Source organism: Erinaceus europaeus, chromosome 1 (assembly GCF_950295315.1).
Source record: "Erinaceus europaeus chromosome 1, mEriEur2.1, whole genome shotgun sequence".
In the NCBI taxonomy this organism is placed as follows: Eukaryota; Metazoa; Chordata; class Mammalia; order Eulipotyphla; family Erinaceidae; genus Erinaceus; species Erinaceus europaeus.
Window position 1 is genome coordinate 183,189,562 of NC_080162.1, and position 72,089 is coordinate 183,261,650.

The 72,089-nt window shown below is 40.0% G+C and overlaps 2 protein-coding genes across 4 annotated transcripts in view; both read left to right on the plus strand.

Moving 5' to 3' along the window:
- Positions 1–741: 741 nt before the first annotated feature.
- On the plus strand, positions 742–21,513 carry LACTB2 (lactamase beta 2). Of its 2 annotated transcripts, XM_060200432.1 has the most exons (7): positions 742–934; positions 6,237–6,400; positions 9,905–10,031; positions 15,108–15,286; positions 16,453–16,601; positions 20,331–20,412; positions 21,233–21,513. In XM_060200432.1, exons 1-7 carry the CDS (start codon positions 813–815, stop codon positions 21,274–21,276), a joined length of 867 nt encoding a protein of 288 aa, XP_060056415.1. In that variant the 5' UTR covers positions 742–812; the 3' UTR covers positions 21,277–21,513. The 2 variants fall into 2 exon arrangements, with proteins under 2 accessions (XP_060056415.1, XP_060056421.1); XM_060200438.1 differs by lacking the exon at positions 20,331–20,412.
- A 28,741-nt stretch (positions 21,514–50,254) lies between these two features.
- TRAM1 (translocation associated membrane protein 1) overlaps positions 50,255–72,089 on the plus strand; it is a 29,121-nt gene continuing 7,286 nt past the window's right edge. Inside the window, exons 1-7 of one of the 2 annotated variants that reach the window (XM_060200419.1) lie at positions 50,449–50,573; positions 52,725–52,812; positions 60,646–60,709; positions 62,857–62,978; positions 63,099–63,215; positions 64,911–64,969; positions 66,576–66,660. In XM_060200419.1, coding sequence (XP_060056402.1) covers positions 62,928–62,978; positions 63,099–63,215; positions 64,911–64,969; positions 66,576–66,660 — 312 coding nt within the window. In that variant the 5' untranslated portion in view covers positions 50,449–50,573; positions 52,725–52,812; positions 60,646–60,709; positions 62,857–62,927. Of the gene's footprint in view, positions 50,574–52,724; positions 52,813–60,645; positions 60,710–62,856; positions 62,979–63,098; positions 63,216–64,910; positions 64,970–66,575; positions 66,661–72,089 lie in introns of both variants that reach the window. The other variant, XM_060200408.1, reaches the window with a different exon arrangement.

Consider the following 72,089-nt stretch of genomic DNA (forward strand, 5'->3'; position numbering starts at 1 on the left):
CCTCCCCTCCCCTCCCCTCCCCTCTTCTCTTCTCTTCTCTCTCTGCCATTGCTGGGGGGGGGGGGTGGGATTTGTAACCCCAACCCCCCTGCCCCTTCCTCCATCCCGTAACTTCTCAGATTAAACTGTCCCTAATCTAGAATTCAGGGCTTCACATGCCTGTGACTCTGTTAGGTCCCTAGTTCTCACCTACATCCCTCTCTCCTCCCTGCTCGTTCTTGCTCTCGCGCTCTCTCTCTCTCGTTCTTTCTTTTTAGGTGTAACTCTCATTTGGATCAAATCTTTAAATAGAAAACGAATTTGTGGCAGTGTTCAAAACTTGATAAATATCTGATTGACACCTCTCTTTCTCCTCCTCCTCCTCCTCCTTCTCTCCTCTCTCTCTCTTTCTCCTTCTCTCTCTCTATGTCTCTCCTAAATCTTTTTAAGTGTAACTCTCATCTGAATCAAAATGTTAAATGTAAAAAGAACTGGTGTCGCGGTGTTCAAAAATCAATAAATCCAAGAAACCGTCTCTCATCCAATAGGATTAAACTCGCTTGCCTGGACACAAAGCCCCGTGAAGGCGCCGCGCTCAGGGACAGGCGGCGGCCGGGTCCTCGGGCCGCATCCAGCCTCGCCTCACGCCTCCTCGCTCCACGCGCCCGCCGGCCACGAAGCCACGTGACCCCCGCCGCCTCCGCCGGCCGGCCCCGCCTTCTCGGCGCCAGCGCAGTCACGTGACCCGAGGCCCCACCCCCGCCCGGCCTTGTTTCTGGTTCCGCGCTGCGGGCGCCCAGGACGCTACTCTCCTGCGGGCGGCGGATGAGGACATGGCTGCCGTTTTGCAGCGCATTGAGAAGCTGTCCAGTCGAGTGGTGCGCGTCCTAGGCTGTAACCCGGGGCCCATGACCCTGCAGGGCACCAACACCTACCTGGTGGGGACCGGCCCCAGGTAAATGTCCCCGCTCTCCCCCACTGATGGCCACACATACACCGCCCCGCGGCCGCTGGGGGCTGCTGCGTGCAGGTGGACTGGGTGTCCGCCTGCAGCCGAGGCTCGGTGTCTCCACATGCAGGCCAGCTCCACCCAGGAAAACACACTCACACCTACACACCCACCCCCCTTGCAGGCGATTCCAGACCTCCCCGAAATCACGGTCACCCGGGGGTGGGTAACCTCCATAACTAACAAATGGCTAATGAGGGTGAAGATTGGGGGAACTGACTTTCCTGGTCTTGCAGCCCAGTTTATTTGCTGGATTTTTGTATACAGAAGAAGCACCTTCAAACTATTCAGAAGTCGCCTGGAATTTAAAGTTTAGCAAAGTGTTTGCTTAACTTCTAACTTTTCTATGGTGTTTTGCCCTGAGTACGAGTTCCCTTCTGGAATGTGATTGTACTTACTGAGGCCTTTTTCTGAACTCAGCAGCAGAGGGCATGGTACTTCCGGATTGCTCAGCTCTGCAAAGCCCGAATCTCCTTGCTCATAAGAAGAGCTAACAGATTTTGTTGTTGTTGTTACCTTATTATGTGGCCTTATTCACGTTATATTGCAGACAGAATAACTAATCTGCATTTCTAAAAAGAATTCTCTTTAGCATTTTGTTTTAGTAGAAATGTACAGAAGCGATAAGTGGTTTGCTGCACAGTAAGTTCATAGAGCAGTGTTTGTATATTAGTCTCCTGTATATCCTAGATAACATAAAATAAAACATTTCTTTGAACTTAGAATTTGTGCAGTCGAGACAGTTGGCAGTTTTGCAATGTATGACTACTGAAGCGTTTTATACATAACTGTTTTCATTTTGAGTCTCAATTGTATTTTCCTGAAATACTGAGTTTTCAATTTAAGTGTCGATTTTATTTTCTTGTTACTGGTAAATCAGAAATTTAAAAGCAGCAAGGTGGAAGGACTGGACGTTGTACAAATTAAGCAGGTGAAAGGTTAAGTCCAGAGTAAACAAGATAGATAGCAAGTGCTTGAGGCTGCCTTTAGAAATGAGTAAGATAGAGAATTAAATAGCAAACAAACAAAAAAAAATCTTGACTTCTTTATATCCAAGTTTGCCTTGCCTGGGACTCCTACATCCTAGTGACTTTGGCTGGGGAAAAAAAAAAAAAAAAAAACGTTACACCTTTAACCTCAGATGGAAAGTTTTGTTTTGTTTTTTGAAAAAAAAAAAAGTTCAATTATGAACATAGACATAAAAACTACAGTATTGATAGCAGCATCTATGTTTTTTCTTTAATATTTTCAAAGCACTTTACAGCCATGACAGATATTGTAAGACAGTGTAGAGTTTGTCGCTATGTAGAAAATATAGTCAGTACTGGTGAGATAGCTCATCTGGAAAGCTCCTGTTTTGCCATGCATGTGACCCAGGTCTGGACACCTGGTGTAACACATGGGAGTACTATAGAACTGGAGGGAGCTGCCAAGCAGTGGCGCACCTGGTTAAGTGCACACATTACAGTGCATAAGGACCCAGGTTCTAGCCCTTAGTTCCCACCTGCAGGGGGAGAGCTTCATGAGCATTGAAGCAGGTCTGCAAGTGTCTCTCTGTCTTTCTCCCTGTCTATCTCCACTACCCCTCTCCATCTCTGGCTATCTCTATCCAATAAATAAAGATAATAATAAAAATTAGAAAAAAAAAGAACTGGAGGAAGCTTAGATGCTGTGTTCCCTCTCTCTCCAAAAAAAATATATATATCCCAGAGTGGTAAGAGCCCTGATAACAGCAACAACAAAAATAGAAATTATATCATTATTGTTATGTGGAAAGCTGAAAAATGTTATGCATGTACAAACTATTGCATTAACTGGCAACTATAAAACATTAATCCCCCAATAAAGGAAAAAAATGTTAAAAAAAAAACTGAGGAACATGCTGTTAAGCTGTAAAAAAAAAAAAAAAGAAATTATAGTCTGATTTGGTGCTGATTATGAGGACACGTCAATTTTTGATAACCATTTCAGTATAAATAGCTTGTTTTTATAATCCTATATATTTTATTTAATGTACTCCAAAGCATTATTCTAAGACTAGTTTATCAGCTTTGTTACACTGGTGAAGGGGCCCAAGACATAGAAAGATTAAAACCCCTTTACCTACACTAGTCCATCTAAAACTGCTAAAATATTCCTCATAGACCATGAAAATGTACCCTGGGATAAGAATAGTATAGATCCAAATAGGTCCTTTGCTATTATTTGTGACATTGGGCAAGTGAATATAAGTATTGTAGTAACCTAACTTATCATGGCCACAGTCTCATCTGCATAACGAGAGTAAAATTTCAGTATTTTGGTAGTTAAGATAATCATTATGCTACTGCCAAGAGGCTTAAAAGAGGGTTGGGTATCCCTTGTCTTCTGTTGGAAGATGATGACAAGTTGATGGACTTGGACCTATTGTGGGGGAATGTGAAAGTATTCCTGTGATGACAATCTTATAAATAAACATTTCCCCCAATAAAATAATGGAATAAATGAAGCCACTGTCTTAACTGTTCACCCAGAAACTATTTATTCAGAACCTAGCATATACTAGTGTTTAGGCTGTGGCAGAACCAAACAGGCAAGGTTCCTGCCCTACGAAGCTTAAATTTGTAAAAGTCTGTGGTGTCAGAGATCAAACCTCACATATGGTAAGGAATGCACTTTACGGCTGAGACATCTGACTCCTAATAACCTTACCTTGAAACCTCAGAATCCACACTACCCACTCCTTTCCACATCCAGCTATTTTTAAAGTATTCTACTGATTGCACCAAGTACTCTTTAAGCCATCTCCTTACATTTCCACTGGTAACAGGACCTGCAGGGTGCACCCTTTGGATTTATATAACCATGTGGTTTCCCTGTCTTCTGAAGGGGCAGTTGTAATATTGGGTAGAACCATTGCTATACAGAACTTAAGCTATAGATAGAAGCCACTGAATCATGAGGCTGCTGTCCTCTGTGAGAAGGCAGTTCATTTTTATTGATTGGGTCACAGGGAGAAGGAGTAGGAGGGCAAATGCTATAAAATTCCTTTGAAGTCTTGCCACATTTATCCTCTTTTTTTTTTAAATGCTTTGTAATTCTATTTTTGCCATCACTTTTTTTTTTTTTTGTCTCCAGGTTACTGCTGGCACTCAATGCCTGCACTAAGAATCCACTACTCCTGATAGCCTTTTTCCCATTATTGTTGTTGCTGCTGTTGTCATTGTTGGGCAGGACAGAGAGAAATTGATAGAGGAGAGGAATACAGAGGGGGAAAGATAGACACCTGAAGACTTGCTTCACTGCCTGCAAAGCAAACCACCACTCCCCCGGCAGGTGGGGAGCTAGAGGCTTGAACCTGGATCCTTGTGCCAGTCCTTTCACTTCACACTATGTATTCCTAATAGGGTTCGCTACCACCCGGCCACCATCACTTTTTTTTTTTCCACAAGTCTTTCACCCTCCACTAGAATGTAAAAAATATTTTATGTCTGCCAAGAAAAGGATGACACATAGTAGATAGTCCATATGATCAACAAACCATTTAATAAAGAATTGAATGAACAACTCTGACTTTCCTGCAATCTATCCCAGCTTGTGTTGAGAAGATGTTATTGAGAAACAGAATGAGGGTGGGGATAGATAGCATAATGGTTATGTAAAGAGACTTTCAAGCCTGAAACTCTGAAGTCCCAGGTTCTATGTCTGGTACCACTATAGACTAGAATTGAGCAGTGCTGGGGGGGGGGGGGTGAGGAAGGGAGGGAGAGAGAGAGAAACAGAATGATTTAGAAGAGGAGAATATCATCTTTAATCATTTTGTTCAGGAAAAGACAGTAGAGAAATCATGACATCCCATAAAATAATGAGGACGGGCAAATAAGGTGCAGGGAAGGTTCAGAACCACAGGCAGAAAAATGAAACTAATAGGGCTGTTTATGTAAAGAAATAAAAACTCAGATAATTCCCCCATTTTCCCCACTATCTTCATTTTGACATGTGAGGAAGCCAATGTAACCGTAGTGAAACTGTTTTAAGTGTTGCAAAAAATTAAGGATACCACTGAAGCAAGTGTTTTGTTGTTTTGTTTTTTCACATTTAAAGACATCGAAGAAGATTTAGAGGACAGAGTGGATGAGAATTTTTTTTCTCAATATTTCCCCTTTTTTTTCTTTTTTTTTTTTCCTTTGTGGGTGGATTAATGGTTTATAGTCAACAGTAACATACAGTAGTTTGTACATGTATAAGTGACATTTTTGTTTTCCACATAATAATTCAACCCCCTAGGTGGTCTACCATCGTGTTCCAAGGCTTGAACCCTCCCCCCACCCCAGAGTCTTTTACTTTGGTGCAATACACCAACTCTAGTCCAAATTCTGCTTTGTGTTTTCCCTTCGAGAACTCTCTATAGTACCAGAATACTTGAATATGAACGCTGGTCCTGCCATTTATTTGCAGAGTAATGTTTGATAAATTACTTGATTTTTTAGAATGGAAAACCTATTTTAAATGATTGTGATACACTTAAAATGTGTAAGATTCTTGGAATGAATATGAGTGTCATATTTAAGTGCCATGGAAGTGCTCAATATTGCTACTGTTCCTCATTCCTTTACATTAACAAAGTCACTTCAGATAGCTTTTTAAAGTTGATATTACTGTAGTTAAGCTGAACTTTCAGGCATGTTGAAAGTATAGCCACATTGGCAGTTTATAGGGCTGAGGAGACAGCGTAATGGTTATGCACAAAGACTCTGAAGTCCCAGGTTCAATCCTCAGCACCACCATAAACCAGAGCTGAACAGTGCTCCGGTCTTTCTCTCTGTGTCTTTCTATTTCTCTCTCTCATTAAAATAAATAGAAATTACATTTTTTAAAAATTGGCAGTTTCTTTTTTTTTTATTTTTTTTAATATTTATTTTATTTATTCCCTTTTGTTGCCCTTGTTGTTTTATTGTTGTAGTTATTATTGTTGTTGTCGTTGTTGGATAGGACAGAGAGAAATGGAGAGAGGAGGGGAAGACAGGAGGAGAGAAAGATAGACACCTGCAGACCTGCTTCACCACCTGTGAAGCGACTCCCCTGCAGGTGGGGAGCCGGGGTTCGAACCAGGATCCTTATGCCAGTCCCTGTGCTTTGCGCCACCTGCGCTTAACCCGCTGCGCTATAGCCCGACTCCCAAAAATTGGCAGTTTCTATAATATAAATGTTTTGTGTGAGAAATACTCTGAGATCCCGATTGTGTAATTATCTTCTATTTAATTTTCAGGAGAATCCTCATTGATACTGGGGAACCAGAAATTCCTGAATATATCAACTGTTTAAAGCAGGCTCTGGCTGAATTTAATACAACAATCCAGGAAATCCTAGTGACTCATTGGCACCGAGATCATACTGGAGGCATAGGAAATATTTGTAAAAGCATCGAAAATGGTAAAGAGAAAGCTTTCTTTTAAGTTTGTTGAAGGAAACTTAATTTTCAAAATAATTTGTTTCACTTATAGAACTAAGTAAGCTAAAAATGCATCTAATGAATACCTTATACTTAAGTCATGCTTTCAGAAAGTAATACAATTTGAATATTGTCCCAGGCTTTTATAGGAGAAGTCCATCCTATTTCAAATCTCTCCCTCTTAACATTTCCTCTTTGCCCTGCAATGAAGGTCAGTGTCAGTTTTGTCTGTGACAATTATTACTTCAGATTTAAAAATAGCTAGCCACTGTTGAACATTTACTACATGCCAAGACTATATAAATGCTTTACATGGGTACAGTGAAGTGAGTATTATGACTTCCACTTTCTGAACATGATCTCAGGTCTTCCCTAATTTTAAGGCAGTTGCTATAAAAAAAAAAAAACTGAATTATTGCTATACTGAGGCACCATTCTTAGAACAAGGTATATAGCCATGAAAAAAAAAAAAAGAAGAAGACTTTACTCTCATGGAGAGTCAGGTAGATAGTATAATGGTTATGTAAAGAGACCCTTAAGCCTGAGGCTCCAAAGTCCCAGGTTCAGTCACCCATACCACCAGAAAAAAAAAAAAAAAAAGAAAGAGCTAAACTGACAGAGCAATGATCCTTCACAAAGAGTACACACTGAATAGAATTAATTTTAAATATTTTCAAGTACCTTTTGATGTTTTTAGATTACAGTTTGGACAAAAGATAACAATATAGTTCCATAGCTTTGTGGCTCTATTTATAATTTCAGAAATGTTTTCTACTCCCTTGAAAATTATATTCAGCTCCCAAGGAAATAGCTCAGCTGGTAAAGTGAGCCTGAGGCTCCTAGCCAGATGCCTCGTGCTGCATATACTGGAGTAGTAACTGACTTACTTTCACTGAAATAAATATTTATTTTTCACATCAATATTTTCAAAAGAGAAAACTTTTTCTCTCAAGGGTTATCACTGGGGTTTGGTGCCAGCACTAGGAATCTGTAGCTCCTGGCAACAGAGTGTGTGTGTGTGTGTGTGTGTGTGTGTGTGTGTGTTTTTTCCATTTTATTGGATAGGACAGAGAAATTGAGAGAGAAGGGGAAGAGAGAGAGGGAGAGAGAAGGATAGACACCTGCAGACCTGCTTCACCACTTGTGAAGCATCCCCCCTGCAGGTGGGGAGCAGGGTCTTGAAATTGGGTTTTTTCACAGGTCCTTGCAGATAGTGCTGTGTACACTTAACCAGTACACCACTACCTAGCCCCCAAGAACAAGCTTTTTTTCTCTGCCTCCAGTTGCTTGGGCACTGTGAATCCACCACTCCTGGTGGCCATTAAGAAGAAACTTTTTAAAAAATATTTTTTTTATTTTATTTTTGAGAGAAGTGTAAGGAGAAAGAGACAGAGACAGAGAAGAACACCAGAGCACTGCCCAACTCTGGCTTGTGGTGGTGTGGGGGATTGAACCTGGAATTTAGGAGTCTCAGGCATGAGAGTCTGTTTGCATAGCCATTAGGCTACTATCACCCCCACCCAAGAAGAAACTTTTAAAAAGATATTCTCAGCTAGAGCGTTCAGTATCACCAGGCAAACCCTTACTTAAAACTGTCTAACTTAACTTTTTTTTACCCTCTTATGCCTTTCCCAATCCAGGAGATTGCAACAAGACTATGCCACAAGAGAGTATACCCACAGAGAGGAGAGGATAAAGAGTGGAACAGTGGGGTGTAGTAATAGGGTCATGAGTGGCTTGGAGGGGAAGAGAGGACAAGGGGCAGTGAGGTTCAAATGTAGGCAAATAGTTTTAGAGATGACAGTTAACCCATGTCTGCAACCTTGGGAGAACTGGGGTAGTTTGCAATGGAGGGATCAGGGCTTCAGAACTCTGGTGGTGGGAACAGTGTGGAATTACACCCCTGTTGACATGTAATTTTGTAAATCAATATTAAATCACTAATTTGAAACAGGAAAATAAGAAAGAAATCATTTTCTCTCAGTCAATATTCCTTCACCTGTCTATGTGCCCATTAAATTTTATCAATTCAAAAACTTGCTGAAGGGAGTCAGGCGGTAGCGCAGCGGGTTAAGTGCACGTGGCGCCAAGCGCAAGGACAGGCAGAAGGATTCCGGTTCTAGACCCTGGCTCCCCACCTGCAGGGGAGTGCTTCACAAGCGGTGAAGCAGGTCTGCAGGTGTCTATCTTTCTCTCCCCCTCTCTGTCTTCCCCTCCTCTCTCCATTTCTCTCTGTCCTATCTAACAATGACAACATCAATAACAACAATAATAACTACAACAACAACAACAAAAAATTATATATAGCCACAGGTCACTTGAGTGTTCTGTGTTAGAGTAAAAGCTATCAAATATATTTTGTTGGGGCCAGGTGGTGGCACACCTAGTTGAGCGCACATGTTACAGTGCACAAGGACCCAGGTTTAAGCCCTGGTCCCCACCTGCAGGGGCAAAGCTTTGCAAATGGTGAAGCAGTGCTGCAGGTTTCTCTCTGTCTCTCTCCCTCTCTATCACCCCCTTCCCTCTCAATTTATGGCTGTCTCTAACCAATAAATAAAGATAATAAAAAAGTGTGTGTATATATATATATATATATTTGTTTGCTAATCATTTTGCTGCTGAAGTTGAATTATTTGAAACCTGATACATAAGTCTAAAGAAGTCAGTTGTTTGCTTCTGTGCTATTCATTGGAATGCTTTTAATTCAAACATACAAAATCATTACCTGTTTGTATCAGTTCAAATAATTAGCATTATTAATGATGTTTAATCCATTATTCAAATGTTACTGACAGAGAAAATACTACTATTTAAATAAGTGTATAATGGAGACAGAAAATAAATATTTGCCATTAAGTTGGGAGAAAAGAATAATAGGAAGTGACTACCATTAGGTTTCTTTCTTCTTCTTTTTTTTAATTTCTTTATTGGGCAATTAATGTCTTACAGTCGCCAGTAAATACAATAGTTTGTACATGCATAACATTTCTCAGTTTTCCATATAACAATACAATCCCCACTAGGTCCTCTGTCATCCTTTTCCAGGACCTGTACTCTTCCCCCCCCCCCCCCAACCCACCCCAGAGTCTTTTACTTCGGTGCAGTACACCAACTCCAGTCCAGGTTCTGCTTGTGTTTTCTCTTCTGATCTTGTTTTTCAGGTTCAGGGTTTCTTTCGCTACTTTGAAAGCAAACTAAAATTAAATCACAGTGTATATATAGAAAATTTGAAAGAATCCAGTAGGAAAGGCCTGGAAATTACTAGCCAATAGAATAAGGTGGCAGGCTACAGAATTACTGTACAAAAATCAGTGGCATTCTTCTAGGCAAACACAAAGAGCAGATATGTTGCTATAATTTTTACCTCTTACTGTTATATTTTTTGCAGTCATCAGTAAGTGTTAGCTTGATGAAAATTAATCTGTTAAAGGATGGAGTTCCCATCTAAAGTGTGACTAACTATGTTTTATATGCTTTGTGACTAGACACCAAATATCACATTAAGAAACTCCCACGGAATCCTGAAAGAGAAGAAATTATAGAAAATGGAGAGCAGCAGTATATATATCTGAGAGATGGAGATGTAATTAAGACTGAGGGTGCCACTCTAAGGTGATTAAATGTCCTTTTCCCCAGGGAGTTCTTTGTAGTTTTGTTTTTTTTGTTTTGTTTTGTTTTGTTTTTTGTTTTGCCTCCTGGGTTATTGCCCAGAGGAAATCGAGAGGGAGAACAAAAGAGAAACATTTGCAGTTTCAATGCTTGTGAATTCTCCCCCCTGCAGGTGGAGGTTGGGGGCTTGAACCCACATTCTTGCACATAGTAACGTGCATTCAACCAGGGTCACCACTACCCAGGCCTCGTGTTACTTATTTTAACACGGCTCTAATTCATGTGTATTGTAGTTATGCTGTGTACAGATAAGTGTTTTAAAATGTAGTAGTTCCTTAGATTCCCAGTATCAGTTAATGCCAATTGCTATAGAAAATCACCCTAGGAGTTTATAATGGTTGAAACATGGAATGTGTTTATTTCTCAAAAATAGGACATCCAGAAAAAGAGTTCTATTTAGAAAATGACCTTCCTGCATATACTATTTCAAGACCTTTCTGTCTTGTTTCTGTTGTCCTCAATATGCTTCCTTTCAAGGTTACCTTACTCACTCTAGTGGGTGGAGAAAGTGTGTGGAAGAAGGCAACTAAGTACAAATCTGGACAGGTCATTGTAGAGATGACAGTTAACCCATGTCTGCAACCTTGGGAGAACGTTCATTGGTGGTTTGCAATGGAAGGACAGGGGATTCAGAACTCTAGTGGTGGGAATGGGGTGGAGTTATACCCCTGGTGACATGTAATTTTGTAAGTCAATATACAATCACTGATTAAAAAAAAAAATTAAAAGTGTATAGAAGAGGACTGTACATGGGTGGTTTTCATGGACCAGGCCTTTTGTTTCCTGGGATGTAAACTCAGTCCTATGTTGCTCCTAAATGTAAGAAAATTAGGAAATAAGAGTTTAACTTCATGCCCAAAAGGAAGGAGAAATTGTTCTTATGATAAGCAAGACATTCTCCACCACAGACAGATATCAGATTCATCACTGTTCAGATTAAAGCCTTTGTGTGTTCTGACACAGGAAATCTGCTCAAACACCTAATGCATAAGAAACAAGACAGAGGGGAGTCGAGCAGCAGCGCAGCAGGTTAAGCACACATGATGCAAAGCACAAGGACCGGCTTAAGGATCCCAGTTCAAGCCTTCGGCTCCCCGCCTGCAGGGGAGTCTCTTCACAGGCGGTGAAGCAGGTCTGCAGGTGTCTGTCTTTCTCTCCCCCTCTGTCTCCCCTCCTCTCTTGATTTCTCTCTGTCCTATCCAACAACGACATCAGTAACAATAATAATAACCACAACAAGGCTGAAATAACAAGGACAACAAAAGGGGGACAAATAGCCTCCAGAAGCAGTGAATTCATGGTGCAGGCACAGAGCCCCAGCAATAACCCTGGAGGCAAAAAAAAAAAAAAAAAGAAAGAAAGAAACAAGACAGAGTACTTTCTGATACTGAGCATCCAAGAGGTGGACACCCCCAGAAACCAAACTGTTTTGAGCTCTACATCCCCAACAGCAGGGGGCAGCTCATCAAAGCCTCCTGACTACCTGACTAGAGAGTTTGAATTTCTGAATATCCATCACTTCTTGGCTTTTAGCTAAGATCAAGTGAATTTCTGAATCCGAAGTTTTAAAAGTCTTACTGCCTTCAGAATAGAAGACATCAAATTGGGGGTCGGGCGGTAGTGCAGTGGGTTAAGAGCACATAATGTGAAGTGCAAGGACCGGCATAAGGATCCTGGCTTGAGCCCCTAGATCCCCACTTGCAGTGAGGTTGCTTCACAGGCAGTGAAGCAAGTCTGCAGGTGTCTCTTTCTCTCCCCCTGTCTGTCTTCCCCTTCTCTCTCAAATTCTCTCTGTCCTATCCAATGACAACAATAGTAACGACAACAACTAGGACAACAAAATGGGGGAAATGACCTCCTGGAGCAGTGGATTCATAGTGCAGGCACTGAGCTCCAGCAATAACCCTGGAGGCAAAATAAATAAATAAATATATGTTTTAAAAAAGACATCAAATTGTCATATAACAAATGCTTTTTACTAGTAGGTTGCAACAGGTTTAATCAGACTATTGAAATCAATTCTGTTCTTTAAAGATAGTGATTTAACTACTACCTCTTAAAGTAGTTTTTTTTAATTTACTTATTTTGGATAGAGACAGAAGTTGAGAGGGGAGGAGATATATATATGTATGTGTGTGTGTATGCAAACATACATATGTACACATATGTACACATGAAGCATTGCTTCACCACTTAGGAAATTTCCCTTCAGCAGATAGGGACAGAGGGCTTGAACCCAGGTCTTTGCACATGGTAACGTGTGCTCAACCAGATGTGCCATCACTCAGGACCCGGTAGAAATTAATTCTAACAACTCTTTAACACCTTACCTTGGATAAGGGGTTACAGCATAATGTTTATGAAAAAAGACTCTCATACTTGAAGCCAGAGGTTCAATTCCCCCACACTACCATAAGCCAGAACTGAGCAGAGCTCTGTATAGAAGACAACTTAGAGTGCTGTAAGCCTAAAACCTATATACTGGGTTTTTTAGGTTTGTTTTGGCTTTTTATTATTTTATTAAGATAGAGATAGAGAGGCAGAGAAAGGAAGTGAAAGAAACCCATAACACTGAAGCTTCCTTCAGTGAGCCCAGGCTCAAACCTAGGTCACTCGCAGCAACCCTTCATACAATCCCTACGAGCTATTTTTCCAATCCAGTATAATGTTATAAACCAATATTACTTCAGTTAAAAAACTCCTTCTAAAGGGGCTGAGTGGTGGCAAACCTGGTTAAGCGTGTATATTACAGTGCACAAGGACCCAGGTTCAAGCTCCCAGTCCCCACCTGCAGAGGAGAAGCTTCACAAGTGGTGAAGCAGTGCTGCAGGTGTCTCTGTCTCTCTCTCCCTCTCTGTCTTCTCCTTCCTCTCAATTTCTGGCTGTCTCTATCCAATAAATAAAAGATAATGTTAAAAAAAATTTTTTTTAAACTCCTTTTATGGTAATTTTACTGATGCTTTAGAAGGAAAAGAAAGTGTTTGATCCACTCTACTTATCTAGGAACCTATATTCAATTATAAAACATTAAATATAAATATGTTACATTTGCTCTATCAGTGAGAGAACTGATTTAAAATATTTCAAGCATTAGTGAGATAAGCCAGATGGAGAAAGGTAAACACTGGTTGATTCCACACATATGAGGCACACAGAGAAAACAAGCAAATGAACTAAATTAAACAAAATCCTACGTTCGAGCATGAGATCGGTATTACTGAAGGGAAGAAGAGAGAGAGAGCTGGGTAAACTGGTATGAAGGGGAGAAACTCATGCTGAAAGACACAATTGGGCTTTCAGTGGTGAATCTGAAATAGTATAAGTACATGTTGATTTTCCATGACACACACCTGAATCTCATAGAATGTGATAATACAGTGTGAATTCAATAAAAGATAAATAATTCAAGCACATACAAATGCAGTGCTCTCTCAGATAGGCAGAGAGAAAGATAATTGACCTCTTGAGCTAAATGAAGTAGGATTTAAACCACATGTCAGCGTGTGCTTACTGCTGCCCGCTTGTGATTCAGGTATCTAAACTGTAAATGTGGCCGAGAATCTATCTCGGTTGTAGAGCGTATGTTTTGCATGTGTGAAATCCTGCATTTGCAATAAAGTAATTAATGTCGGGCATTAAGCCAGCCCCCTGCTCCATAGTATCAGCAGATACTATGGCCTATTTACATAGTCATTGTTTTGCCTAAAAGATCCCCACCATCCCTATTGATCTATCTTCTTTCTACCTAGAGACCTGCCCTGCCTGCAGGGTAACATTAATCCCACCGGTTAAAACCCTCGCAACAGCTGTTAAGGAAGCTTCCACCTTCCCAGCAAGCTTTTGCCTTTCTCCACCCCCTTTCCTAGCTATTTCTGTTTCCGACTTGCAACTTCTGGTTTTATCCTATAAAAGCATTGGCTCTCTGATCAATATATCCCTTTGCATTACCTCGTGCCACATGTTTGGTTCCTGAGTCATCTGTCTCCCACGTCACTGAGTGAGTAGCAGCAGCCCAGGCCGAGTCCAGCCAAGTTCTCTAACACAGAGAGCACCCAGGGAAGAGGCACCCCCATGCTAGCCCAGCGAATTAATTCCTGGGAACCAAGAAATAAGCAAGAGAATCAGTACAGAAATTAATAGTGCCTACCCCATAGCAGTGTAAAGATTGAGTGTATAATCCCTGTAAATCCCTGAAGAGCATCATGGGCCCCATAGAAAAAATATATTGCTTACCTGTAGGCCTTCTATTCGCAGCTAAAAAGTGAAATCATGGATTCACAATGATTTCTCAACTCGGATAAAAAACTAAAAGAGAAGGGCCAGGCGGTGGTGCACCTGGTTAAGCACATACATTACAGTGTGCAAGGACCTGGATTCAGGCCCCTGGTCCCCACCTGCAGGGAGGAGGCTTCACAAGTGGTGAAGCAAGGCTGCAGGTGTCTCTCTGTCTTCCTCCCTCTCTAACTCCTCTTCCCTCTCAATTTCTGGCTGTCTCTATCCAATAATAAATCAATAAAATATTTTTTAAAAAAAACTAAAAGAGACAGGCTGGGAGTATGGATCGACCTGTCAACACCCATGTTCAGCAGGGAAGCAATTACAGAAGCCAGACCTTCCACCTTCTGCAACCCACAAGGACCCTGGGTCCATACTCCCAGAGGGATAAAGAATAGGAAAACTATCAGGGGAGGGGAGGGGATATGGAGTCACGGTGGTGGAAATTGTGTGGAATTGTACCCCTCTTATTCTGTGGTCTTGTCAGTGTTCTCATTTTATAAATAAAAACTTTCAAAAAAAAAAAAAACCCTAAAATCACGTGGTCCAGGAGATGGTAACAATAGACAGTGACTGAGCTTGTAAAATAGTTACGTAAATAGTACACCTGCTTACGTAGATAGGCAACCTGGAGCAGTGAAGTCCTGGCAACAGCAACAAAAAAACAGCAGGCAATAATTTACTTCTTAAAATTTCTTCTAAGCCTTAGAGTTCATACTTGTTGCTATTTCTTTTTTCAACCAGAGTTATATACACACCTGGCCATACTGATGATCATATGGCTCTATTTTTAGAAGAGGAAAATGCTGTCTTTTCTGGAGATTGCATCCTTGGGGAAGGAACAACTGTATTTGAAGACCTCTATGAGTACATGAATTCCCTAAAACAGTTATTGAAAGTCAAAGCCAGTATTATCTATCCAGGTGAGTCATTTTCTTAATCTTTAAGATATTTACATTAAATAATGTTGGAGTTTTAAGTTTGGTTTGTCTCTGTGTTTCACATTGTGATTTGAGCCTTGAATAATATATATATACTCCTTGTTTAAATTATAACCGTAAGGATTACCTAACCATTAAAAAAGATTAAAAAGAAATCTGTTCTGTTAATGCCTTTTATAAAGATAAGAGCACTGATCCAGGGAGACATCACCAGGTAGGGTATGGACTTTGTCAAGCATGCAGCCCAGATTCAAATCACTGTACCACATGCAAGAATCATGACACCAAGGACACCAAGCTCCAGTACAGTGATGTCTCTCACTCCCCAAGCACAAAAGGTAGCCTAGACATAGTGAAATTGCTCATGCGTGAAAGTAGTAGATATTCTAATCAAAGCCCACGCTATTTATGTAATAATAGGCTAGCCTACTTCTGGATATTGTGTTCTCAAACATTTCAAACATCCCTATAACAGAATTATATAGCATGTTAATTTGCACTGTCTTAAAGAATAAGTAAATTTCAATATAACTTAATCAAGATTGCCAACATTTCTGAATTACTAACCTGTACATAGGATTTTTAAAGTTTTGCTATGATTCTCGTGAATTATTAACAACTCTTGGTCCCTTACAGAAAACTGGTCTTTTGGACTCCTTTTTCGGCCTTTTATGATGAAATGTAGCATAGTGGTTTAGAGCAAAGAGTGTTTAAAAGGCCCTGCGTCAAAATCACTGTTGCCTTCCTTACCTTTCTGTCTGTAGGCAAGGTATTCATCCCTCTGCTTTAGTTTCTAATATAATGAAGGGATAATCTTAGTACTGCCACATGGGATTTTTGTATGAATAATGTAGATTAATCACTTAGAACAGTGCCTTACATATAATAAGTACTCTGTAAACATTACCTATTGTTACTGCTGTGATCACTGTTTGTATTGCTATATTTTCATTGTTGTAGTTTTAATGTTTGCCATAAACTTTTTTATATATTTTATTTTATATAGTTCTCTGGTGTTTATACTGTAATTTTAGAGTAATTCACTTTGTTGTATGTCTCACATACTTCTCAATATATTAGGTGAATTGTTTTAAATAACACTAGCTTTAATTACTTAATATTTCTTATCTGACTTTTGCTTAAATCAGGACATGGGCCAGTAGTCCATAATGCTGAAGCTAAAATTCTACAATACATTGCTCACAGAAATGCCCGAGAACAGCAAATTCTTACAGTACTTCGTGAGAACTTTGAAAAATCATTTACAGTAACAGAGCTTGTAAAAATTATATACAAGGTAATTTTTGCTTATATTGTTTGTATATGATTTTATATTTAATAGTCCATTTAATAGGCTATAAATACAGTAAACTTAACCACATCTTAAAACAGTAAGTTTGTTAAATTTTGTTAGCGCCATCTTACACAGATTTGAAAACAGCAATTGCAACCTTTTTGAACACAAAAGTCAAACAAAAACTAACCTGGCAAGCAAAACAAATAATGATCTGAGCCATGATTAAACCTTACATGCTTCACTCAGTAGAAGAAACCATTACCAGCAGCGTGGTGACTTCAGTTTTGTAGTGATTTATGTGTATTATTCTAGCCATCTTGACTTTGTGGCATTCTGTCATGAAATATGTGTTGGAAGGATGATCTGTGAAAAATAGATATTGGGGTAATAGCAGTGCCTAAAAATAAGAGGTAGAAGAAAGTCCCTGTTCAAGAACAGCAGTAATTTGGTGGCCTCTTACTCTGTGACATAGCATCTATGCTACAGAGTGATTTAACCATGTTGGCAGCAGTATGTGGCAGCTGATTTGTATAATTCATTTTTTCATCAGATTCTTATTAGATATCTGCTATGGAGACAATGTAAATTAAAGGTTAATTAAGGATGTAGATCTTGGAGTAAATTTACCTGTGTTTAAAAACCTGTATAGCCAGAAGCTATGTGACAGTACAATTGGTGATGAACTTGTAAAGCTATAGTCAGCCAGTTACAATTAGTAAAGGACATTGATTTCTCATAGATCTCCATTTTCTTCTGGCTGTTACATGTTAACTAGTTAAGTCATACTCTGTATGCTTTGTAGTAAGAGGGACTTGGGGAAGGAAGGAGGTGGCTCAGCAGTAGGGTAAATGTCTTCGATGCCTAGGCTCAGTCACTATATAAAAAGAAGAGAAACAGGATAGGCAAGATAGTTCACTTGGATAGAGCAGTGACTTTGTCACGAACATGACCCAAGATACAGTCCGGCACCAGCACACTGAGGGAAATTTCAGTGGTGTCTTTCCATCTTTCTCTGTCTCTCTCTGTCCCTGTCTCCATCTGAAAAAGTCAGCCTGAAACCATGATGTGCTAATGCTAACAAAGCAAAAGAAGGAGAAAGAGAAGGAAAAGAAAAGAAGAAAAGGGGTGAGGAGGAGGAGGAGGAACATTGTAAATGACAGTGCAGTGCTTCAGCCATTCTTTCTTTTTGCCACTCTCTACAGTAATGAAATTTAAAAAGAAGATAAGTAAGGGGTGGGGTGTGAATAGTTAAAATAGCTGCAGCTAAAAGGTCCCAGAGCAGAATGGTACTATAAAACTCTGTGAGTGTTCTAATACTATAGACACTCTAGACTACACATTGATACTTTGCATTTTAGATTTTTTTCTAAGTACAAACAGCAAAATTGTAATAACCCTCGGAGATGAGTCCTCAAGTAATTGTCCAAACCTTAAAATGCTGGTGGTATATTCATTAGTTTATTGACTGTGTATAAATACAAAACACCTATGAAATGTAAAGTGGCATTAGGTATCATAGAGGATTTATCTATTTGACATTAACAGAATACTTTTCATGTACTATATACTGAACTGGATGCTCACAAAGAAAACTACAGATACCTGACCTTAAAGTTACAGTTGGACTGAGGAGACAGCATAATTGTTATGCAAAAGACTTTGAGATCCCAGATTCAATCTCCAGTACCAACATAAACCGGAGCTGAGCAGTGCTCTGTTGTCTGTCTGTCTCTGTCTCTCTCTCTCTCTCATTAAAAATAAAATACTGGTGGTTCGAGCCCCCGGCTCCCCACCTGCAGGGGAGTCGCTTCACAGGCGGTGAAGCAGGTCTGCAGGTGTCTATCTTTCTCTCCCCTTCTCTGTCTTCCCCTCCTCTCTCCATTTCTCTCTGTCCTATCCAACAACGAATTGTGTCAACAAGGGCAATAATAATAACCACAACGAAGCTACAACAAGGGCAACAAAAGGGGGAAAAAATGGCCTCCAGGAGCGGTGGATTCATGGTGCAGGCACCGAGCCCAGCAATAACCCTGGAGGAGGAAAAAAAATAATAAAATAAAAAAAATAATAAAATACTGGGGTGGGGTTCGGGCAGTAGCACAGTGGGTTAAGCGCACATAGCCCAGTGGGTTAAGCGCACTTAGCGCAAATCGCAAGAACAGGCATAAGGATCCCAGTTTGACCCCCCCCACACCCACCCATCTGCAGGGGAGTCACTTGCAGTGGTGAAGCAGGTCTGCAAGTGTCTATCTTCCCCCCCTCTGTTTTCCCCTCCCCTCACCATTTCTCTCTGTCCTATCCAACAACAGTAATAATAGCCACAACAACAATAAAACAACAAGGGCAACGAAAGGGGGAAAAGTAGCCTCTAGGAGCAGTGGATTTGTGGTGCAGGCACCAAGCCCAGCAATAACCCTGGAAGCAAAATAAATAAATAAAAATTAAAAACAAAATATGGGTGGGGATAGATAGCATAATGGTTATGCAAAGAGACTCTCATGCCTGAGAATCCAAAGACCCAGGTTCAAACCCCTGCACCACCATAAGCAGTGCTCTGGTTAAAAAATTTAAAAATAAATAAAATATTTTTAAGTCATAGTTTACTGAACATAGACATGTCCAACAGATACTCTTAATACTGACTTTGTTACAGAAGCTTTCATTAAGCCCACTACTGGGCCTTAGATACTATACTGAATGCCTTACTTTCACATATTTAATTTGAGATATTTCATTTAGTATGGCAGATGTTCACTATATCAGCATACTATTACTCCAGTTTAATAGATAAACTGATACAAAAAATGTGAGCTATATTACTTTTTCAAATGCAGACCATTAGCAGATGTTTACGTACTTAAATGACCCATATCATATACTCAAATCTTACATCTTTCTATCACACCAAACTCCCTCTAAGGCTAACAAGGTAGTATGGAGATACACACAGACACACACACGTGTGTGTATGGAAATTTTTGGTTACTACCAGGTAAATATATACAAATGTTTAAAAAATTAAAATTTTCTTTACTTGATGCATTTTTTTCTTTAAAAGCTTTAGGTTTCCAATAGTATAAAGGAAAGAGAAATCAATTCTACTTAATGAAGATACAGGGTAATGAAGCTTATCTGGAAAAGTGTCCAAAGTGTAATCATTGAATTGGACCTGACTCTCTGCCTCTCTCTGTCAGAAAAAAAAAAAAAAGAAGAAGAAGAAGAAAAGAAAAGGCAGAATAAAAGGAATATTTGTTTTGTCAGTCTGGTAGCAGATGTCTGTACTGCATTACTATTTTGGCAACAGTAAAGGAAAGCTATACATATACAGTTGAAATACATATAGTTTTATAAAATGTGCAGAGATGCCATGTAATAAGCTTTAGGGCCAGCTACTCATAGTATCATCAAAATCAACAACAATTTTTCACTTTTATTTATTCATTTCTAAAATACTGGGTTTCCACTGTGTACTAGTACATTATATACTGGCTACTCAGAATGAAACAAAGCAGATACTAGTACTAGCCTTATGTAAATTACAGTACATTTTATAGATAAATATACATACAATATATTCACAGCATATACAAAATGTGAACATTTTAGTTACTATATAAAATGTAAAAAAGTTAAAATTTTCCTCTTCTGATGCATTTTTTTCACTGAAAGTTCTAAAAAAACTAACATTTTTAAGAAATGTTTTCCTTTTAACTTTGTTTTCTTGTTTAGAATACTCCTGAGAATTTATATAAAGTGGCTGAATATAATGTTTCACATCACTTGAAAAAATTAGAAAGAGAAGGCAAAATATGTAAGTTTACTTCCAAATTTTAATTATTTTACTGATAACGTTTAAAATAGTTGTGTTTTTTTTTTTTGGGGGGGGAGAAGCTGTTTACAAATGAACTGGTTTTCTTTTAGGAAAAATAGCACCCATAAGAATTCTCAAGATTAAGGTCTGTGGCATAAATTAAAACCACAGTTTCACATCAGAATTAGAGGTTACCAGTTATAGAATTTACAGATTCAGATCCTCAGCCAAAAATGACAAAAGCCCATAGTAGGAAGTAGATACTCTTCTCCCACACCACTACCACTAGATTTTATATTTTACCATAAAGAATTTTATTTTTAATGAATTTATTTATTTATTAATGAGAAAAATAGGAGGAGAGAGAAAGAACCAGTCATCACATGTGCTGCTGGCAATTGAACTCGGGACCTCATGCTTAAGAATCCAATGCTTTATCCACTGCAGCACCTCTCAGACCACCCATAAAGAATTTTACATAGAGAAGTTTGGGATTAACCAAAGGTTTTAGCAGCAGATAAAGCAGATAACTTAAAAGACATTAAGGCAGTAATTCTATGACAATTGACTGATGTTAGGTTAATTCAACAGATTAGTAATCTTTTTAAGAGTTTAGTCTTTAAATAAGATGAAGAAATTCATAGTTTAAGTTTTCTGTAGGAACTTCAAAAGTGTTTTTCTGTGTATAAGAAAAAAATTAATTTATATTAAGCAACAAAACTATTGTAGGAATAAATGTTTTGTCTATAAGATAACTTTAAATTCAGTGATTTTGCTTATCTGTTGTTTAATTTGTACTTTCTATATTTTCTTTCTGCAGTTTGCAACACAGAACCTGACAAGAAATGGAAAGCTCATCTTTAGATTCAGATTAAAGACTTTTTTGTTTTGTGTTTAGAAAATAATATTGATGAATTATTTTCAGAGAATATGTGTTGGAAATAACCATAGAAACTTTTAAATAATATATTTATTCTACAACATGTCATTGCATCTATAATACTGGGTATTTATATAACATTTCACATAAAAAATCAGAATCTTAACACCTCACCCATTATCAACAATGGTAAAATGGTTACAATAAAAGTAATAAAAGTCTGTGATGTAAACTGAATGTTTTTTTGAAGTTTAATAATCTAATCTTACTGCAAATAACTGATACTATTTTCTTTAATTATTTCAGTTACCACAGATTACTATTTAATCTCCCTTTTCTGCAGCACTTATTTGTATCTGTAGATGACATATTTGTGTTTATATTACTATCTGTTATAATCATGATTTTATGAATTAGTTCTGTACTTCTGTACCATGTACTTTTTGTTATAATGGTATCTCACAAATGATTCATGAACATCAACATCTAGTAATTAAAAAGTATTAAATTCCCAATTAGAAACATTATGTAATATAATTATTATTTCTGTAATCCCTAGTGCAGTCAACTTACTTTGCCAGATTTGGTTTTGGTATATAAAATTATCATCAGCACATATAAGGATAATCTATCAAAGGATTTTTTTTAATTAAAAGATTTTAAGATGTAATTTTTATAAGAAGTTTTCTTAAATAGTGGTGAAGTTCTCAGGGATTCTCACCAATCCATTAGATTGCCAAACTATGATACTAAAATGAACTCAAAATCCTGAATATGCTTTATTTAGTTTTACCAATGGTAACACTTAAAAGAAGAAGAGGGAGAAGGAAGAGGAGAAGGGGGAGGGAGGAAGGGAAAAAAGAAAAGAAGGAAGAGGAGGAAAGAAGGAACAAGCTATTTTTCAGAGACAGAGATAACTCACCCCAAAGAGTGTATGCCATGCAGTATTCCGGATATGAGTCCCAGCACCACATGGGAACACAAGGGGAGCTCCATGGGTGGTGGAGCAGTGCTACTCTAGCTTTCCCTCTACCAGTCTAAAACAAGAAAAAAAGAAAATATTGGGCCCAGGAGATTGATCAGCAATATTGTGCTTACACTGAGCTCCAACTCAGGGATTAAAATACTGTTGAAACAACTGTCAATTTCTACAACTGTGGACCCTTTAATTACCTTACTTAGACACAAGTCAATCCAGGCAAGAGTGATTAGTAATTTGAAAAGTACTGAGAGAGGGACCTCATAACATACTATATAAAATGGTTAAACCAACAAGAAGAAATATTGGAGAAATGAACCAGGACAAGAGTCCAGCTAAAAGCCCCCCAAAGGGTGAAGCACAAAATAACGAGGTCAACATCCAAACACTAGTTAAGAAAATAATCACAGGAGTGAGTAAAGAGTGAAAGAATTGTCATCAGAAATACAGGAACAACAAACGAGACTCTGGAAGAAAATACTAATTATCTCAAGGTTATTAGCTGAAAGCTGAAATAGCTGAGCTAAGAACACAACTACCTGAACAAGATAAAACAGTATCAGAACAGGGTAACAAAATAGATGAACTCCAGAAAACAGTAGAGGGCAGAGAGAATAGAATAAATGAGGCTGAAGACAGAATTAGCAAGATCGAGAACGAATTAGAGATAACTATGAAAGAAGTAAGAGATCTCAAAAAGAAATTTAAGAGATACTAAAAACAGAGACCTATGGAATGACTTCAAAAGAAATAATATAACATTATTGAAAATAATAAAACCATACAAAAGATCAAGGAAAGAAAATGTTGGTTCCTTGAAAGAGTGAACAAAATCGACAAACCTTTAGCCAGACTCACAAAACAAAAAAAAAAAAAAAGAAGACCGAAATAAATCATTGTAAATGAAAGAGGAGCTATCACAACAGACACCGCAGAAATTCAACATATCATGTGGGGCTTCTATGAACAACTATATGCCACCAAGCTAGAGAACCTGGAAGAAATGAACTATTTCCTAGATACCTACCAACTTCCAAAACTAAATAAAGAGGAACTAGATAAGATGAACAGGCCCATCGCAACTAATGAAATTGAAACAGTTATCAAAAATAAAAGTCCTGGGCCAGATGCTTTTACAAATGAATTCTACAAAACCTTCAGAGAAGAACTAATGCCTCTACTTTTAAAAAGTCTTCCAGAAGATTGAAGACACTGGAATACTCCCTTCCAGCTTCTATGAAGCCAACATCACTTTGATACCAAAAGCAGACAGGGACACAACCAAAAAAGAAAACTATAGACCAATATCTCTGATGAACATAGATGCTAAAAATTTGAACAAAATTCTAGCCAGCCAGATACAGCGGTATATTAAAAAGATTGTTCATCATGACCAAGTGGGGTTTATCCCAGGGATGCAAGGTTTGTTTAATATACATAAATCAAACATCGTGATCCACCACTTCAACAAAAGCAAGACCAAAAAGCACATGGTCATATCAATAGATGCAGAGAAAGCCTTTGACAAAATACAACATCCCTTTGTGATCAAAACACTACAAAAAATGGGAATAGATGGAAAATTCCTGAAGATAGTGGAGTCTATATATAGCAAACCTACAGCCAACATCATACTCAATGGTGAAAAACTGGAAGCATTTCCCCTCAGATCAGGTACTAGACAGGGCTGCCCACTATCACCATTATTATTCAACATAGTGTTGGAAGATCTAGCCATAGCAATCAGGCAAGAGCAAGGAATTAATGGGATACAGATTGGAAGAGAAGAAGTCAAACTCTCCCTATTTGCAGATGACATGATAGTATACACAGAAAAACCTAAGGAACCCAGCAAGAAGCTTTTGGAAATCATCATGCATACAGTAAGGTGTCAGGCTACAAAATTAACATTCAAAGTCAGCGGCATTCTTCTATGCAAACACTAAAGTAGAAGAAGTTGAAATCCAGAAATAAATTCCTTTTATTATAGCAACAAAAACAATACAGTACCTAGGAATAACCCTAACCAAAGAAGTGGAAGACTTGTATACTGAAAATTATGAGTCACTAATCAAGGAAATTGAAAAAGACACAAAGAAGTGGAAAGATAATTCCATATTCATGGGTTGGAAGAATTAACATCATCAAAATGAATATACTACGCAGCGTATCTACAAATTTAATGCTATCCCCATCAAGATCCCAAGCACATTTTTTAGGAGAATAGAACAAATGCTACAAATGTTTATCTGGAGTCAGAAAAGACCTAGAATTTCCAAAATAATCTTGAGAAGAAAGAACAGAACTGGAGGCATCACACTTCCAGATCTCAAATTGTATTATAGGGCCATTGTCATCAAAACTGCTTGGTACTGGAACATGAATAAACACACTCACCAGTGGAATAGTATTAAGAGTAAGCCCCCACACTTATGGACATCTAATCTTTGACAAAGGTGCCCAGACTATTAAATGGGGAAAGCAGAGTCTCTTCAACAAATGGTGTTGGAAACAATGGGTTGAAACATGCAGAAGAATGAAACTAAACCACTGTATTTCATCAAATACAAAAGTAAATTCCAAGTGGATCAAGGACTTGGATGTTAGACCACAAACTATCAGATACTTGGAAATATTGGCAGAACTCTTTTCTCCATAAATTAGACATCTTCAAGGAAACTAATCCAATTACAAAGAAGACTAAGGCAAGCATAAACCTATGGGACTACATCAAATTAAAAAGCTTCTGCACAGCAAAAGAAACCACTACCCAAACCAAGAGACCCCTCATGGAATGGGAGAAGATCTTTACATGCCATACATCAGACAAGAGTTTAATAACAAACATATATAAAGAGCTTGCCAAACTCAACAACAAGACAACAAATAACCCCATCCAAAAATGGGGGGAGGATATGGACAGAATATTCACCACAGAAGAGATCCAAAAGGCTAAGAAATACATGAAAAAATGCTCCAAGTCTTTGATTATTAGAGAAGTGCAAATAAAAACAACAATGAGATGCCACTTCACTCCTGTGAGAATGTCATACATCAGAAAAGGTAACAGCAGCAAATGCTGGAGAGGGTGTGAGGTCAAAGGAACCCTCCTGCACTGCTGGTGGGAATGTCAATTGGTCCAACCTCTGTGGAGAACAGTCTGGAAAACTCTCAGAAGGCTAGAAATGGACCTACCCTATGATCCTGCAATTCCTCTCCTGGGGCTATATCCTCAGGAACCCAACACACCCATCCAAAAAGATCTGTATACACATAGGTTCTTAGCAGCACAGTTTGTAATAGCCAAAACCTGGAAGCTATTACACAAGTAGAATCTGAACTGTAATTGCCATATTGCACCAAATAAAAGACTCTGGGGTGGATTGGGGGGGGGAGAGAATACAGGTCCAAGAAGGATGAGAGAGGACCTAGTGGAAGTTGTATTGTTATATGGAAAACTAAGAAATGTTGTGCATGTACTATATATATATATATATATATATATATATATATATATGTATATGTATATGTATATGTATATAAATAATTAAAACCAAACTTGCAGTCACCCACCCCACCATAAACCAGAGCTGAGTTGCTAAAACAAAGAGCAACAATAACAAAAAGTGCTTTGATAGCCTCTCCTTTTCTCCCCAAATTTCCTAACATTTTCATCCTATTCTAAGTACTTATTCTTGTGCCATAAAAACCTGTAATATTCCTAAAATAATTTTATTTTATAGCACTATGGATGGATTCAATGATGAAATAAAAAATAACAGTCCAAAAATTCAAGACTAGACAAAAGGTGTAAGAATAAAGAAAAAAAACTTGAATGGACATTAAAGAATATAGACAAATGCCCGATAAGCACAAGAAGATAATTGGTGTTAAGAATCATTAGGAAAGTGAACAAAGTAAAGCCATAAGGAGATACCACTTCATGCCCACCTGTTTCTAAAATGGCCATTAGAAAAAAAAGGAAAAAGGAAAAAGAAATCTTGAGAATATGGAGAAATTGGAACTTTTATGCACTACAGGTGGGAACCTAAAATAATAACAGCTACTATGGAAACAGCAGTTCCTAAGTCTGATTTGTGGCACCTTTACTTGCAATGGCCAAGTGTTGAAATCAATCTAGATTAAATTAACTAGATAAATAAAATACACAGAAAATTTTCCAGAACTTAGGAACATGACTCTTTCAATTGAAAGGGTCTACATAGTAGACAACAATATTTTTTAAAAAAATGATACAATTCACACCAAAAAGTACTATTGTAAAATTAAAGAACATCAGGAGTAAAGAGAAGCTCCTGAAAAGATTCTAGATTTTAGATGTAGCACTTACAGAATTACAGATATGGAATTACTTAGAAAAGATCCTGAATCAAACTGACCACTGGCTTTTGCAGTATTGTTATACTGGAAATTTGGACAAAATTAGGACAAAGTGCGTTCACAAAGCTGATGAAGAAATGTACATCCAAGAAGTTTATAACTGGGAGTCGGGCGGTAGCGCAGCGGGTTAAATGCAGGTGGCACAAAGCGCTAGGACCAGCATAAAGATCCCTGTTCAAGCCCCCACCTGCAGGAGAGTCGCTTCACAGGTGGTGAAGCAGATCTGCAGGTGTCTGTCTTTCTCTCCCCCTCTCTGTCTTCCCCTCCTCTCTCCATTTTTCTCTGTCCTATCCAATAACAATGATGTCGATCACAATAATAATAACTACAACAATAAAACAAGGACAACAAAAGAGAATAAGTAAATAAATAAAAAAAATTTTTTTTAAGTTTTTAACTGACCGAACTATCAAGCACATATGAAGATAAGAATTTAGTGCCTCTTCTATGCCTCTCTCATTGGGGAATTACTGAATAATTTCATCCAGAACAAAACAAAACAAAAAAAGACAAAGACAAGGAGTGAAGAAGGATGCACAACTGAAATAGTAAATCCAGCAAACAGAAATGTTAAAAGGCTGTTCTAAAACAAAGATCTGGACAAAGCTTTTTCCAGTTTGAAGCTGGAGGAAGTAGGAGCTTCTGAGAGAAAAAGAGAGGGAGGCAAAGATCTTTGGGGGTGGAGGGGAGACATGTTTGTGCCTCCAGGGGGAAAAAAAACCTGCTGTTGAGTAGAATACTAGTATGAGCTAGTAACTAACCAAAAAGCAAAAGCTATTCAAGAAGCAAAATAATGAAATGCTATCTTATTCGGCAACTTATTTAGGTAGTAAATTATACAATATCTGAAAACTGCTATAGCGTAATAAGAAAAAGTGAGTGTAAGGTTGAGAATGTGAAATCATCATTTATAAGTGAAGACTAATAAAAGCTAAGATTGAAAAATCAGGAGATAGAAATATAAACAATGATGGATTAATTCCAGAAAGCACATACCATTAATAAGAGATAATAAGAAAGGAAAATATTTTCTTATTGGTACTATTTAATTTTAATTGTATGTATTTATTCTGATAGAAATTAAAAAATTAAACACTCTAATATGAAAACACTGATACTATGCAATGTGTCAATTCCAATACTCTTTCCAAGGGAATAAGTACTTTTGTCCTAGAAGTTTCTCCTAAAAAAGTTATAAGGAATTGGACATGATTGTCTTATTTATGCTTTTTGTTGTTTTCTTGGGCCAAAGGATAATAATTTTTAATTTAACACTTTTTAAAAAAAAAAAAGATTTATTTGGATAGGGGAGATAGCATAATGGTTATGCAAAACAAAAACAAACAAACAAACAAAAACTTCTCTTGCCTGATGCTCCAAAGTCCCATATTCAATATCCAGGACCACTGTGAGCCAGAGATGAGTAGTTACTGTGGTAATCAATCAATCAATAAATAAATCACCTATGCACTTCGAGGGCCACAAGTCTATACTTTTTAATGAATGCAATTCTCAAGAATAAAGTTTTTTCTACCAGGAAGTCTTCTGTACCTAGTATCTAGAATGAAGGACCTGCAGAATTAAGGCAAATGAGTCCAAAGCTTCTGTGATATTTAAAGTTTCATTAATGGGACCAGGCGGTGGTGAACCTGGTTGAGTGCACATGTTACAGTGCGCAAAGACCCAGGTTCGAGCCACCATATCCCACCTGCATGGGGAAAACTTCACAAGTAGTGAGGCAGGACTGCAGATGTCTCTCTGTCTCTTTCCCTATCACCCCCTTCCCTCCCAATTTCTGGCTGTTTCTAGCCAATAAATAAAGATAATTTTTAAAAGTTTTAAATAAAGTTTCACTCGTGTGAAAACCATCTAAAGAGAACTAGACCCAGATTTACCTGTGTCCACCAGACGGTTATTTATGACATGGTAGCAGATCCCAACTTTGTTTTGCAGTCACAATATAGTAATGTATCAAGGTTCTATCATAACTCAAGCTCCTGTAATGAAGATCTAAACTGAATTTAGAACTCAACAGGCAGACCTTGTATAGAGAAAATAACTGCCCTGGTCAGTCTCCACCCAATGTCACTTTTACTCTGTGGTTCAAATTACCCACTACAGAATCCTCAAGAAAGTTAACACATGAGACAGATCCCTTCACTTGCTTTTTCTAGGGTTTGTTTTGTTTTTGAAAAAAGTTTAAAGTGGCCAGTACCACAAAAAAAGGACTCTTCTGAGGAAAAGAATTATCATTTGCTGGGATATTTGAAAACAAAGACCAATATGGAAAGCATGTTTCCTACAAAACACAAGTTTTCAATTCTAATTTAGGTTGTGCCTGTTTAGGGCACATGCATGTGACATTATTTTTGTGCCTATCAATGCCATTGTTGGTATGCTTCTAAATTCTGCTTATAAAACCTTCTGTTTTGATCATCACATTAGGTTCACTTTTATTACTTACGATGTGGTCTATTTACATAGTCACTGTTTTACCTGGGGTCCCGCCCTGCCTGCAGGGTATTGGTTTAATCCCCACTGGTTAGATGAAAGCTTTCTATGTTCTTTTCACACTCTTTTTTTGCTCCACCCCCTCTCCTAGTCATTTCCTTTCCCTTGCCACTTCGGGTGAAGAGATGCATAAAAGGCGATGTATCTGATTAATAAACGAGATACTGCTTCCCAGCTCAGCCATGAGTCCCTGGTCGTCTCTCTGCTGCCTGTGAAGCTAGCCCAGCCCGGCAGCCATAAGATATTTGGTAACTATATGTTTTAAGTAAAATGTAGCCCTACCAAAAGACTGATCTGTATTCTCCTGGTTCTATATTATTCTAATTCATTGAGTGTAAATTTCTTCCTTTTAGTTTAAGACAACTGTTCAGAGGAGTGTGAAACAACCTATACTTTCAGTAGTTTCCCAAAGGTTGAAAAACTTGTCTCTAGGAGTTCCATAGAGTACCACAAGTTTTTCCAGCCCACATTGTAAAAGATTCTTTTGTGAGAAAAACCAGTGCACAACTCAGCTTCCGCTTCCTGTTTCTGTTTTCAAAAATGGTGAAGGTATCAATCACAAATGTAATATTTCAGAATTGTACATCTAAACCTGAAGTTTGTGTTATTTATTGCCTCCAGGCTTATCCCTGGGGCTGGAGCCAGCACTATGAATCCACTGCTCCTGGAAGCGTTTTTTTTTTCTTCCCCATTTTATTGGACAGGACAAGGAGAAATTGAGAGAGGAGTGGACGATAGAGAGGGGGAGAGAAAGACATCTGCAGACCTGCTTCACTGCTTGTGAAGTGACCTCCCTGTAGGTGGGAAGCCAGGGGCTAAAACCCAGATCTTTGCACAGGTCCTTGTGACTTGTACTATGTGTGCTTAACCCAGTGCACCACCATGCGGCCCCCTAAACCTGAAGTTGTTTTGTTTTGTTTTTTCTCTCCAGGATTATTGCTGGGATTCCGTGCCTGCACCACGAATCCACTGCTCCTGAAGGCCTATTTTTTCCATTTTGTTGCCCCTGTTGTTGTTGTTATTGCTGCTGTTGTTGTTGGTTAGGACAGAAAGAAATCAAGACGGGAGGGGAAGAGAGGGGGGAGAAAAAGAGAGACACCGGCAGACCTGCTTCACTGCTTGTGAAGCAACCCCCCCCTGCCCCCGCAGGTGGGGAGTCGATGGCTCCAATTGAGGTCCTTATCTGGTCCTTGTGCTTCACGCCATGTGCACTTAACCCACTGTGCTACCACCCAGCCCCCTAAACCTGAAGTTTTAAGTAATGTTTTTGACCATCCGTGGTCTTCATGCAAAAAAAGAAAAATTGTTTTGGACTACCTATATTACTATTAACAGAACTTTCACTACAAATGCAATTTGCTGTCCCTTTACAGAATGACTAAATCATAATTTCTGAAGTGGACCTATGAATACATTTTTTCCTTCAACCCAGGTTACTCTTTTCCTGTAATAGGATCCCAATTCAGTATTATCTTCTTGGTTTTTATCTTATCAAGGAGTTGGCTCACTTGGTAGGGAACACAACTTACCATGTGGGACCATCTGTGTTCAAGCCCATGACTTCAAGAGAAGCTTCATAAATTGTGCAGTAGGTCTGTGGTATCTCTCTCCTCTCTCTCCCTGTCTATCTAAAATTTAAGGGGGTCGGAGGGTAAGTCCTCTAGGAGTAGTGAAATCACATTTGTGTGAAACCCTGATGAGTTCTCACCCCCCAAAAAAAGATTAATGTGAAGTGCACATGTATAAAGTCTCAACTATTGTTATGCAACAAAGGGTAATAGACAATAGGAGAGTTGGCTAGGCAACCTTCTTCAGCGTCCATATAACAAAATTTCATATTTGAAAACTAAGAAATTGTTTTCTCTCCTGTGAATTGTATTTCCTCGACTAGTGTTTATCAAATTTAACCATAAGATTCACTTTTAAAGCATACAGTTTCCCAAACCTCTGATAGTACTTAATAATCATCCACATTACCAAAACTCCACAATGAACAACATCTGCTTAATTCAAAGTGTTCACTTTATTGTCTTTTTACTATTTCTTGGACCATTTTTATTTTTTTTTATTTATTTATTTCGCTTCATTGTCTTGACTTCCTAGAAGCAAGTCTTACAGCAACTTCTTGGAATTCAGTTATTTAATTGTTCTTTTCTTTCCCCTATTTTATTACTTGTCTTATTTAGTAAGTTTTTAATGGATTTCAACTTCAGAGAAAATAACTTCAAATAATGCTATCCTTTGGACCAGCACATTGCCTGAAATGACATTTAAAACTAAAATAAATGTTATTAGAATTATAGAAAGAAAATTGTGAAATTTTCTGTTTCATCATTCAGATTTTATGGCAACCTCATGGGAAATTATTGTTTGAAAAACATGCAAAAAAATATTGATATTAAAATGCCATCGGTAGGGGAGACAGCAAAGTGGTTGTGCAAACAGACTGTAATGCCTGAGGCTCTGAGGTCCCAGGTTCAGTTCCCCACACCACCATAAGCTAGAGCTGAGCAGTGCTCTGGTAAATCATAATAATAATAACAGTAATAATAATAATAATGTCTTGTACATAACTAATATTCTGGTTCTCCTTTGGCCTATGGGCACATCCAAGACTAGAAACATTGATTTTTCTCTTTTTAAAAAATATTTATTTATTCTGGATAGATAGAGACAGAAATTCGAAAAGGAAGGGGAAAGATAGGGAGAAAAAGAGACACCTGCAGCACTGCTTCACAGTTCAAAAAGCTTCTCCTTTGCAGCTAGACACTGGGGCCTTGCACCTGGGTCCTCGTGCGCTGTAATGTGTACACATTATCAGATATGCTGCCACCACCCAACGCCAGATTTTCTTTTTTACATAGCACGTCAAAGAGCTAGTCCATTTTATTAACACTAACCATTACCACCACGCCGAACAATTGGGAGTGTTGAGTCATTTACCAAAGTCCCTGGCTTAAACTTTTTGGTTCTCTAAGAACTCTTGGTTTGACTGTCTCCCAAAGTCCAGACAACTATATGAAAAAACTCAGTACATCTAAGACTGAACTCTTCTGCTTAACTCTACAGTTTCATGTTTCTGATTATCTTCCATTCCCAACTAATTGGGAATGTAGTCTTGTCACTATCCCGTGTCCCAAACTGATTAAGTCCTTGGCCACTACTCTTTCTTTTCACCCTACTCAACTTTACACAGCAATGATTTTGCTTTAACTTGAAGATGCAGATGTAATGTGAAAAAAAAAAAAGAAAGAAAGGAAGGAAGGAAGGAAGGAAAGAAGGAAGGAAGGAAGGAAGAAAGAAAGAAAATGCTAGTGGGTATGAGTAATACTAAGAAGGAATGTTACATTGCAGAAGAAATGAAAATAGTTTATGTCATAGTGGCAAATCCTGTTATTTATCTTAGACTATTTATCTTAGACTATTCTCAGGGACTTATCCTTCTCTCTTCTCTTTCCCAGTGCTCATTTTCCAGACTAAACTACTAAATGATTTCCCACTATGTAGCTTATCACTGTTTTATTCTTTATGGTGGTGGTTGTAATAGTTGCCCAATTTCTCGTCTGTAAAAAAGGAAGGATAATAGTACCTGATTCATAGTGTTTTTATGAGTAGTGTTCACAATATTAGCGTCTTAGTGCTTGGAACTTAATAAATTTTAGTTGCTATTATATTATTAATAGAATACATTTTTTTTTGCTTTTATTTACATCAGTTGAACTCCACAGGATGCCATGTTACTCTTTATTAAAATCTTCTAATTTTATAAGATAAAATTCATATTCTTCCTCATTATAAAATCTTTCAAATTTAAAAAAATTATCTTTATTTATTGGATAGAGACAGCCAGAAATCTAGAGGGAAGGAGGTGATAGGGAGATAGACAGAGACACCTGCAAGACTCCTTCACCATTCCCAAGGATCCTTGTGCATTGTTAATATGTGCACTCAACCAGGTGTGCTACCACCCGGCCCCATAAAACCTTGTTATTTTACTGAGCCCCTGTTTCCTCATTTAAAATAGGAATTACATTATATCCTAGATTGGAATAATGTTAAAATTAGTAACTTATGTCACAGTGCTTGGGAGAACAGCAAAGGAGTGTATGTATATTAGTTTCATTTCTACTATAAGCCTAAAGCACATGGGCTCATGCAGACACAGAAACAGCTTTAACAAATCCTTCCTCACCACCCCAAGTCCCTAGTTTCACGAGTTACTGCGACATTTTTCATGCTATAAGATACCACTTTATTCAGCCATTCACAAATTTCCTAAGGCATAAGACTATCTAGTTCTAGGGGCTGGGCCATGGCCAACTGGTAAAGCGAACAAGTTACATGTTCAAGGACACTAGTTCAAGCCCCTGATCCCACCTGCAGGGGGGAAGCTTCACAAGTGGTAGACTGTAAGTATATCTCTCTCTCACCCTCTCTCTCCTCCTCACTCACCCTATTTCTCTTTCATTTTTATCATAAAAGTCTGAACTTCACCCACTCAAGTAGGAAGGCCTGGAAGCTTCTTCACAGACTGGGTGCCAGTAGCCAACCCCCTCCCGTCTCCCATCCTCCCGTATCTCCAAACTCAGTGGCCAGTCACCTAACTCAAGTTGGACGTGCTAAGATCGACCCAGTCTGGAAAAGAGAAATTTCCCATGAGTGGTCATCCCACTTCCGGTTATCTTGTCCATCTCCAAAACTCTCTCCCTTTACACTGTCTGAACTGGAAGATGCTTTGAAGAGGGTTAAACTGGGAACAGCTGCTGGCTATGATAACATCACCCCAGAACTCATTCTTAACCTGGGTCCCGTGGCAAAGAAGTGGCTCGCTTCATTCCTGTCCCACATCTGAGTCTATGCCCAAAGTTTGGCGTCGTGCGAAGATTATAGTGGTTTTGAAACCAAAGAAAGACCCAACACTGGCTGCCAGCTATAGACCAATTTCTCTCCTCTCCGTGTGTTACAAACTCCTTGAGAGGCTGCTTCTGTCACGTATTTCTCCTCTTACAGAGAAATTTCTATCACCCGCCCAAGCTGGTTTCCGCCCAGGAAGATCTACCTGCGAACAAGCCCTGGCCCTCTCAACTTACATTGAAAATGGATTCCAGAAGAATTTAAAGATGGGTGCTGTCTTTGTTGATCTCACATCAGCCTATGACACGGTCTGGCACCGTGGTCTCCTAATCAAGATCTCAAGATGCCTGCCTCCATGGGTGGCCAACACTACATCGTTTCTTCTCCAAAACAGAAGATTCCGGGTGCATCTGGGTGACAAGTCTAGCAGATGGAGACTTGTCTCAAGTGGCCTCCCCCAGGGCTCTGTTCTGGCTCCTACACTATTTAATATTTACATCAATGACCTCTCAGAAACCTCTTCAAGGAAGTTCATCTACGCCGATGACATCTGCTGTGCAACTCAGGCATCCAAGTTCGACATCCTCGAGGAAACACTCACGAAAGACATGTCTCTGATATCTGATTACTGTAAAAAATGGCGACTAATCCCTAGCACTGCAAAAACGGTATCATCTGTTTTCCATCTACATCATGCCTCGGCCTCGCGTGAGCTTAATGTGCAGCTTGGCGATATGAGAATCCGGCATGAAGCCCAGCCAGTCTATCTTGGCGTTACTGTCAATCACACCCTGTCATTTCACGAATATCTCATAAAAACTGCAGCAAAGGTGGGCGCGAGGAATCACATCATTGCAAGACTGGCCAGCTCCTCATGGGGCGCGAGCGCTTCCACACTACGATCATCCTCTCTGGCATTATGCTATTCCACTGCAGAATACTGTGCCCCAGGATGGTTCCGTAGCCCCCATGTCCACTTGGTCAATTCCAAATTATATTCCTCCATGAGGATAATTTCTGGAACCATCCGTTCCACCCCGGTTCCATGGCTGCCAGTTCTTAGCAACATCGCCCCGCCAGATATTCGTCAGGATGCGGCATCATCTAAGTTCATTTCCCACGTCTACGCTCGACCGGACCTGCCAATATACGCGGATATCTTCGCCCACCCTGTCCAACGCTTGACGTCTCGTCACCCAATCTGGTCCCCTACACCTACACTGAACTTCTCTGTTCCAGTCTCTTGGAAACAGAGTTGGCAGTCAGCTGAGGTAAAGAACAAACACCTCATCATAGACCCCTGCAAGCGTCAACCCGGCTTTGACCTAGCACGTTATGATTGGGCCCTCCTCAATCGCTATCGAACAGGCCATGGCCGGTGCGCCGCTATGTTCCATCGCTGGGGAGCCAGAGACGACCCGAACTGCCCCTGCGGCTCCAGACAGACTATGACCCACATAGTCAACGACTGCCACCTCTCCAGATTCAAAGGAGGTCTCGAAACTTTACATCAGGCTCAACCTGATGCTGTTGACTGGCTACGGAAGAAGGGCAAATGCTAGAAGAAGAAGAATAAATTAAAAAAATAAATGTCAGAGGGCCAGGTGGTGGTGTACCTGGTTGAGCATACATGTTACAGTACACAAGGACCCAGGTTCAAGCCCTTGCTCCCCACCTGCAGGGTGAAAGCTTTGTGAGTGGTGAAGTAGTGCTGCAAGTGTTTCTCTTTCTCCCTCTCTGCCTTCCTCTTGCCTCTCGATTTCTGTCTCTATCAAATAAATAAATATAGATAATTTTTAAAGTATTAATTTAAAAAATTAAAGACTATTTTAAAATTTTAGAAGCAGTTTAGGAAGGCATTTTGCACAAAACCATGTTTTCATTATTTCCTTCTTCATGGGTAAAAGTGGTCTGTCTACTTGTTGACTTTCCGAGCAAATTAAGGGCCCAATTGCCAATGAAAGATTCTCTGAATCTTCTACTGGGTCCCAAATGTATTAATTTCCCTAGGACCCTACCTACTACAATTGTTCTGTCTCTTCATGATAAGTAGGACACTCCTGAAAGCACAAAAAATTCCTAAAGCGCCTTCTCCTCCTGTGCCCGTTGAGATTATTTCAGAAATCCACCCTATCACTTGACCCATACACCTTGACCATTGCTTCAAATACAAATCATTCCAGCCATCTCATCTTTTTTTATGTGAAAATGACTTTGTATTTTAAAAATATATTTATTTATTTATCTATTTATTTATTGAGTAGAGACAGCCAGAAATTGAGAGGGCAGGGGTAGAGAGAGGTAGAAAGACACCTGCAGCACTGCTTCACCCTCACAAAGCTTTCCCTCTGCAGGTGGAGACTGGGGCTCAAACCCTGGTCCTTTGTAACATGTGCACTCAACCAGGTGCACCACTACCTGGCCCCTGTATTTTTATTAATTTCCCCCTTTTACATAAATGATGGTGGAATATGCACACAGTGCCTTGTATTTTGATACCTGTTGTGGAATTCCTTTTTTTTAAAATGTTTCTTCTTATTATTATTATTATTTATAAAATGGAAACACTGACAAGTTCATAGGATAAGAGGGGTACAATTCCACATAATTCCCACCACCAGAACTCCATATCCAATCCCCTCCCTTGATAGCTTTCCTAGTCTTCAACCTTCTGAGAGTATGGGCCCAGGATCATTATAGGGTGCAGAAGGTGGAAGGTCTGGCTTCTGTAATTGCTTCCCCGCTGAACATGGGCGCTGGCAGATCAATCCATAGTCCCAGCCTCTCTTTCTCTTTCCCCAGTGAGACAAAGCTCTTAGGAAGCAGGGCCCGGCCACCTCATCTTATTCATTCGCATTCATACAACTGCTGCATCTTGTCCTCTGTTCTAGTCACTTCCTTCTGTTCCTCTATCTCCTCGTGTTCTTATTTTTCCAATACACACATTTTTTCCTTCACACATTCTGGTAAACAGACTAACCCTACCCACAGAGGAAGAAAAAAATGACCATGCAGCCAAGCCAGCCTAGTTAAACTACTAGTCTAGGGATTATTCAGATACAACTAGCAGTGCAAAAAGGGAGAAACGTTATTGAAATCCCATGCTGTCCAGCGATAGCAGCCCCCACTTAACGCCCCAACCCCACCTGCAGTGGCAATCACCTGCCAGCCTTTCTAACCCTTTGTCATTCATTCTAGGTGTCACTACATGACTCATTCAATGGCTCTCTTCCCATTCTACTCCTTTCCTCATTCTTGATGACATAACACGCATGTAAATCGTGTATAGAGCATCTGCCAGTGCTTTCACGCCTCACTTCTAGAGTCTCCTTCTGTCTACCTTAGTCACCAGTCCCTTCATCAGACCTTTGCTGTCCCACTGTCAATAACTGCATGACCTCTGACCTCCCACTTTTAGGCTACTTCCTCCTTAGCCTGCTTGCCCACACCAACAATCTTCAACCCCATGACCACTTCTGATATGACCTCCTGTCCAGTGACTGCATGACCTCTAATTCTCAGGTCTGTTTCTGTCAGAAGCAAGGAACAGGCAGCACACACAGAAGAGCTAAAATGAAGAGAGATTAAGGATGGGCTTAATGGAGGAGAGGATGGGTTGAGGCGATCAACAAGACATAGGGAGGTCACTAGACTCTGGGATTAGGGCAAGTCCTTACTACCAAAATCTGAAGAGGATAGGAGAATGATGAATTTCCCTGAGTCTAGGGAAAACTAGAACCATAAGAGAAAGACTTCCTGGTGCCACTCATAGACAGAAATTGAAAAAAATAAGAACAGAAGAGAAAACACAAAGTAAAGCGTGGACTGGTTTGGTGTATTGCACCAAAGTAAAAGACTCTGGGGTGTGTGGAGGGGAGGGGGGGGCTTCAGGTCCCGGAATATGATGGCAAAGGAGGACCTAGGGCGGGTGGGATTAGATCGTTATGTGGAAAACTGAGAAATGTTACACATGTACAAACTACTGTATTTTACTGTTGATTGTAAACTATTAATCCACCCCCAATAAAGAAAAAAGAAAAAGAAACAAGAAACAGGCTGGGGTATGGATCAACCTGCCGATATCTATGGCCAGTGGATAAGCAATTACAGAAGCCAGACTTTCCACCTTCCGCACCTCATAAAGAATTTTGGTCCAGGGGGTCTGGGCAGTGGTGCACGAAGTTAAGCACACATGGTACTAAGGGCAAGGACCCACTCAAGCATCTCAGTGTGAGCCTCCAGCTTCCCACCTGCAGCAAGGTTGCTTCCCAAGCGGTGAAAGCAGGTCTACAGGTATATATCTTTCTCTCTCCCTCTCTATCTTCCCCTCTCCCTCCCAATTTCTCCCTGCCCCATCCAATAAAACGGAAAGCATGGCTACCACCAGGAACAGTAGATGTATAGAGCTGGCATCCAGCACCAGGGATAACCCTGGAGGCAAAACTACAACAGAGGGGATGGGACAGGGAACTCTGGTGGTGGGAACTGTATGGAATGGTACCTCTGCTCTCTTACAATCTTGTTAATCATATTACATAACTAATAAAAAGATTATACTTGGTACTGGAACATGAATAGAAACACTGACCAGTGGAATAGAATTGAGAGCCCAGAAGTGAGCCCCCACACCTATAGACATCTAATCTTTGACAAAGGGGCCCAGACTATTAAATGGGGAAAGCAGAGTCTCTTCAACAAATGGTGTTGGAAATAATGGGTTGAAACATGCAGAAGAGTATCGCAACAAAGTAAAACACTCTGGGGTGGGTGGGTAGGGAGAATACAGGTCCAAGAAGGATGACAGAGGACCTAGTGGGGGTGGGAAACTGGGGAATATTATGCATGTACAAACTATTGTATTTACTATTGAATGTAAAACATTAATTCCCCAATAAAGAAATTTTAAAAAAAGAAACATGCAGAAGAATGAAACTGAACCACTGTATTTCACCAAACACAAAAGTAAATTCCAAGTGGATCAAGGACTTGGATGTTAGACCACAAACTATCAGATACTTAGAAGAAAATATTGGCAGAACTCTTTTCCACATACATTTTAAAGACATCTTCAATGAAACGAATCCAATTACAAAGAAGACTAAGGCAAGTATAAACCTATGGGACTACATCAAATTAAAAAGCTTCTGCACAGCAAAAGAAACCACTACCCAAACCAAGAGACCCCTCACGGAATGGGAGAAGATCTTTACATGCCATACATCAGACAAGAGTTTAATAACAAACATATATAAAAAGCTTGCCAAACTCAACAATAAGACAACAAATAACCCCATCCAAAAATGGGGGGAGGAATTGGACAGAATATTCACCACAGAAGAGATCCAAAAGGCCGAGAAACACATGAAAAAATGCTCCAAGTCTCTGATTGTCAGAGAAATGCAAATCAAGACAAAAATGAGATGCCACTTCACTCCTGTGAGAATGTCACACATCAGAAAAGGTAACAGCAGCAAATGCTGGAGAGAGTGTGGGCTCAAAGGAACCCTCCTGCACTGCTGGTGGGAATGCCAATTGGTCCAACCTCTGTGGAGAACAGTCTGGAGAACTCTGAGAAGGCTAGAAATGGACCTACCCTATGATCCTGCAATTCCTCTCCTGGGGATATATCCTAAGGAACCCAACATATCCATCCAAAAAGATCTGTGTACACATATGTTCTTAGCAGCACAATTTGTAATAGCCAAAACTGTTGTTAAAATTCCGGAAGGCTCTTGCCGGGTGGGTTGGCTTCACGGACGGGTAACAGAGACGCGGAGACAACGGCTGGGCAGGGAAGCTGTATTTCTTTATTCAGGAACCACGATTCATAAACTAAGACAAACTAATCACCAAACAGAACTCTGCTGTCTCTTTGCAGCAGCGCAAGCACTCTCTCTCTTACTCTCGAACTCAGGAACCCTCCAACTCTAGAACTCTTGAACTCTCGTACTCAGGAACCCTCTGAAAACTCTGGCTCTCTCGAACTCAGGAACCCTCTCCCGGGGTTCCTTGGGGCGGGGCCAAGCGGGCCCGCGAAATTAACTGGACTGATCCAATTCTCTTGGCGGGGGAGGGCTAGAACAAACCATTGTAAAGCATACGACAATTCCCCCTTTTCTTTTTAACTAAATGACTATAGTATCAAGGGTGTGGGGTGAACAGAAACATATATAACAAAAACCAGCATGTTGCCAAGGGAAGGCCTGAGGGGGCCATATCTGCCTCTGGGGGGCTACTTGCCTCGACGGGCATTTGCATGGGGGCGGGGAACGGCCTAGAGTCCCACAGGCAGCTGGCTGCAACTTACTTACTATGAAACAAAACTTGTTATTAGCATATCTACTGCAAGATCCAACGTTTCTAATAGAGAAGGAATTTGAGGCTTTTACATATCAACAACGTCTTTTAACCTTTTGTTACACCCATTCAAGATGGAGACACACCCTGGGTGTGGGCCGGAGAGGAAACCTCAGGCATGAGAATAATTAGCATAGCCATTGTGCAATCTACTATTTCTAATAGAGAAGGTAATGGAGAGTTTTACATATCAATAAGTCTACTTAACCTTTTGTTTAGACTAACTTAGTTAAAATATATTGATTGTTAACTAATTTTTACCTTAGACTTTAAATGTAAGTTAATTTTATCTTTATGAGAATTACATTGAAAACCTTTTTCATTTAACTTTGACTAGTAAGAATTTAGCCTTAAAGCTACTGTTTACCAAACTTTAAACATACACATAAACATGGTCATTAATACACAAGGAGAGAAACCTTTGTTACGAAGACATGTCATTTTAAACACGAATTTAAATCTGTACTGTCTTAGTGGTTGGGGGGGGGTTCACCATCCGGAGGTGGCTTCCCGCGCAGCTTCACTTTTAGGAATTGCAGGTTGCCATCTCTGCACAAATCTCTGCGTACTCCAGCTTGTCTGCCTTCAGACCGGACCGGCGGCTGGAGATCTCGTGTGCCCAGTTTCGGCAGGGAGCCCGGGGGTCCGGGAGGCCCGGGATGGTTCCAGAATTCATAGAAAGAGGGCAGGCAGGCCATCTTTGTAGAAGGCGTGGGCCTAGGTGCCCAGGGGTGGCGGCCATGATAGGCCGCCGCGGCCCTGCCCCATGGCCCTGCCATGTCTGCTGCCCTGCTCGCAGTGGCCGAGCAGCATGGAGGGATCACACTTCCAGTGCCCTGCGCCACGCGGTGGAGAGCTGGCTCCTGTGGGCTGGCCTCGGGCTCTTGCGTGTTGGCCTCGGGCTCTTGCGTGTTGGCCTCGGGCTCCAGGGGCTCTTGTGTGCTGGCCTCGGGCTCTTGCGTGTTGGCATAGGGCTCCAGCATGTTGGCATTGGGCTCCTGGGGCTTTTGTGTGCTGGCGTAGGCCTCCTGCGGGCTGCAGGGCTGTGGGGCTGCGGTCACGGTGTGCCGGGTTGTCTGGGCGCAGCCGGCTGGCTGGCTGTTTAACCAGGTGGAAACGGCAGCTCCGCGCCTCGCCTCCCGCCCGCTGGCTGTTCTGAGTTTGCCTGAGCGAGTGGAAACCACAGAGTGGTCCAGAGATAAATGTTCCAGAAACAGCAAAACAGTCTCGTGAAGAAAGAGCAGAGGCCTTTGGAGATCTCTTCACAAGCAGAAGAGAAGGCCATCGTGCATAGGTAGCCAAATTGTCTTTACTTATCTGAGAGATGCGCAGGTCAGGTCCACGTGGGCGCCATTTGTTGTTAAAATTCGTAGGCTCTTGCCGGCCGGGCTAGCTTCACGGCGGGTAACAGAGACGCGGAGACAATGGCTGGGCAGGGAAGCTGTATTTCTTTATTCAGGAACCACGATTCATAAACTAAGACAAACTAATCACCAAACAGAACTCTGCTGTCTCTTTGCGGCGGCGCAAGCACACTCTCTTACTCTCGAACTCAGGAACTCTCTCTTACTCTGGAACTCTGGAACTCTCGTATTGGGAAACCCTCTCAAACTCTCACACTCTCGAACTCAGGAACCCTCTCCCAGGGTTCCTTGGGGCGGGGCCAAGCGGGCCTGCGAAATTAATTGGACTGATCCAATTCTCTTAGCGGGGGAGGGCTAGAACAAACCAATGTAAAGCATACGACAATTCCCCCTTTTCTTTTTAACTAAATCTTTTAAAGTCTAAGGTAAAAATTAGTTAACAATCAATATATTTTAACTAAGTTAGTCTAAACAAAAGGTTAAATAGACTTATTGATATGTAAAACTCTCCATTACCTTCTCTATTAGAAATAGTAGATTGCACAATGGCTATGCTAATTATTCTCATGCCTGAGGTTTCCTCTCCGGCCCACACCTAGGGTGTGTCTCCATCTTGAATGGGTGTAACAAAAGGTTAAAAGACGTTGTTGATATGTAAAAGTCTCAAATTCCTTCTCTATTAGAAACGTTGGATCTTGCAGTAGATATGCTAATAACAAGTTTTGTTTCATAGTAAGTAAGTTGCAGCCAGCTGCCTGTGGGACTCTAGGCCGTTCCCCGCCCCCATGCAAATGCCCGTCGAGGCAAGTAGCCCCCCAGAGGCAGATATGGCCCCCTCAGGCCTTCCCTTGGCAACATGCTGGTTTTTGTTATATATGTTTCTGTTCACCCCACACCCTTGATACTATAGTCATTTAGTTAAAAAGAAAAGGGGGAATTGTCGTATGCTTTACAATGGTTTGTTCTAGCCCTCCCCCGCCAAGAGAATTGGATCAGTCCAGTTAATTTCGCGGGCCCGCTTGGCCCCGCCCCAAGGAACCCTGGGAGAGGGTTCCTGAGTTCGAGAGTGTGAGAGTTTGAGAGGGTTCCCCAATACGAGAGTTCCAGAGTTCCAGAGTAAGAGAGAGTTCCTGAGTTCGAGAGTAAGAGAGTGTGCTTGCGCCGCCGCAAAGAGACAGCAGAGTTCTGTTTGGTGATTAGTTTGTCTTAGTTTATGAATCGTGGTTCCTGAATAAAGAAATACAACTTCCCTGCCCAGCCTTTGTCTCCGCGTCTCTGTTACCCTCCGTGAAGCTAGCCCGGCTGGCAAGAGCCTACGAATTTTAACAACACAGAACCTGGAAGCAACCCAGGTGTCCAACAACAGACGAGTGGCTGAGCAAGTTGTGGTATATATACACAATGGAATACTACTCAGCTGTAAAAAAATGGTGACTTCACCGTTTTCAGCCCATCTTGGATGGACCTTGAAATATTCATGTTAAGTGAAATAAGTCAGAAACAGAAGGATGAATACGGGATGATCTCACTCTCAGGCAGAAGCTGAAAAACAAGATCAGAAGAAAAAAAAAAAAAGTAGAACCTGAAATGGAATTGGCATATCGCACCACAGTAAAAGACTCTGGGGTGTGGGTGGATGGGTGGGGTAAATACAGGTCCAAGAAGGATGACAGAGGACCTAGTGGGGGTTGTACTGTTATATGGGAAACTGGGGGATGTTATGCATGCACAAACTATTGTATTTACTGTTGAATGTAAAACATTAATTCCCCAATAAATAAATAAAAAAAGAATTAAAAAAATTTTTTTAAAGGGAGTTGGGCCGTAGCGCAGCGGGTTAAGTGCACGTGGTGCAAAGCGCAAAGACCCGGCATAAGGATCCGGGTTCAAGTCCAGGGCTCCCCACCTGCAGGGGAGTCGCTTCACAGGCGGTGAAGCAGGTCTGCAGGTGTCTATCTTGCTCTCCCCCTCTCTGTCTTCCCCTCCTCTCTCCATTTCTCTCTGTCCTATTCAACAGCAATGACATCAATAACAGCAACAATAATAACTACAACAATAAAACAAGGGCAACAAAAGGGAATAAGTAAATGTTTAAAAAAAATTTTTTTAAGTATTCCTGAAAAGGGGATTGGCCACAGGAAGACACAGCCACTATAGGAATGGGGCAGTGAGGGACCCAAGGAAAAATAAATAACCAAACCCCTTCTGATTTTTCTGCTAGTGCCATCCACTGACCAAACTCTAGTGGAAGTTGGATGGCAGAGATGCACCAACGAAGCAATGTGTAGAGGTTTCCCTTTCGTTACATACAGAAACAAGTGGATTGTGAGGTTCCAGGTGGCAGGATATATGGAGCTTCTCTTCATCTCCTCAGCCCTCACCTAATACATTCTTGCTGCTACCAAAGTGTACTAGCAAAACTCGACTATACCTTCTCCACACCTGAATCCGAGCAGGAGGATTTAACTAGAGACAATTGTGTGACTCTGTTTACTTATCTCACTTTAAATCTTTGTCATATTTTGAGTGAACTCGGCTCTTAGATTGCTTTCTCCTAATTCATTCACTCACAAATTTACCCCAGTACCCCTCCAGTTCTGTGATACTATCCCTATTCCTAACTATTTCAGTTCATATTTATTTTTTGTCATCAATAGGACTCCACTGTTCCAGATTAACATTTTAAAAATATGTATTTATGGGAGTCGGCAGTAACGCAGCGAGTTAAGCGCGCACGGTGCAAAGCGCAAGGACTGGCATAAAGATCCTGGTTTAAGCCCCCCCCCAGCTCTCCACCTGCAGGGGAGTCGCTTCACAGGTGGTGAAGCTGGTCTGCAGGTGTCTATCTTTCTCTCCCTCTCTCTGTCTTCCCCTTCTCTATTTCTCTTTGTCCTATCCAACAACAACAACATCAATAATAACTACAATAAAACAACAAGGGCAACAAAAGGGAATAAATATTAATATATATACATATATATGTGTGTAGGGACCAGGTGGTGGCACACCTGGTGAAGCACACACATTACAGTGCACATGGGCCCAGGTTTAAGACCCTGGTCCCCACCTGCAACGGGAAAGCTTCATGAGTGATGAAGCAGGGCTGCAGGGCTCTCTCTGTCTCTTTCTCTATCTCCCCTTCTCCTCTCAATTTCCCTCTGTCTCTATCGAATAATAAATAAATAAAAACATAGTAAAAAATATATTTGTTTATTGATTTACTTATTTTTTTATATTATTTATAAAAAGGAAACACTGACAAAACCATAGGATAAGAGGAGTACAACTCCACACAATTCCCACCACCAGAACTCTGTATCCCATCCCCTCCCTGATAGCTTTCCTATTCATTAACCCTCTGGGAGTATGGCCCCAAGGTCATTGTGGGATGCAGAAGGTGGAAGGTCTGGCTTCTGTAATTGCTTCCCCGCTGAACATGGGTGTTGACAGGTCATTCTATACTCCCACCCTATTGATTTATTTTTACCAGAGCCCTACTCAGCTTTGGTTTATGGTGGTACTGGGGATTGAGCCTGGGACCTGGAAGCCTCAGGCATGAAAGTCTTTTGTATAATCACTATGCTATTTCCTCAGGCCCCTCCAGTATGACTTTTTCAAAGAGAGAGAGAGAGAGAGAGAGAGAGAGAGAGCAAGAGAGAGAGAAAGAGAGAGAAGGAGAAGACACCATGGCACAAAATCTTCCCCCAGTGTGACAGTGTCCAAGCTTGAATCTAGGTCATATGCATGTTGAAGGTATTTTATATTTTCCTATGAAAATGCAATCATAGAGGCCAGCGCACATATCACCATGTGCAAGCACCCGGGTTTGAGCCCTGCTCCCCTGCAGGGGGAATGATTCATGAGCCCTGAAGAAGGGATGCAGGTGTCTATCTTTTTTTTTAACAAGTTTTTATTTTTTTATTATCTTTATTTACTTATTGGGTAGAGACAGCCAGAAATTGAGAAGAGGGGGGAGATAGAGAGAGAGGGAGACATCTCTGTCTATCTTGTGAAGCTTTCTTCACAAGAAAGGTGGGGGCCAGGGACTCAAACCCGGTTCCTTGTGCATTGTACCAGGTGTGCTCAACCAGGTGCGCACCACATAGCCCCATAGGTGTCTATCTTTCTATCTCCCCTCCCCTTTCAATTTCCCTCTGTCCTATCAAATAAAAATAGGAAAAAAAAAAAAAAAAGAAAAGAAAAATGGCCGCTGGGAGCAGTGTGTTCATAGTGCAGGCACTGAGCCCCAGTAATAACCCTGGTGGCGAAAAAACAAAAAGAATAAAGAAACTACAACCATAGAAGACCACTTCATCTTGCCTCAGTCAACCTCCTCAGAGACTCTGTTCTTCCTCTGGTTTCCATATGCACTGCATCCTTGCTGGTTTTTGTGGGTGTCTGCTTATACTTGACATGCCACATACCGTGGACCTACTCAAAAGCTCAGCTTCTGCAGATATCACCCACATGAAACAAACAAACAAAACTTCTCTCGATAATGGATCACATGTGTGAGACCATGTCCTATAGACCACACACAAAGAGGAAATCAAAACCCTCTCCATTTACCATTTCTATCTGCTTTATTAGAGAAACCCCTTAGGTGAGTTGTTTATTCTCATTCCTCTATCTTCCCACTTCCTACTCTCTCTTGAATTTCTATTGGCCAATAATTTCTACCATTCCAAAGGAAATACTCTTTCCATAACCATAATTTATTTGTATTTAAAATTTTTTTTAATTATCTTTATTTATTTATTGGATAGAGACTGCCAGAAATCGAGAGGGAAGGGGAAGATAGAGAGAGATGGAGAGACATTTGCAGCCCTGCTTCACCACTTGTGAAGCTTTCCCCCTGCAGGTTGGGACCAGGGGCTCGAACCTGAGTCCTTGAGCTCAACCAGGTGCGCCACCACCCGGCCCCTCCATAACCATAATTTAATAATCTTCTTAGAAAGAACAAATGGTCCATTCAGAGTTGGGTGATTTCTTTTCCCCTGAAGTGATCTCTCCTACATATGGGCAGTAGTGTGGAAACCACAAGGTAGAGTGCAGTACCCTGAGCCCGTTAATAAGGGGGGTGCTTCAGGAAGCTAGAGGAAGGCCTGCTTACCAAAGTCCATGAGAAGTGCTGTGGAGGGGGGTCTCCTGAGAGAAGCTATGACGTCTGGTGGAAGATGACAACAGAGCAGGGTAGGAGCCCCCAAGCCACTACTAAACACAACTGTCTTATAGGACAGTGTATAGGACAGTGTATAGGAATTCCTATTGGGCTGGCCAAAACTGTTGCAAGCCACATTTTATTTAGTCTGAGTCTCTCTCTCTCTGCCCAGGCCTCCTTTCTTTCACAAGTATCAGGCCTCTGTTATGATAGAAAGGTTTTCCCTAATCATTCATATCCTGTTTTTGTTGTTGTTGTTGTTGTTGTTTGTTTTTACAAATATTGCCAGTAAATCCCTTATGTCTCAAATACTGTCTTGACATCTGTCTCCTGGAGACCCAGATTGATACAATCACACAACATCTGTTAGCAAATTCAGTGGCAATCCTATGACTAACCAGAGAATGTAAGTTTCTGTACCTAAAAAACCAGAAGGGATCTTTTCTCATAGAAGAGTGAAAAATCATTAAACTTCAAGGCCCAAAAGATTATATTTCAGTTTGCAAAGTCGACTTTAGTTGGAACAATTGATTCTCAAATCGCTTAGAAGATTTCTTGCATCCTGCATCAAGCAAGCCTTGAAAACACCCATCACAATTGTAACTACTAGTTTATTGTTTATCATTCACTCCATCCCAAGAAATAAGTTTCAAGGGGTAATTTTTTTGTTTTTAATCCACAGGTATGTCCTAGTACTCAGCACACAACCGGAGAAAAGCATAGGAAGAGAGCATGCCATCTTGTGTTTGTTGTCAGTTAAGCTGACACAAAATTATTGGGGCCTATGAATTTGAGCCTGTTCAGATAAACTGGAGTAATAAAGGACACTTTAGTCATTTAACATTACATAAAGAGAAGTCACAATAAAAATCTGAGCCTGTTAGAAGCATTATTCTGACCTTCCACCTTCTGCATCCCATAATGACCCTGGGTTCATACTCCCAGAGGGTTAAACAATAGGAAAGCTATCAGGGGAGGGGATGGGATACAGAATCGTAGTGGTGGGAAATGTGTGGAGTTGTACCCCTCTTATCCTATGGTTTTCGTCAGTGTTTTCTTTTTATAAATAAAAAACTTTTTAAAGAAAAAATAAAAATAAATAAAATAAAACAATTTTTAAAAAGTAAAAATAAAAGAAGCATTATTCTGACATAAAAACTGGAAGGCAATTTGGAAGCAAATGAGGTCAGCAATCCTTGCAATAAAAAGGAGGCAAACAATAGTAACTAACAGTTATAGAGTCTTCTCTACTAAATACTTTCCTTGGATCATCTCATCTAACTACTAAAGCAGGCACCACAATTTTAGTCTCTCTCTCTCTGATATTCACATGGCTAGCTCCCTCACTTTCAGGTCTTGAGGAAAACGCCACTTCCCCTCCTTTCTCCACTCTTCTTCCTTTACTTTTCTTCTAGCCCCTCATCTCAATTCAACATGTTTCACTTAAAAAAAAAATTTTTTTTGAGAGAGAGAGATACAGAAACCACAATACCAAAGTTCCCTTCAATATGGTGGGGGCCTGCTGTTCACATGGCAAAGCAGTACATATTCAAATGGGCTAGCTTGCTGCCTCTCACTTTTTAAATCTTGTTTATATACACTCTTTTCCCACTAGAATGACAGTCCAGAAGAACAGGTTACTTTCATATTTATTGTGCAGTTCTGTATCCCCAGTCTTTCACATAGTAAATTCCAAATATATATATTTTGACTAAACGGGAAGTCAAAAAGTCATCTTGCCCATGAACATACAATATTAAGTGGCAGAATTCTGACCCATGTTCTTAAACTACTAAGTGATTGGAGTTGTAATATTGTAAGCAAGAGTCAAGTCCCTTCCTAAAGGGAAAGGAGGGAGGGAGAGAGGAAGAAAGGGAGACTGACTTGCCTGGGTTTGATAACAGTCTGAATGTACAAAGGGATCCATCAAGGATGACATTCATTTCTAGACTTAACAGCTAAACAGTGCAATTCATCAGGAGAAAGAATGCAAAGCAGTTTTTGGAAAAGAAAACTATGTGCAATATTTCATTTTTAATGAAAGAGTGAGAGAGAGAGGAAGCCATAGGCAAGAGCTCTGCTACTGAGAACTGCCTTGTGGTGGTGCTGGGGATTGAACCTGGGATCTTAGAGCCTCAGGCATGAAAATCTTTTGCATAACCGTTATCCTGTCTCCCTAGCTCAGGAAGCTTTCTCTACTCCATATATATATACCACCATAGATTAGTAGTCTCCAATACACGACCAGACTGTGAGGGAAAGTGCAATGTAAGTGTAATGTGTACAAAGTTTGTTTGAAGAATAGTCTAAAGTTAGAAGAATATGGTGTGGGGGGTAGAACACTTACAGGTGTTTTTAAAAAGTGTGAAACAAGTGGAAGCAAACTGACCCTCCCCACTTCATTTGGAGGTCTATTGGGGGTGGGGTGGGGGTGATACGGGAAGGAAAAGGGGAGGTAGGCCCCGATAGAGTCATTCTTTTTTAAAGTATTTTATTTTGAGAGACAGATGAACAACAGCAGAGCACTGTACAGCTCTGGCGTATGTTGGTGCCAGGGATTCAACCTGTGACCTCTGAGGTTTCAGACATGTACAAACTATTCTGCCATCTCCCCAGCCTTGGGAACAATAAAAAAAAAAAAAAAAAAAAAAAACTCGTGGTCCGGGAGGTGGCGCAGTGGATAAAGCATTGGGCTCTCAAGCATGAGGTCCTGAGTTCAATCCCCAGCAGCACATGTACCAGAGTGATGTCTGGTTCCTCTCCTCTTTCTAGTAAATAAAATCTTAAAAAAAAAAAAAAAAAGCTTAGTTCAAGCTTACAAAAAGAAAGAAAGAAGGAAAGAAAGAAAGAAAGAAAGAAGCCCCGATGAGTGCTTAAAAGAACTGAACTCTGGAGTTTGTTTATGGCAGATGCTGACACTGAAGAATGGGGCCGTCCCTTTACGTTATCAGGCTGTGGTTGTACATTTGGGTAGTCTGCATAGTGCTAGTGACGATCACTACATCGGCAGACACTGACAGGCAAGTCCTAGGTGGCCAGGAGGACCGGAAGGTAAGGTAGTTTGCGGCCCTGCACGCAGCAGCAAGCAGCTGTCCGGGAGCCCCTACAGTGGCTGCCGGTTGACTGGGGTCCGGATGCTCGCGCCGCAAACGACTCCCAACCCCCGCCCGGCGCTGCGCGGAGGGGTGGAGGTGTGGGGGGCGTGCCGCTTCGGGCCGCGACCTCCCGCCCCTAGGTGGCGCCGTGGGCTCGCAGTGGCTGTCGTGGCACGAGGGAGGGCCGGCTCCTTTGTGCGCATGCTCGCTTCTCCTGTGGGCTCAGTTTGCTTTTTTTTTTTTTTTTTTTTTTTTCCGGGCGGCCCCGGCGGCTGCGTACTGGCTGTGGGATGGGAAGTGAAGCCCCAGCGAGCGGCAGCGGCGGGGCTGTGAGCAGCAGCAGCGGCAGCCAGGGGGAGGCGGCGGCTCGTCGGTGAGCGGCTGGGAAGAGTGGAGCCCCGGCGGAGCGCCCGCGGGCACGAGCGGAGGCTTCACCATGGCGATTCGCAAGAAAAGCACCAAGAGCCCCCCGGTCCTGAGCCACGAATTCGTCCTGCAGAATCACGCGGACATCGTCTCCTGCGTGGCGATGGTCTTCCTGCTGGGGCTCATGTTCGAGGTGAGCCCGCCCCAGCCGGCCCCGACTCATCCCCGCTTTGCCCCCTCGCTGCGCTCGGAGGACCCGGGGTGGGGGACGGGGAGGGGAAGCTGCAGGTCTCCCAGGCCCCCGAGGTGCGGGCCGACCCCGCCCCGCCTGGCCCGGCCCGGCCCGACCCGACCCGGGGACCGGGCTCCCCCCCCCCCCGCAGGCCAGGCCGCTGCCCGCCGGGACCGGGGTCTCCGCGTCGCCCCCGCCCCCACCCCAGGCCGCCCCTCCCGCCGGCCGCGCCGCGCCGCGCAGTTCCTGGTTCCCGCGAACGGTTACGTGGCAGCCGGCGAGGGGCCGGCGGGCGGCGGGGGCGGCTCCTGCGCGGCGGGGCCGGCGAGGGGCCGGCGAGGGGCCGCCGGGCGGGCTGGGCAGGGCCGGGCCGGGGCGCGGGGGGCGCTTGCGGGCGGAGAAGCGGCGGCCCTGCGGCCGGGATCCCGGGGCCGGGGGGGAACGGGGGAACCTGCGTCCTGCCAGGGCGGCGGCCCGCGATGGTTTGAATCCTGAATCCTGGTTTCTCCAAGTGCGATTGTGGGTTACCCGCCCGCCAGTTCCCGAACTTTTCCCTCTTTCTTCTTTGCTTTTCTTTTCTTTTTTTTCGTGTGCCCCGACTCCTGCTTTTTTTTTTTTTCTTTCAAAAAGCCCTCCGATCGGATACAGGCAGTCGAGGTTCTGAGCGGCAGCGCTAAGGAACATTTTTCTCTTTCTCTCCTCTTTCTCCCCCCCCCCCCTTTTGTTTGCTTCTTGACGTCTTTTAGCTGGGAAATGTCAGGAGCGTGTAAAATTGTCTTCCCACCGAGCTAGTATGTCGGTGACTTGCCTAACAGCTGTTGAATGAGGGTAATAAACTTTGTAAAGTGAAGGTGCATCAGCCGACAGAGGTTGTGGTTTTTGATTTTCCCTCCCTCGCTCCCCGGTTATAGACACACATTTCGCTGTTGAGTTTTTGTTTTTGTTTTTCATTCCCCCCCCCCATTTATTGGTGGATTAATGTTTTACAGTGGCCAGTAGATACAATAATTTGTACATACGTAATATTTCTCAGTTTTCTACATAACAATACAACCCCAGCTAGGTCCTCTGTCAGCCTTTTCTAGGACCTGTATTCCAGTTTTTCTCTATAGTTCTTATGCCCTGTCCAAAAAAAAAAAAAAAAATGACCGTATTTATTGCTCGTCTCCCTCCTGGATATAACTTCAATGAGGACAGAAGTTCTGTGTCTTTATTTACTGGTCTAATTCTAGTGCATGGGGCATAACAGATGCTTAAAAATTGTTGAATGAGTGACATTACATTTTGAAGCTGTCAGGAATTGCGACAGATGTTTTTTTAATACATTTTTTTTAAGATATTAGTATCCTGGTATAATTTTTGCTTCTTTTCAAATGCTTTTATTTTAAACTCCTGTTAGTACTGTACATAACCCACTTGCTATGAAGTGAAAGCAGAGGAAACTTAACAGATGTTCTATTTTAGGTTGGGACTGTGCTACTTACCTACTGGGTGATCCAAGCTTGATTCTCAATTTTTTTTCTGTTTTAGGAAAGCAAATAACATCACCTATGCTGTTGTCACAGTCGCTGTGTAATATGTCGCAACCATATGGTGGTTTATGGGTGTACGGTATTATTAAAAAATCAGTGCTATTGGACTCTCAAGCATGAGGTCCTGAGTTCGATCTCCAGCAGCACATGTACCAGAGTGATGGCTGGTTCTTTCTCTCCTGCTGTCTTTCTCATGAATAAATAAATAAGTAAATTCTTTAAAAAAATAAAAATAAAATAAAAAAATCAGTGCTAAACAGTTGTACTCACTTTGAATTACACTTTTTCATCTTTAATATTAGAAGGTTTTTTTGTTTTTTTTTTTAACCAGAGCACTGCTCAACTCTGGCATATGGTGGTGAAGGGGATTGAACCTGGGACTTTGAGGCCTCAGGCATGAGAATCTCATTGCATAACCATTATGCTGTCTGCACCTGCTCAGTAAAACTTATATCTACAGTGTATTCATTTTTTTTTTTTTTTAAGAAAATCGAGTTGCCGGTCTACTTGTGCTAAAAATTCTTGATTTTTGAAAAAATACATATCTGTTTAAAATATTTTTATTATCTTTATTTGATAGAGACAGCCAGAAATTGAGAGGATGGGGAAGATAGAGACAGAGACACCTGCAGCATTGCTTCACCACTTGTGAAGCTTTCTCCCTCCAGGTGGGGATCAGGGCCTTAAACCTGGGTCCTTGCACATTGTACCATATGTGCACCACCACCCAGCCCCCAAAATTCCTGATTTTATAGATATAATTTAGAAGTAATATTTTCTGCAAGGTGCAGTTGCAGTGTTCTGAAGGAAATAAAACACAAATCAGACATGCTTACAGTTAAAATGTTATAACTGTTTTTAGGTAAAATATTTCATATCTTACATTTCTAGAGATTTCATCACCTATATACCTTGCTTCACTTGTAATATTTTTTTCTAATATTCAGTGTTTTTTTTCTAACATTCATTCCCCTTAGTAAATCTAAATAGACTCAAAGAAAATTTTCATTCCCCCCCCCCATTTATTGGTGGATTAATGTTTTACAGTGGCCAGTAGATACAATAATTTGTACATACGTAATATTTCTCAGTTTTCTACATAACAATACAACCCCAGCTAGGTCCTCTGTCAGCCTTTTCTAGGACCTGTATTCCAGTTTTAAATAGAAAATAAAATAAGAATAGAATAGAAAAAAAAATAAGTCAAGTTGAGCAGTGGCACACTGGGTTAAGTATACGTAGTACAAAGCATGAGGACCCACTCAAGGATCCTGGTTTGAACTCCTGGCTCCCCACCTGCAGGGGAGGGGGGTCACTTCACAAGTGGTGAAGCAGGTGTCTTTCTCTCCCTCTCTCTGTCTTACCTCCCACCTCAGTTTCTCTCAGTCCTATCCAATAAAACAGAGAAATGGCCACCAGGAGCAGTGGACTTGTAGTGAAGGTAGTAAGTCCGTGCAAAGAACTTTATACAGAGTTTGTAGAAGGAAGTTTGTTCAAGTTGCCATGTGTTTCTTGCCATATGTTGAAGTTTTAGGCTTTGCAAACATGTTATCTACATATGGGAAGAAATTGTTAGATTAGTTTTGCTAGTGACTTTTAAAGTAATTGCTACTGAACCTCAAAGTTAGCATAATTACAGGATTAAAGTGTATTTACTGAAATAAAAGAAACAGATGTTTTTGCAGAACTGCTGAACCTTTTGTGTAAATGTATTGAGGTAAAGTCAGAATTTATAGTGAAATTGAGAAACCAGTAACAACTATAACAGTTACGGTATTACTAACCAAAATGAAGAATCAGTAGATTGCTAGATGAATGAATGTAGAGGGTAAAGGAATCTGTTTAACTTAGGCCTCTTTGAAACTTGCTAACTGGGTGACTGGGTGGCACTAGGCGCATCATTTAACTTCCCAGAACTTGTTCCCTTTTTCTGAAAATGGAACTCTTTGGCTAACTGAGAAGTACTTTAAAAAAAAAAAAGCTCAGTATTTGACATACAGGAGGTATACAATAAATTGTCATCATAAGGAATAACGATTTACAGGGGCGAGACAGTGGTGCACCTAGTTAAATTTAGCACACATTACAGTAGGCAAGGACCTGGGTTCAAGTCCCTGGTCCCCCACCTGCAGGGGGAAAGCTTCACGGGTGGTCAAGCAGGACTGCAGGTGTCTCTCTGTCACTTCCCTTCCCTATCTCCCTCTCCCCTCTCAATTTCTCTCTGACTATCCAGTAATAAATAAAAAAAGACTGAAAATTTAAGAAAACTCTAAAAAAGGAGTAACAATTTATGTAGATAGTTTTTCAAAGTTGGAAAATAAAGGATAGCATTTTCACACAAGAGAAGGGTCCAACAGAATCTAAAGACTTGATATATACTGAAAAGGTTGATGAAGTAGTCGAGGGGCTAGCAAAATAGCTCACGTGGATAGTGTGCTGCTCTGCCATGCTCACAGGGTTGAGCCGCAGGTTCGAGCCTGGCCTCCACTGCATTGAATGAAGCTTTGGTGCTGCGTCTTCTTTATCTGTCTATCTACCTGTCTTTAAAAAAAAAAAAAAAAAGTAGTCTAGTTTGGGGGAAGTAAGAGAACTTAGTTATCAAAATTTTTATTTGCTTAATTTGTCGCCAGACTTGTGTCTGGGCCTCAGTGCCAGCGCTGCAAGCCCACTGCTCCTGACCGCCCTTTCTTTGTTTTTCTTTCTAGCTTTATTTGACAGGACAGAGAGAAATTGAGAGGGTATGGGGCGATAGAAAGAGAAGCACCTGCAGGTGAGGAGCAGAGGCTTACACCCTGGCACTTGTAGATAGTTAATATGTACATTCAACCAGGTGCTCCTGTCTATCCCCAGTTATCAAAATTTGCTTGTGATTTTTTCTTTTTTTTTTTTTTTTTTTTAAATTGCCAGTACCAGGGCTTCACCTCTCCTGGTTGACTACATCAAGAAAGAGACAGAAAGACTAAGAGAGATACCCAGCACCAAAGCTTCCACCAGTACAAGGGCAGTGGAGGGCTGGAACCTATGTCTCCCTCATATTAAAAGAGGCAGCCTTTCAGATGAGCTATTTTGCTAGCCCCCCTGTGATTTTAAAAATCATAATTTTGGTGATGTGTCCACATAATATAGGTAATACTCTGTAAGTAATGGGTTCCAACTTTCAGTTGGGAAAATCTGAACAGTTGAAAAATGTGAGGATGCTTGCTGAAAATGAGGTTACAGAATAGAAGTGAGGAAGGAGTTAGGGATTTCCAAGGAGGAATATTTTTGCAAAGAGTCACTTCTTAAATAGTGCAAGGTTTGGGTTACTGGTAAAATGTAGACTTGGAGGACATTTACAGTCATAACTCTACTGGAATGGTTTGGGAAATTTATTTTGAAGTTATCTTAATGCTAGCATTTTCTTTCTGTAAGAACTAGATTTTAAATAAACTGGTAGGAGATGGAATTTGATAGCCATAAATTATCAGGTAGTCAATGTGTTCTACCTCTAACAAGTACAAAATAGCTAACATCTCTTTCAGACAAGAAAAGATGCCAAGGTCCAGTGGATGACCTCTTAAATATTATGAGGGGCTGGGTGGTGGCACACCTGGTTGAATGCACATGTTACGATGTACAAGGACCCCGCTTTGAGCCCCCAGTCCCCAGATACTGATGTTGCCCTCGGCATAGAAGGAGGTGATACTTCATTAGACCTTGTAGCAACCTGTTAAGATGCAGCTAAATAATGGTCAATTTTTTTTTTGTTTATAAAAGAACGGTGCTGTAAATTTCCAAAACCTGTAAGCATCAGTTATTTTTACTTTGATTGCATCATGTACCTCTGTAACATTTTATTCCAAGCTAGTTTGTCTCCGAATTAATTACATTGATTTAGAGCAGTTCTGTATGAGTTATTCAGACTCGGGAGGCTTGGAAATAGCTGGGAGCACGATTGCTGGCATAGTTTTTCTATAAACTTTCTGGAATGTGTGGTTTATAATATTTATCCTCTTATTCTACTTAGTGTCAAATGTTAAACTAACTACAGGCCACATTTTAATTATCGGGAAGCCTAGGTTAATCTGATTTTCTTGCATTTGGAATGTGATTTTTTTTTCTTACAGGATTTCTATTTCAAACTAAAAATAGGGATGTGGAGAATTGTGTGGTTTATAGATAGAAAGCTTTAAGAAACAGATTTAGTGGTCAACCAGCTATATTAGCAATAATCACAAAAGCAGTGTTACCTTAGAATCTCTGGCAATCATTCTTTGCTAATATATCCATGTAAATGACCAAATTGTAAAACAATTACTGGCCTTAGTTGAACTTACATACAGTGCACAAGGACCTTGGTTCGAGCCCCTAGTCTCCACCTAAGGAGGGAAAGCTTCACAAGTAGTGAAGCAGAGCTGCAGGTATCTCTCTGTCTCTCTCCCTCTCTGTCTCCTCAATTTCTGGCTGTCTATCCAATAGAGAAATAAAGATGATAATAGTAAAAGAGGGGCGGGAGTAGATAGCATAATGGTTATGCAAATAGACTCTTGTGCCTGAGACGCCTAAGTCCCAGGCTCAATCCCTCACGTCACCATATGCTGGAGCTGAGAAATGCTCTGGTAAAAATAAATAAATAAATAAATAAATAGGTGAAATAAATGAATTACTGGCCTTTTCTGTTCAGGTGATCTTTACATATCTACCCCCAAGTAAGCAACTCATTTTGCTGGCCATAACCAGAAGGCTTGCCTTGCTCTCTAGAACTTGAATTCTAGTTTAGCAGAGCTCCACTGTTCTCTCCCTCATCCTCCTGTTTATATGCCATGATCTGCTTCAGCCAGGTTTTGTAGTGACTCAGTCCCATTTACTTTAACTGCTTGTTCACACTTTCTCCAGTCCCTCAACCCTCCTGTTAACCATATAAATCTAACCATGAAACCAACCTGTACACCTGCCTTTTGTGGATTTTCAGTGAAAGTCATGCAAATCAAAGGTTTCTAGCCACTACTACTTAGTGATCTTTTGATTTTTCCCTGACTAGCTCCTTTCCCTGTAAGAACTATATAAATATATAAGAATTTATCCAATGTGAATTTCTTCAGTTTCTGCCTTTTCAACTTTCTATCTTTTCAAATCTATTACTACTTTTTTCCCGTTTGTACATTTCATTTCCTTCTTCTTACCAGATCTTTTCATCCATTATCCCCTTGTATGTTTTTTAGTAAATGCAATCTTCTGCTAAATATGATTTCAGTCCACTGTGAAACTGATTGCTCTTCAGTCAGCTGTGCTGTGGCTTTTGCGTTTACTGCGTTTTTTGCTTTGTTTTGTTACCAGAGCCCTGCTCAGGTCTGGTTTATGGTGGTGGATAGGGGATTGAACCTAGGACCTCAGAGCTTCAACCACAAGAGTATGTTTGCATACCGCCTTGCTACTTATCCCTGCCCTTCTCGCTACTTCGTTGGAATCAGACTGAGCACTGATGACTTCTTAAATTGCTCTTTCACACTCTTCCTGCCCCATCTTTTTTGCAACTTTTTGTTAGATATTCAGTATTGCCTCTTTGAACTGTTTCTTTCCTGATGATTTATTTCTTCTTCCTTTATCACTGACTTTGTTTCTGCCCTCTCTGTGGTTCAGATATTTCCTACTTTCCTACAGATACTATCTGTATGTGTTCCATGAATGAGTGATACACATCTACAACTTCAACAACTCTCAACAAATAAAGCCTCTCAAATCTTTAATCTTTGGCCTCCCTGCAAGCTCCCTCCGTTCCAAGCTCAGGTTTTAGTTGCCTGTTGATCTTTCTACCTGGACATTTCACAGAAACCTAAGTTTATCTAAGATTCATTTCCTTCTCTTCTAAACCTACTCCTCTGTCAGTATTTATATTGTTAGTATTACCTTTTGTCTAGTTGCTCAAACTGTAAACATCAATACATACTAGAGCCTTTCCTCTTGTTCACTAAGACTTTTCTCTTGCATAATAAATACCTCCTCTGTTATACTTACACTGTCATAAAATTCAGACCGTAGTATCTTTTCTGGCTTTTTGCAGAAGTTTTATACTTTAATTTAAAAAATATATTTATTTACTCCCTTTTTGTTGCCCTTGTTTTGGTTATTGCTGTTATTGATATCGTTGTTGGATAGGACAGAGAGAAATGGAGAGAGGAGGGGAAGACAGAGGGGGAGAGAAAGATAGACACCTGCAGACCTGCTTCACCATTTGTGAAGCGACTCCCCTGCAGGTGGGGAGCCGGGGGCTCGAACTGGGATCCTTATGCCGGTCCTTGCGCTTTGTGCCACCGGCGCTTAACCCGCTGTGCTACCGCCCAACTCCCTCTACTTTCTTTTTAATACTTTCTTTTTCCAGTTTACATTTTATATATGCTAGACCCTATGCTAAGTCAGATAGAAATTATGAGTATAATCACATCAGATCATGTATTTTGAAAGAGAAGGGGCCCAGGCGGTGTCACACCTGGTTAAATGCACATACTGCAGTGTATAAGGACCTGGGTTCAAGTCCCTGGCCCTCAACTGCAGGGGGAAAGCCTCATGAGTGGTGAAGCAGGGCTGCTGGGGTCTCTTCCCCTCTCTACCCCCCTCTTCTCTCAAATTATCTCTCTATCAATAATAAATAAATAAAAATAAATTTGAGAGAAAAAAGAGAACACAGTATTAACAAGCCTTTCTAAAGGAGGAACAACCTATTTGTAAGTTTTCTTTGAAAAGATATGATTGGACTGAGAGACTTGAAGAGATATTTCCAACTGTGCTTTAGCTGAAACTGCTTGTACATAGATTCTGGTTGGAGGCACTGCAAGAAACAAGGGAAGCAGGAGGAAATGGCCTGAGGTGTTGCTTGAGAGACAGGGCAGAACTCAGATAGTTAAATGTGACACATTAGAATTTTATTTTATTTTTTTATCCTAAGAAGAATGGGAATACTTGAGTATAGATTATGAGAGAATGTTGAGCATAAGAAAAACTCATGAGGGGGTCAGACTGTGGTGCATTGGGTTAAGCACACATAGTATGAAGCTTAAGGATCCCGGTTCAAGCCCCTGGCTCCGCACCTACAGGAGGGTCACTTCATAAACAGTTAAGCAGGTCTGCAGGTCTCTCTCTTATTCTCTTTCTCTCTTTCTCTGTCTTCCCCTCTCCTCTCAGTTTCTCTCTGTCCTATCCAGAAAATGGCCACAGGAACACAGGATTCATAGTGCATGCACTGAGACCGAGCGATAACACTGGAGACAAGAAGAAAGGGAGGGAAGAAGGAAATCATGATCAGTTGATAGTTCTAACTATGGGGTGGATCAAGAGGGCCTTCAAAGATCACTTAGTATGCCACAGGCAGCAGACTTTCTGAAAAACACAAGCTTCACCCTCCCTCAGCATTCTCCAGTCATACTAAACAAGGCATTTTCCTAGCACTTGAGAACTTTTCTAGACTTTTTCAACCACTTCCTCATATGTGGCGTATGCCAGGCCCCTTGTTTACTGTATTTGACCTATATGTCTGTTTCTTCCCCTATACTTTTTCATCTCTCTTTATGAACTAGAAGACCCCTTTGGGAATTTCTTTTTTTTCTTTTCTTTCTTCCTTTTTTTTTTTTTTTAACATTTTATTTATTCATGCGAGGGATAGGAGGAGAGAGAGAAAGATCCAAACATCACTCTGGCGCATGTGCTGCCAGGGATCAGACTCAGGACCTCATGCTTGAAAGTCCAACGCTATCCACTGAGCTACCTCCTGGACCACTGGGAATTTATTCTTCCAACAAGAGGGTGTGTCTACAACATGGTCCTCTAAGAATCCTCTCTAGAACATGTATCATTCCCCAAAACCAAAAGCTTGCCTGACTGGCACTGACTCTAGAGCATTTTCACAGTTTGTTTACTTGTCTCCCTGGTCCCTCTGAGTTCCTAATTATCTGAGGCTGTGTCATTGTTTATCAGTTCTTATCTTTCACAGTTATCTGGTGCCTAGAAATACTGAGTAGCTATTCTGTTTTTCTGTCCTGACCACTTTTACCAACAGTCAATCCAGTTAAATCTTTAATGATCCCTTAATTCTGCCAAGTTTGTGGGAGATTGACAGAAGCTACAAACCCTACTTTTGTCGTAGCCACTGTCCTTGGCTCTATTAATTTACATCTAAAGATCTTTCTTGGTAGGAAATTTGCATTCTGTGTACAGCTCTAGAGTAGGGAATTGTTTGTTTCTTGTTTTGTTTTTTTTTTTTCAAATGACTGCTTACTGGAATTGTACAGTGTCTTTTGAAATCTTCAAGTTAGGAAAAAATTACACAATCTCGTCTAAATAGAATGCTCTGTTGAATTGCGCTCATTCCCAAGCTTGACTCCTTAGTGATCAGGAATTGTGCATGTCAGGATACCGCAGAAACTAGGATCCCCTTGGTTTTTAGTGTGGTGAACATAGCTTGTCATGTTCTGCTCAGCTGAATTATGGGAGTTCACAGTTTGAACTGATCTTTTCTTCTTACTTTCTAGATAACAGCAAAAGCTTCTATCATTTTTGTTACACTTCAGTACAATGTTACCCTCTCAGCAACAGGTAGGTGGTTTCTTCCAGAGTTTTATATTTAAGTGGGGAAGTGTTCAGTTGGACCAATTTGTAAATTTCCAGGAACACTGAGTTCTTTAGTTATCACAAATTTCAATCACAATTAGGGGGAACATAATTTTGATTATTTTGTATAAGACAAGGTTTGATGTTTTGGGTTGGCTTCATCCAGTATATTATTAAAATCAGTTTTTATGGGTATTATTTATTGTGCATTTGTAAAATTTCATCAGAGGCTTTTTTTTCTTCTTGATTTTCTTATAGGAACATTTTAAGAATGAATATTTTAAAGTGGGGATAGATAACATAATGATCTGCAAAGAGACTTTGATACTTGAGGCTCCAAAGTCCCAGGTTCAGTCCTCCACACCACCATAAACCAGAGCTGAGCAGTGCTCTGGTAAAAAATAAACAAAAAGAATATTTTACATTTGTTTAAAGTGTCATTGTTTAGTAAAGGCAACAATGTCCAGGTTCAGTTTTTCTGACCTGTGGACTATGTTTTAAACTTTTGAGATCTGTATTTTCATTTCTGTGTGTGTGTTGTACCTCAAAACCAGTTACTTCATTTAGAGAGAGTGCCAGGAGTTTCAGTTTCAGGCTTTATTTCTAAATTTTGCTACACGAAAATCATTGTTACTGAAATGTGACTAGTTTAATATGGTTGTATAATTAACTAGCATGAGTAAAGGAATCAGGTATTTAGGTAATAAAATATTGATGTATTCAGGCAGTAAGCTTACCCTGTGGTTGTCCACTTAGAATACAATATCAGCTATACAGCACTGCATTGGGGCTTTATTCAGTTGTATTGTATTGTATAAAGGGCAGGGGTAGGTAGCATAATGGTTATGCAAAGACACTCTTATGCCCGAGGCTCCAAACTCCCAGGTTCATACCCTGCATCACCATATGCCAGAGTTCATCAGTGCTTTGTTAAAGAAAATATATATGTGTGTGTGTGTGTGTGTATAGATAGATAGATAGATCTTTTTATTTATGTATTGGATAGACAGCCCTAAATTGAGAGGGTAATGGGGGGAATAAAAAGTGAGACAACTATAGCCCGGCTTCACCACTCACAAAGCTTTTCCCCTATAGGTGGGGACTAGGGGCTTGAACCCACACCCTTGTGCATTGTAACACATGCATTCAACCAGGTGTGCCACCATCCGGCCCCCAAATTAATGTTTTTTAAATATTTGATTTAGTGACTTAGATTTCTCAGAATCACATCTGTTTTGACGTTTGCATTATGCCCAAGAAGAATAATGCTCCTTCCCCTTAGATGACAAACACCATTAAGTGTAAAGTTAAGAATAACTGATAGCAGTTCACAGGAATTTAAGATTTATTCTGAAAACATATAGCAGTTTGAAGGATTAGCAACAGAAGCTTATTGATCTATGCTTATAGATCAAAACTAAATAAAGCTTACATTAAGTCAGTTTTTTTCCCTTGCCATGCAGGTTTTTTAAAAAAAAAAATCTTTATTTATTTATTTATTTATTGGATTAAGACAGCCAGAAGTCAAGAGGGAAGGGGGTAATAGAGAGGGAGAGAGACACCTGCAGCCCTGATTCACCACTTGTGAAGCTTCCCCCTGCAGGTGGGGTCTAGGGATTTGAACCTATGTCCTTGCATACTATAATGTGTGCTCTCATCCAGGCACACCACCACCCAGCCCCCTCAAATCAGTTTTTCCATGAGAATCAAGAAGTGATGTCTAATAGGGAAGTAGAGGTAGAAAGTTTCAAAAAATATTTTAAAAGACATGCAAGTAGTCTAAGTGTAACTTTGGTATACCCTAAATGTAATTTAATCTTGAGCCCTGGGATAATGTCAATTTTAGAGTCTTCCTCAAGATCTGAATGTGCCTCCCCTGTTATTTGGTCTTTGATGGCTGTAACGTGTCCAGTCTTTGTAAGTAGTGCGGAAGCTTTAGCTTTCTAGATAGTCTCAGTTCTCATTGTTCCTAAGACTCAAGGTGTCTAAAAGCAAATTACCTATATGATGTTTCTGTAGAACATAGTAGGATAGTCTCCTTGTGTTTGTTTCCATAATTATGTTGTACTTGGTACTGTTTTGATAATCTTATGTATATTTTTGTGTGTGTCCTGTCCCTTTTTGGCCTTCAGAAGAACAAACTACTGAGTCAACGTCCCTTTATTACTGTGGTATCAAAGATTTGGCTACAGTTTTCTTCTACATGCTAGTGGCGATAATTATTCATGCCATAATTCAAGAGTATGTGTTGGATGTAAGTATATAATCTCAGAAATCTGTACTTTGTAAAACACTAGCTCTCCATTCTGATAGTCATATACTAAATGTATTTTATAATGTTTTATTAATCACTAATGATTGTTTTCATTTTTAGAAAATTAACAGGCGAATGCATTTCTCCAAAACAAAGCACAGCAAGTTTAATGAGTCTGGTCAACTCAGTGCCTTTTATCTTTTTTCTTGCATTTGGGGCACATTCATTCTAGTATCTGTAAGTATACGCTGCACTTAACTTTCATCTCTCAAAAATATTTACATTATGTAATAAGAACAGAAAACACTCTTATTTTGCATGCTTGTAAGCACATCCTGGGCCTTAGAAAATCTCCCTTTTCTACTGTGTGTCTTTGAAAGGAAAAAAAAAAAAAAACATGAGAGAGAAAAAGAGAGAATCAGATTATCACCCTGGCACATAGAGTCTCAGGGATTGAATTTAGGACCTCGTTCTAAAGGTCCAGTGCTCCAGCCACTGTGCAACGTTCTGTGCACATCTGTTGTCCTCCTTACCACAGACTAGGAATCTGCTATTGGACTAATAATAGTTTTATTTTTTTATACAGAAAAATTTGAAACTATCTCAGTCTTTTATCTGAATATTGTTAATTAGTATCTCATAGTCACTTGCTGATATATCTTGTAGCAAAAAAAGAAGTCTGTGCTCTCCTGTTACATAGCTTCCCAAACTAATTCTTTTTTTCAGTCACCTTGTTAGAGACGAATAAAGGGGCTAGATGGTGGTGCACCTGGTTGAACACACATTGCAAAGCTCAGGGACTCAGGTTCAAGCCTCCTGTGCCTACCTGCATAGGGAAAACTTTGCATTGGTGAAGCAGGGTTGCAGGTGTCTCTCTCTCCCTCTCTGTCCCCCTTTCTTTCTCCCCCTTCCTCTCAGTTTCTGGTGGCTGTCTCTACCCAATAAATAAATAAAGATCATAAATTCAAAAAAAAAAGAGAAAGTGATGAATAAAAGTTGATTTTCCAGGGGACAGCACTTAATGATGGAAATAGACTTAATCTCAGCATGTGTGAGTAGCCAAGGCCTTGTGCATATGCGATTTCACTTCCCTGAGTCAATTTTCCCTCTTTTAAATTTAATGTTTTGTTTTATTTATTTTATATTGATAGAGACGTAGAGAAAGAACGGGGCCAGATAGTGGCACACAGAGATACAGAGAAAGAGACCAGCGCACTGCTCAGCTTTGGTTTATAGTGGTGCTAGGAATTGAACATGAGACCTCTGGTACCTCATGATCATAATCCTTTGTTCTCACTAAGGTCAATTTTTCATTCAGACATGTATATAATTATATATAGAAAGGAGGAGAGATACCACCGTGGTACTGACTCTTAACTGCACATATGGCAAGGCATGTGCCCTACATATAACTAGCTTCAGCTCATCCACTTTGTGGCAGTACTATAATGATACTATAATATGTGAATACCGTCTTAATTTGTTTTGTAAGTCCTTTTTAAATACGTACAATAGTTCTAAGTAGTTGTAGTAGTCTCAGGACGTGAAAATGATCCTTTAAAATTTGACAGTCGTGTGATTTGTGTGTCTGGTCTTGACTGTTCACTGATTGCCCAGAATAGTATTTACCTCTCTCATGTAGAAGTGCATAAAAACAATCACTGGTCTTTGTGCTTCTATGCTGTTTTGCACACATTTTATTGCAAAGTCCAGAAGTATGTCGTATTTGACTTTGTATCATTGATTTTTCATTTCACTGAAGTAAACAGTTCATCTGAATAGACAAAAAAACAACTAAAAGGTTTTGACTTGAGTGGACTTTTTGAAAATATATTTGGGATTATAGATATTCATGAAATGAAAACATTATCTTATTTTTAAAGGAATATATATCATACTCATAGACTAATAATTTTTATATTTTTTTCTCAGGAAAACTACATTTCAGACCCAACTATTTTGTGGAGGGCTTATCCCCATAGCTTAATGACGTAAGTCATTTTTTAACAGGTTTTTCTTAGCTAATAATTATGGTTGTGCCACTGGTAAGCAAAATTCATTCAAACCTAGCTCTGCTATAGCCACTTCATATTATTTCTCCTTATGTTGTTTGATGATTTCATCAATGTCATTTGGTTGTATAATATATTCGTAATACATATACAATATTTTAACTGTTCTATAACTGTCTCATTTATGTAAGTCTTACATTGTGTCCATGCTCACCAAGACTGTACATATACCCTGGTGGCAGTAGAAACTATATATTTTATTCTATATTATATCAAGCTGCATGTGCTCAGTAAATGCATTGCTATACAAAAATTGGGGGGGGGGGATTTAGAAAGGGCAGATGTCCATCCATTATCTTTGCTTTAAGTTCAACAGTATTTAATACCCACGCTACTGAGTCATTTTATTTTATTTTATTTTATTTTATTTTATTTTATTTTATTTTATTTTTGCCGCCAGGGTTATTGCTAGAGCTCAGTTGCAGCACTACAAATCCACTGCTCCTGGAGCCTATTTTTTTCGTTGCCTGTTGCCATGGATGATGATGATGTTGGATAGGACAGAGAGAAATGGAGAGAGACGGGGAGAGAAAGATAGACACCTGCAGACCTGCTTCACTACTTGTGAAGCAACCCCCCTGCAGGTGGGGATCCGGCAGCTCGAACTGGGGTCCTTACACTGGTCCTTGCACTTTGTACCACATACACTTAACCCGCTGCGCTACCGCTGGACCCCCTCATTTTGATTTTTTTAAAATAATAATACTTTGGTAAAATTTTGTAGATTGGGGTTATAAGCATATTTATGTGGGACTGTAGCATCCCTTTCCCTGAAATTATTTCAGATTAACCTTTGTTTTCTGTTTTAGACTTTTGGAAGAGAGGGATAAATAAAGAGGAAGCAGAGGGAATAGAGGGCTGTACTGTAAAGAGGGTACTGTGATTCTAGCTTGATTGAACCTCCCTCCCACACCTTCTCCATCTGTAATAAGGGTTTACCTTTAGCAACAACTATTAACTCTATCTAAACTACTTAAAAAGACACCATGACACCTGTTGTCTGTTTCTATAAGTACTGTTGCCATAATATGTTCAGAATAAGTAATAAAAGATACGACTTTAAGTATATATATGTTTTCTTTCATTTACTGAGTACTATTTCAGTGTTCTAACCTGGCAGTATTACCATATTTTCCTGAGGAAGGGGGAAAAATGGGAATATTTGACATTGGTGTTATTCCGGTTATAGTTGATTGTTAATTCCTACATCTTCACTTCTGTGCTCATCTTTTTGCTGTTTCTGTTTTCCATATAGATCTCTGATTTGAATCACTCAGTTATAAGTCTCCTTATGTCTTCAGTAGCTATCATGGCATATTAATCAGAATTAACTAGCTGTCATAGTGAAATATGGGAAGTGAGTATTGGAGAGTCACTAAAAGGTACACAGAGTAGCATGGGGAGGGAACCTGAGGACAGAACAATGACTAGCTGTCTAGTATGTCTTAATTTCCAGTGTTTGTTTTAATTTTATTTTTTAATAGTTTGTTTGAAAAGATAATTTTTACTTTTCTGTGTTGTACAGGTTTCAAATGAAGTTTTTCTACATATCACAACTGGCTTATTGGTTTCATGCTTTTCCTGAACTCTACTTCCAGAAAACCAAAAAAGTAAGCTGAATTTTGTAATTTAAAAAGTTCATCTTATGTTTCCTTTCCTTTTTTAAGTCCTTACCTAAAAGGTAAGGCATCAAAGCATTTAAACAGATATTAAAAGCAATTATGGTTTTATGCTATTGATTATTCATAGCAGATTCACCACTTGAGACTAGAATAATTAGGTTACAACTAGCAATGCTGTGTGTCAGTTCCCAAGGAAAATTTAATATTGAAAAATTTGAACTATAGTTAAATATTAATTGGTAAACTTTTCCTGAAAAAGGTGGAACATTGTGAGATTTAAAAAAAAAAAAAATCAAATACTAGAGCACTGTAATTCCTTTATAGTTTTACCCTTATTCTGGAAACAGACATACATGCTATTTTTTTTTGGTTTTTTGTGTTTTTGGTTTTTTTTTTTTTTTTTTTTTTTTTTTGTCTTTTAACTCTTTTTCTCTAACACCTGTTCTAGTTCTCTGTTGCTTTAGTCAAAATAAAGCTGTTCACCTGCACTCTGGGTATTTCTCCCATCTATGCCACCTCTGTTTTGAAATGTTCCTTTTTCCTCTGTTTTTTCTTTTTATTTCATTTACTCTGATAGTCTGTAGTTTTATTATCCCAACTCATTGATTCTTTCTCCTGGAATATGTTTCTCTTTCATAATTGAAGTACCACTGAGGGAAGGGAGTTTGTTTTTTAAATTCCATATATGAAAATGATATGCAGATGGGATTATATCTATAAATTTGATCAAATACATAAATGAGGATTCATTATTATACTCTTGTGTGTGTATATATATTTTTTTCACACTTAAAATATTTGTGGAGGAAGGTAGAAGGACAACTGATAAGTGCATGTATGTTACAGTGCTTTAGGGTAAGTACATATGTTTTAATATCCTTTGAGAAATTTTGCAAAATAAAAATGTAACAGTCTTCCCATGATGAGTTTATCTTTTCTTAAAGCCATAAACATTTCTGTATGTACTGAAAATAATAATTGGTGAGTGTAGGTACTGGCTCATGTTTTGTTGTGGCCTGTGTGTCTGTTATTAATGTCTGATACAATTAGAAAACAGCACCATATTTCAGTACTGGAGTTAAAGCTTCAAAATACTGTTTTTGTTTTGTTTACCAGAGCACTGCTCAGCTCTGGCTTATGGTGGTGCTGGGGATTGAACCTCTGACCTCACAGCCTCGGGCATGAACGTCGTTTGGCATAGCCATTAGGCTATCTCCCCAGCTGGAAAATACTTTCTTTTAAAAAAGGTTGCTTTATTAATGGGGGCTGGGGTAGAGCATTACTGGCACATGCAATGTCAGTGATTGAACTTAGGACTTTATGGCTGAGATTCCAATGCTTTTATTTGCTGTCCAGCCTCCCGTATTGCGAAAAACTTTTTCATATTGATTTCTTTTGTAAACTAATACTGTTTCTTGTTAAATTGGTTATGAAGGTTAGGGTGACACTCCATTACAACTTTCAACTATCTTAAGATAAAATTCCCAGGTGCGCAATTTTCAGTAAATAGAAACAATTTACTTTCTTGATCAGCAGTCATAAATGCTCAGTAGCCATGTATGGCTAGTGTCTCTTTTGGATAAGAAAGATTTGACTGTTGCCATTCATTACAAAAAGTCCTGTCAGACAGCACTTGTTGAACTTAGATTATGATTTCTTACTATCTTGGTCCCTTGGCTTGTAGACATAATATCTCAGGATGTCATTATTAATCTTGATATCTAAAACTTGTTCCATAACCATGTTTGTATGTTAGTGTTACCAGTGCCTTGCACATAAGCAGTTTCACCTTCCAGGGGGCTTTTTTATAATTTCTATTTGATTTGATTTAATAGGACAGAGAGAAATTGAAAGAGGCAGAGAGAGAGAGAGAGAGAGAGAGAGAGAGAGAGAAAGATTATACAACTGCAGACCTGCTTCACCATTCGTGAAGCTTGCCCCTTGTAGGTGGGGAGTGGAAGCTTGAACCTGGGTCCTTAGTCCTTGTGTATGGTAACAGGTGTGCTTATCCTTTCAGGGGGCTTTTTAAGTTGAGGGGATGATAGAAGGAAAGAGCGGGGAAGGATGGGGAAGGAGGCAGCACAGCATCTACATTTCTTCAGTGTCCTAGTACTCCCATATAGTGTGTTGGGCTTGACCATGGGCCAGGCATTTGGCAAAGCAGGCACTCTGTCAGTTGTGCTATCTTTCCAACCCCAAAGGGAAATTTTAATTTAATTGTTCACTTCAGTTCTTGAACCTCTTTTTCTTACCAGTTCCTGCCAGATGGCATTTCTCCAAAAATGCTATCTAATTTTATGGAATAATTTGCATAACTTAGAACTTAACTGAAACTATTTTTACCACCTACATATAACAGTCGAAAGTAACTGTTTCAAGTAATTAACATAATTTGAAAGTAACAGCTGCATATGTGCTAAACAGTTCTTAAAATTTACTCTGAAAATTATTTTTGGAAGAACTTTTTACTGCAAGAAACTAATACAGTCTTACAGACAAATGAGGAAAGGAACACTTTTAGTAGCAGTTCAAGAAGTGTGTTTGTTAGTCATGAATAACTCAGTTTATTTTAAGGAAAATATTTTAATTACATATAACCTATACATCTGTATCAACAATCCTCCATTTTGCCCAAGAGAAGATTCAAAATGTCATTTCTCAACCAACGTGAATTAGGATATTTTAGGAATGTGTGGATGAAATTCCAAATGTTTTACTTCTAATAACATAGTTTATACATACATACACAGAATTACATGTCATCTAAAGTATATTAAACTAGAAGTAATATTTTTTTCTCGACTCCAGGTAATGAAAGCTATCCTCACACAGTGTTGTTGTTTAGTATCTGTTACTATTCTTAGAATCAATCATGTTTTTGAGCCATCTCAGTTTTGATTGTTTGGACACTGGGATTTTTAATTTTTTCTTCTTTGCACCTGCACAGTTCCACCCTTCCCACAGACTCTTCCTTTTTCTTTTCACTGTCTGAGAAGGAGAAATCACCACAGCATTGCTCTACCACTTGTGAAGCACCTCGTGCATGGTGAAGTGTGCAGTCTCCTGGCTTAGCCATCTCCCAACCTTGAGTGGTCTCAGTTCTCTAGAGTAGGGGTAGGGAACCTTTGGACTACCTTGGATATCAGTAACATCTTTTGAAAATTATACAAAATTATCAACTTTGAAATTAGCATTTTAATGTTCCTGCGAAAAAGTCTATTGAAATTTGAGTCCCACCTGTGATTGTCATTGCTGAGCCAGACCAAGTGATTCCGTGGCCTGTATTTGGTGTTCAGGCCAACATTCCGTTCGCCAAGTCCTAGAATATCTCATCTTTATTCTTATCTTACTGATACCTTCACTAAATCTCTGTAAACGTACTTAAAAATTACACGGAGATATTCCAAGCTATTTATCTTCTCCAAATATTTGTATTTGTTGTTCAAAATAAAATAATGGGCCAGAGCAAGAACTCACAAGTTAGGAAATTCGTATGGCAGGTGTCACCGTAGCTCTGGAGGAAGCCCTGATACTGGTGTCTCTCTTAATGAGAAACAGCCAGGGCAGTGAATGCATGCATGTGTGAAACCTCATTTCCTTAGAAAATAATGAAATAGGCGCTGGGTGGTGGCGCACCTGGTTGAGCATACATGTTACGATACACAAGGACCCATGTTCAAGCCCCTGGTCCCCACCTGCAGGGGGAAACTTTGCAAGTGGTGAAGCAGTGCTGCAGGTTCTCTGTCCCTCTCTATCACCCCCTTCCCTTTTGATTTATGGCTCTGTCTATCCAGTAAATAAATAAATAAAGATAATAAAAATTAAATGAAGTAATAAACATAGACTCCGGTAATAGAAAAGCTTTAAAGAGGTTTAAACTAAGTAAGTGATGGTCCCATTGGTATTATAGGGGAAAACATTTCACTTATACTCAGGCATATATGTGACACTCGTTTTAAAGTAAAGTTGCCTGTTTGTTTTAGTATAGTGTATTTAGATGTCTTTTCTTATAAAAATAAAAATTTGGGCTGGGGAGATAACATAAAGCTTATGCAGAAGACTCTCATGCCCAAGGTTCTGAGGCCCCATGTTCAGTCCCCAGCACCACCATAAGCCAGAGCTAAACAGTACTCTGGTGTGTGTCTGTCTTCCTCTCATCTGTCTGTCTGTCTGTCTCCGTCTATCTGTCTATCTCTTTTTCTCATCTCTGTAACACGCATTCAAGTATTTTTTAGAAAATAGGATATTACTAAAATATGTAACAACTTTTAATAAAAATGTTGGACTAACAACCCAAAATGCCACTTGAAATTACAATTTCAGAGTTTTTGGATTCAATTGTATTATACTAGATTTTCCTTTAAAAATTAAGAATTCTAGGACTGGCAATTTGCCTCAGTTGGGAAAGGTCCATGCTTTGTCATGTGCATGATCCAGGTTCAAGACCCGCTCATGTTGTACTGGGAGAAGCTATGATGTCTTTTTCTCTCTTCTACTTCTCTGTCTCTTTGTATATCTGAAAGGTCAGCCTATGTAGTGAAACCCCAGTGATGACAACAATTATATAACTAAGTAACAAGGAGACTTACCAGCTATTGTCCCCATGCATCGCTATATAAACTTGTTGTACTGTATCATTGAATATATAAGAATTTTGCAAGACTTTTTTAATGACTCATTTTCCATTGCACATATCTTTTATTTGCTATCAGGAAAAAGCTTGTTAATCTTAGGGGCTGGGTACATCCAGTTGAGTGCACATGTTCCCATGCCCAAAGACCTGGGTTCAAGTCTCGCCAGTCTTCACCTGCAGAAGGGAAGAAGCTTCACAAGCAGTGAAGCAATGCTGTTGGCAATCTCTTTGTGCAATGAGTCAATTAATTAAAGTGAAAGAAAAGTATGCTAATCTTAAATAAGTATTTCAGTTCTCACACCTGGTTAAAAAATGCTTGTTACATAGTAATCATTGGATTATTTTTGAAAATATCTTCAGAAATCAAAACAACCTTCTCTGGGTCATCTAAGTTCTAGAACATTCAGTGGTGAACAGTCTTGAATTGGATGCTGATATCCTACTGAAATCCGTAATATAATTAGTGATAACATGAATTCCCTTTAAAAGAACCAGCTTTCACCTGACCTCCTTTGTCCTCCCCTGTTCATACCCTGTGAGACTATATAAGCTCCATGGGACTCTGGCTTGGCCCTTATTGTTGGCCTCAGACACGAATGCACCCAAGAGTGGGACTTGTAAATTCAGGAGAATTGAAAACTGTCAGAGAGCTTTGACCTATAACAGCAGTGTTTAAAAAAGCTGAAATGAGAATTTTCATTTTTAAATAAAATGTAAATAGCGTATCTTGCTTTTTATGAAATAGTACAATGTGCCGTACATTGTATTTTCTGCTCTAGAAATA

Coding starts and splice junctions, on each gene's coding strand:
- LACTB2 (XM_060200432.1), top strand. CDS start 813: ATGGCTGCCGTTTTGCAGCGCATTGAGAAGCTGTCCAGTCGAGTGGTG. Junction 935..6,236: donor CTGGTGGGGACCGGCCCCAG/GTAAATGTCCCC, acceptor TTTAATTTTCAG/GAGAATCCTCATTGATACTG. Junction 20,413..21,232: donor AGAAAGAGAAGGCAAAATAT/GTAAGTTTACTT, acceptor TTCTTTCTGCAG/TTTGCAACACAGAACCTGAC.